Raw genomic sequence first — 72089 nt, 5'->3', positions numbered from 1 at the left:
ATTTGCGTTTTTGCCATATTTGCGTTTTTGCCATATTTGCGTTTTTGACATGTATGCGTTTCTGCTATTTTTGCGTTTTTGCCATATTTGCGTTTTTCCCATATTTGCGATTTTTACATATTTGTGTTTTTCCCATATTTGCGTTTCTCATATATTTCGTCAACCTTTGACTATTCAGACTATGACCTACCAACCGATTCTTTCCTCTTGTCAAGTTGTACCACAAGTTTATCTTCTCCCATATTTGCATTTTTCCCATATTTACGTTTTTCCCATATTTGCGTTTTTCCCATATTTGCGTTTTTCCCAGATTTGCGTTTTTCCCATTTTTGCGTTTTTCCCATATTTGCGTTTTTCCCATATTGGCGTTTTTCCCATATTTGCGTTTTTCCCATATTCGCGTTTTTGCCATATTTGCGTTTTTGCCATATTTGCGTTTTTTTCATATTTGCCTTTTGCCACATTTGCGTTTTTTCCATATTTGCGTTTTTCCCATATTTGCTTTTTTCCCATATTTCCATTTTCACATATTTAAGTTTTTCACATATTTGCTTTTTTCCCATATTTGCGTTTTTCCCATATTTGCGTTTTTCCCATTTTTGCGTTTTTCCCATTTTTGCGTTTTTCCCACATTTGCGTTTTTCCCAGTTTTGCGTTTTTGCCATATTTGCGTTTTTGCCATATTTGCGTTTTTGCCATATTTGCGCTTTTCCCAAATTTGCGTTTATCCCATATTTTCGTTTTTCCATATTTGCGTTTTTCCCATATTTGCGTTTTTCCCATATTAGCTTTTTCCCATATTTGCGTTTTCTCCATATATGCGTTTTTACCATATTTGCGTTAATTGCATATTTGCGTTTTTGCCATATTTGGGTTTTTGCCATATTTGCGTTTTTGCCGTATTTGCGTTTTTGCCATATATGCGTTTTTGCCATATTTGCGTTTTTGCCATATTTGCGTTTTTTTCATATTTGCGTTTTTGCCATATTTGCGTTTTTCCCATATTTGCGTTTTTCCCATATTTGCGTTTCTCCCATATTTGCGTTTCTCATATATTTCGTCAACCTTTGACTATTCAGACTATGACCTACCAACCGATTCTTTCCTCTTGTCAAGTCGTACCACAAGTTTATCTTCTCCCATATTTGCATTTTTCCCGTATTTGCGTTTCTCCCATACATGCGTTATTCCAATATTTGCGTTTTTGCCATATGTTTTTCCCATATTTGCGTTTTTCCCATCTTTGCGTTTTTCCAATCTTTGCGTTTTTCCCATATTTTCGATTTGCCATATTTGCGATTTGCCATATTTACGATTTGCCATATTTGCGGTTGCCATATTTGCGTTTTGCCATATTTGCTTTTTTGCCATATGTGCGTTTTTACCATATATGCGTTTTTGCCATATTTGCGGTTTTGCCATATTTGCGTTTTTGCCAAATTTGCGTTTTTCGCATATTTGCGTTTTTCAAATATTTCCGTTTTTCCCCTATTTGCATTTTTCCCATATTTGCTTTTTTCCCATATATGCGTTCTTGCCATATTTGCGTTTTTGCCATATTTGCGCTTTTGCCATATTTGCGTTTTTGCCATATTTGCGTTTTTGCCATTTTTTCGTTTTTCCCATATTTGCGTTTTTCCCATATTTGCGTTTTTCACATATTTGCGTTTTTTCCATAGTTGCATTTTCCCCATAGTTGCGTTTTTCCCATAGTTGCGTTTTTCCCATAGTTGCGTTTCTGCCATAGTTGCGTCTTTGCCATAGTTGCGTTTTTGCCATAGTTGTGTCTTTGCCATAGTTGCGTTTTTGCCATAGTTGCGTTTTTGCCATAGTTGCGTTTTTGCCATAGTTGCGTTTTTGCCATATTTGCGTTTTTGCCATATTTTCGTTTTTGCCATATTTGCGTTTTTGCCATATTTGCTTTTTTGCCATAGTTGCGTTTTCGCCATATTTTCGTTTTTGCCATATTTGCGTTTTTTACGTATTTGCGTCTTTCCCATATTTGCGTCTTTCCCATATTTGCGTCTTTCCCATATTTGCGTCTTTCCCATATTTGCCTCTTTCCCATATTTGCGTCTTCCCCATATTTGCGTCTTCCCCATATTCGCGTCTCCCCATATTTTCGTCTTCCCCATATATTCGTCTTCCCCATATTTGCGTCTTTCCCGTCTTTGCATCTTTCCCATCTCTGCGTCTTTCCCATCTTCGCTTCTTTCCCATCTTTGCGTCTTTCCCATATTTGCGTTTTTCATATATTTCGTGAACCTTTGACTATTCAGACTATGTCCTACCAACCGATTCTTTCCACTTGTCAAGTTGTACCACAAGTTTATCTTCTCCCATATTTGCATTTTTCCCATATTTGCGTTCTTCCCATATTTTAGATTTGCCATATTTGCGATTTGCACATATTTGCGATTTGCCATATTTGCGATTTGCCATATTTACGATTTGCCATATTTGCGATTTGCCATATTTGCGTTTTTGCCATATTTGCGTTTTTGCCATACTTGCGTTTTTGCATACTTGCGTTTTTGCCGTATTTGCGTTTTTGTCGTATTTGCGTTTTTACCATATTTGTGTTTTTGCCATACTTGCGTTTTGCCATACTTGCGTTTTTGCCATACTTACATTTTTGCCATTCTTGCGTTTTTGCAATACTTGTTTTTTTGCGATACTTGCGTTTTTGCCATTATTGCGTTTTTGCCATATTTGTGTTTTTGCCATATTTGCGTCTTTCCCTTATTTGCTTCTTTCCCATATTTGCGTCTTTCCCATGTTTTCGTCTTTCCCATGTTTGCGTCTTTCCCATATTTGCGTCTTTCCCATGTTTTCGTCTTTCCCATATTTGCGTTTTTCTTATGTTTGCGTTTTTCCCATATTTGCGTTTTCCCATTTTTGCGTTTTTCCCATATTTGCGTTTTTCCCAAATTTGCGTTTTTGTCATAATTGCGTTTTTGCCATATTTGCGTTTTTGCCATATTTGCGTTTTTGCCATATTTGCGATTTTGCCATATATGCGTTTTTGCCATATTTGCGTATTTGCCACTTTTGCGTTTTTCCCATATTTGCGTTTTTCCCATATTTGCGTTTTTCCCATATTTGCGTTTCTCATATATTTCGTCAACCTTTGACTATTGAGACTATTACCTACCAACCGATTCTTTCCTCTTGTCAACTCGTACCACTAAGTTATCTTCTCCCATATTTGCATTTTTCCCATATTTCCGTTTTTCCCATATTTGCGTTTTTCCCATATTTGCGTTTCTCCCAGATTTGCGATTTTCCCATATTTGCGTTTTTCCCATATTTGCGTTTTCCCCATATTTGCGTTTTTCCCATAATTGCGTTTTTCCCATATTTGCGTTTTTGCCATATTTGCGTTTTTGCCATATTTGCGTTTTTCCCATATTAGCGTTTTTGCCATATTTGCGTTTTTGCCATATTTGCGTTTATGCCATATTTGAGTTTTTCCCATATTTCCGTTTTTGCCATATTTGCGTTTTTCCCATATTTGCGTTTTTCACATATTTGCGTTTTTCCCATATTTGCGTTTTTCACATATTTGCGTTTTTTCCATATTTGCGTTTTTCCCATATTTGCGTTTTTCCCATTTTTGCGTTTTTCCCATTTTTACGTTTTTCCCATATTTGCGTTTTTCCCATTTTTGCGTTTTTTCCATTTTTGCGTTTTTGCCATATTTGCATTTTTGCCATATTTGCGTTTTTCCCATACTTGCGTTTTTCCCATATTTGCGTTTGTCCCATATTTTCGTTTTTCCCATTTTTGCGTTTTTCCCATATTTACGTTTTTCCCATATTTGCGTTTTTTCCATATTTGCGTTTTTCCAACATTTGCGTTTTTGCCATATGTTTTTCCTATATTTGCGTTTTTCCCATTTTTGCGTCTTTCCCATATTTGCGTCTTTCCCATATTTGCGTTTCTCATATACTTCGTGAACTTTTGATTATTCAGACTATCTCCTACCAACCGATTCTTTCCTCTTGTCAAGTTGTACCACAAGTTAATCTTCTCCCATATTTGCGTTTTTCCCATATTTGCGTTTTTCCCATATTTGCGTTTTTCCCATATTTGCGTTTTTCCCATTTTTGCGTTTTTCCCATATTTGCGCTTTTCCCATATTTGCGCTTTTCCCATATTTGCGCTTTTCCCATATTTGCGTTTTTCCCATATTTGCGTTTTTCCCATATTTACGTTTTTCCCATATTTGCGTTTTTTCCATATTTGCGTTTTTCCAACATTTGCATTTTTGCCATATGTTTTTCCTATATTTGCGTTTTTCCCATATTTGCGTTTTTCCCATATTTTCGATTTGCCATATTTGCGATTTGCCATATTTGCGATATGCCATATTTGCGATTTGCCATATTTACGATATGCCATATTTGCGATTTGCCATATTTGCGTTTTTGTCATATTTGCGTTTTTGACATATTTTCGTTTTGCCATATTTGCGATTTGCCATATTTTCGTTTTTCCCATATTTGCGTTTCTGCAGTATTTGCGTTTCTGCCATATTTGTGTCTTTGCCATAATTCCGTTTTTGCCTTATTTACATTTTTGCAATATCTCCGATTTTGCCATATTTCTGTTTTTGCCATATTTTCGTTTTTGGCATATTTTCGTTTTTGCCATATTTCCGTTTTTGCCATATTTCCATTTTTGCCACATTTCCGTTTTTGCCATATTTCCGTTTTTGCCATATTTCCGTTTGTGCCATATTTCCGGTAGTGCCATATTTCCATTTCTGTCATATATCCGTTTTTGCCATGTTTCCATTTCTGCCATATTTCCGTTTGTGCCATATTTTCGTTTTTGCCACATTTGCGTTTTTGCCATACTTGCGTTTTTGCCTTACTTGCATTTTTGCCATACTTGCGTTTTTGCCATACTTGCGTTTTTGCCATACTTGCGTTTTAGCCATATTTGCGTTTTCGTCATATTTGCGTTTTTGCCATATTTGCTTCTTTGTCATATTTGCGTCTTTCCCATATTTTCGTCTTTCCCATATTTGCGTCTTTCCCATGTTTGCGTCTTTCCCATATTTGCGTCTTTCCCATATTTGCATCTTTCCCATGATCGCGTCTTTCCCATATTTGCGTCTTTCCCATATTTGCATCTTTGCCATATTTGCGTCTTTCCCATATTTGCGTCTTTCCCATATTTGCGTTTCTCATATATTTCGTGAACCTTTGACTATTCAGACTATGTTCTACCAACCGATTCTTTCCCCTTGTCGAGTTGTACCACAAGTTTATCTTCTCGCATATTTGCATTTTTCCCATATTTGCGTTTTTCCCATATTTGCGTTTTTCCAATATTTGCGTTTTTGCCATGTTTTTCCCATATTCGCATTTTCCCCATATTTGCGATTTTCCATATTTGCGATTTGCCATATTTGCGATTTGCCATATTTGCGATTTGCCATATTTGTGTTTTGGCATATTTGCAATTTGCCATATTTGCGATTTGCCATATTTGCGATTTGACATATTTGCGATTTTCCATATTTGCGATTTGCCATATTTGCGATTTGCCATATTTGCGTTTTTGCCATATTTCCGTCTTTGCCATATTTCCGTTTGTGCCATATTTCCGTTTGTGCCATATTTTCGTTTTTGCCATAATGCCATTTGTGCCATATTTTCGTTTTTGCCATATTTTCGTTTTTGCCATATTTTCGTTTTTGCCATATTTGCGTTTTTGCCATATTTGCATTTTTGCCATATTTCGGTTTTTCCCAAATTTGCGTTTTTCCCATATTTTCGTTTTTCCCATATTTGCGTTTTTCCCATATTTGCGTTTTTCCCATATTTGCGTTTTTCCCATATTTGGGTTTTTCTCATATTTACGTTTTTGCTATATTTTCGTTTTTGCCATATTTGCGTTTTGGCATATTTGCGTTTTTGCCATATTTGCGTTTTTGCCATATTTGCGTTTTCGACATATATGCGTTTCTGCCATATTTGCGTATTTGCCATATTTGCGTTTTTTACATATTTGCGTTTTTCCCATATTTGCGTTTTTCATATATTTCGTCAACCTTTGACTATTCAGACTATGACCTACCAACCGATTCTTTCCTCTTGTCAAGTCGTACCACAAGTTTATCTTCTCTCATATTTGCATTTATCCCATATTTGCGTTTTTCCCATTTTTGCGTTTTTCCCAGATTTGGGTTTTTCCCATATTTGCGTTTTTCCCATATTTGCGTTTTTCCCATATTTGCGTTTTTCCCATATTTGCGTTTTTCCCATAATTGCGGTTTTCATATATTTTCGATTTGCCATATTTGCGTTTCTGCCATATTTCCGTTTCTGCCATATTTCCGTTTGTGCCATTATTCCGATTGTGCCATATTTCCATTTTTGCCATATTTCCGTTTTTGCCATATTTGTGTTTTTGCCATACTTGCGTTTCTGCCAAAATTGGGTTTTTGCCAAAATTGCGTTTTTGCCATACTTGCGTTTTTGCCATACTTGCGTTTTTGCCATACTTGCGTTTCTGCCATACTTGCGTTTTTGCTATATTTGCGTTTTTGCCATAATTGCGTCTTTACCATGTTTCCATCTTTCCCATATTTCTGTCTTTCCCATATTTGCGTCTTTCCCATATTTGCGTCTTTCCCATGTTTGCGTCTTTCCCATGTTTGCGTCTTTCCCATATTTGCGTCTTTCCCATATTTGCGTCTTTCCCATATTTGCGTCTTTCCCATATTTGCGTCTTTCCCATATTTGCGTCTTTCCCATATTTGCATCTTTCCCATGATCGCGTCTTTCCCATATTTGCGTCTTTCCCATATTTGCATCTTTGCCATATTTGCGTCTTTCCCATATTTGCGTCTTTCCCATATTTGCGTTTCTCATATATTTCGTGAACCTTTGACTATTCAGACTATGTCCTACCAACCGATTCTTTCCTCTTGTCAAGTTGTACCACAAGTTTAACTACTCCCATATTTGTGTTTTTCCCATGTTTGCGTTTTTCCCATATTTGCGTTTTTCCCATATTTGCGTTTTTCCCATATTTGCGTTTTTCCCATTTTTGCGTTTTCCCATTTTTGCGTTTTTCCACTGTATGCGTTTTTCCACAGTATGCGTTTTTCCAATATTTGCGTTTTTCCGATATTTGCGTTTTTCCCATATTTGCGATTTTTCCATATTTGCGTTTTTCCCATAAATGCATTTTTCCCATATTTGCGTTTTTCCCATATTTGCGCTTTTCCCATATTTGCGTTTTCCCATATTTGCGATTTTCCCATATTTGCGCTTTTCCCATATTTGCGTTTTTCCCATATTTGCATTTTTCCCATATTTGGGTTTCTCCCATATTTTGGTATTTCCCATATTTGCGTTTTTCCCATACTTGCGTTTTTCCCGTATTTGCGTTTTTCAAACATTTGCGTTTTTGCCATATGTTTTTCCCATATTTGATTTTTTCCCATATTTGCGTTTTTCCCATATTTTCAATTTGCCTTATTTGCGATTTGCCATATTTGCGATTTGCCATATTTTCGATTTGCCATATTTACGATATGCCATATTTGCTATTTGCCATATTTGCGTTTTTGCCATATTTGAGTTTTTGCCATATTTGCTTTTTGCCATATTTGCGAATTGCCATATTTGCGTTTTTGCCATATTTGTGTTTCTCCCATATTTGTGTTTCTGCCATATTTGTGTCTTCGCCATATTTCCGTTTTTGCCATATTTACATTTTTGCCATATCTCCGTTTTTGCCATATTTCCGTTTGTGCCATATTTTCGTTTTTGCCATATTTCCGTTTTTGACATATTTCCGTTTGTGCCATATTTCCGTTAGTGCCATATTTCCAATTCTGCCATATTTCCGTTTTTGCCATATTTTCGTTTCTCCCATATTTCGTTTGTGCCATATTTACATTTGTGCCATATTTCCGTTTTTGGCATATTTCCGTTTTTGCCATATTTCCGTTTGTGCCATATTTCCGTTTTTGCCATATTTCCGTTTGTGCCATATTTCCGTTTGTGCCATATTTTGGTTTTTGCCATATTTTCGTTTTTGCCATATTTGCGTTTTTGCCTTATTTGCATTTTTGCCATATTTGCGTTTTTCCGAAATTTGCGTTTTCCCATATTTTCGTTTTTCCCATTTTTGCGTTTTTCCCATATTTGCGCTTTTCCCATATTTGCGTTTTTCCCATATTTGCGTTTTTCCCATATTTGTGTTTTTCCCAAATTATGTTTTTGCCATATTTGCGTTTTTGCCATATTTGCGTTTTTGCCATATTTGCGTTTTTGACATGTATGCGTTTCTGCTATTTTTGCGTTTTTGCCATATTTGCGTTTTTCCCTTATTTGCGATTTTTACATATTTGTGTTTTTCCCATATTTGCGTTTCTCATATATTTCGTCAACCTTTGACTATTCAGACTATGACCTACCAACCGATTCTTTCCTCTTGTCAAGTTGTACCACAAGTTTATCTTCTCCCATATTTGCATTTTTCCCATATTTACGTTTTTCCCATATTTGCGTTTTTCCCATATTTGCGTTTTTCCCAGATTTGCTTTTTTCCCATTTTTGCGTTTTTCCCATATTTGCGTTTTTCCCATATTGGCGTTTTTCCCATATATGCGTTTTTCCCATATTCGCGTTTTTGCCATATTTGCGTTTTTGCCATATTTGCGTTTTTTTCATATTTGCCTTTTGCCACATTTGCGTTTTTTCCATATTTGCGTTTTTCCCATATTTGCTTTTTCCCCATATTTCCATTTTCACATATTTAAGTTTTTCACATATTTGCTTTTTTCCCATATTTGCGTTTTTCCCATATTTGCGTTTTTCCCATTTTTGCGTTTTTCCCATTTTTGCGTTTTTCCCACATTTGCGTTTTTCCCAGTTTTGCGTTTTTGCCATATTTGCGTTTTTGCCATATTTGCGTTTTTGCCATATTTGCGCTTTTCCCAAATTTGCGTTTATCCCATATTTTCGTTTTTCCATATTTGCGTTTTTCCCATATTTGCGTTTTTCCCATATTAGCTTTTTCCCATATTTGCGTTTTCTCCATATATGCGTTTTTACCATATTTGCGTTAATTGCATATTTGCGTTTTTGCCATATTTGGGTTTTTGCCATATTTGCGTTTTTGCCGTATTTGCGTTTTTGCCATATATGCGTTTTTGCCATATTTGCGTTTTTGCCATATTTGCGTTTTTTTCATATTTGCGTTTTTGCCATATTTGCGTTTTTCCCATATTTGCGTTTTTCCCATATTTGCGTTTCTCCCATATTTGCGTTTCTCATATATTTCGTCAACCTTTGACTATTCAGACTATGACCTACCAACCGATTCTTTCCTCTTGTCAAGTCGTACCACAAGTTTATCTTCTCCCATATTTGCATTTTTCCCGTATTTGCGTTTTTCCCATACATGCGTTATTCCAATATTTGCGTTTTTGCCATATGTTTTTCCCATATTTGCGTTTTTCCCATCTTTGCGTTTTTCCAATCTTTGCGTTTTTCCCATATTTTCGATTTGCCATATTTACGATTTGCCATAGTTGCAATTTTCCATATTTGCGATTTGCCATATTTACGATTTGCCATATTTGCGGTTGCCCTATTTGCGTTTTGCCATATTTGCTTTTTTGCCATTTGTGCGTTTTTACCATATATGCGTTTTTGCCATATTTGCGGTTTTGCCATATTTGCGTTTTTCCCAAATTTGCGTTTTTCGCATATTTGCGTTTTTCAAATATTTCCGTTTTTCCCCTATTTGCATTTTTCCCATATTTGCTTTTTTCCCATATATGCGTTCTTGCCATATTTGCGTTTTTGCCATATTTGCGCTTTTGCCATATTTGCGTTTTTGCCATATTTGCGTTTTTGCCATTTTTTCGTTTTTCCCATATTTGCGTTTTTCCCATATTTGCGTTTTTCACATATTTGCGTTTTTTCCATAGTTGCGTTTTCCCCATAGTTGCGTTTTTCCCATAGTTGCGTTTTTCCCATAGTTGCGTTTCTGCCATAGTTGCGTCTTTGCCATAGTTGCGTTTTTGCCATAGTTGCGTCTTTGCCATAGTTGCGTTTTTGCCATAGTTGCGTTTTTGCCATAGTTGCGTTTTTGCCATAGTTGCGTTTTTGCCATAGTTGCGTTTTTGCCATATTTGCGTTTTTGCCATATTTTCGTATTTGCCATATTTGCGTTTTTGCCATATTTGCTTTTTTGCCATAGTTGCGTTTTCGCCATATTTTCGTTTTTGCCATATTTGCGTTTTTTACGTATTTGCGTCTTTCCCATATTTGCGTCTTTCCCATATTTGCGTCTTTCCCATATTTGCGTCTTTCCCATATTTGCCTCTTTCCCATATTTGCGTCTTCCCCATATTTGCGTCTTCCCCATATTCGCGTCTCCCCATATTTTCGTCTTCCCCATATATTCGTCTTCCCCATATTTGCGTCTTTCCCGTCTTTGCATCTTTCCCATCTCTGCGTCTTTCCCATCTTTGCTTCTTTCCCATCTTTGCGTCTTTCCCATATTTGCGTTTTTCATATATTTCGTGAACCTTTGACTATTCAGACTATGTCCTACCAACCGATTCTTTCCACTTGTCAAGTTGTACCACAAGTTTATCTTCTCCCATATTTGCATTTTTCCCATATTTGCGATTTGCACATATTTGCGATTTGCCATATTTGCGATTTGCCATATTTACGATTTGCCATATTTGCGATTTGCCATATTTGCGTTTTTGCCATATTTGCGTTTTTGCCATACTTGCGTTTTTGCATACTTGCGTTTTTGCCGTATTTGCGTTTTTGTCGTATTTGCGTTTTTACCATATTTGTGTTTTTGCCATACTTGCGTTTTTGCCATACTTGCGTTTTTGCCATACTTACATTTTTGCCATTCTTGCGTTTTTGCAATACTTGTTTTTTTGCGATACTTGCGTTTTTGCCATTATTGCGTTTTTGCCATATTTGTGTTTTTGCCATATTTGCGTCTTTCCCTTATTTGCTTCTTTCCCATATTTGCGTCTTTCCCATGTTTTCGTCTTTCCCATGTTTGCGTCTTTCCCATATTTGCGTCTTTCCCATGTTTTCGTCTTTCCCATATTTGCGTTTTTCTTATGTTTGCGTTTTTCCCATATTTGCGTTTTCCCATTTTTGCGTTTTTCCCATATTTGCGTTTTTCCCAAATTTGCGTTTTTGTCATAATTGCGTTTTTGCCGTATTTGCGTTTTTGCCATATTTGCGTTTTTGCCATATTTGCGATTTTGCCATATATGCGTTTTTGCCATATTTGCGTATTTGCCACTTTTGCGTTTTTCCCATATTTGCGTTTTTCCCATATTTGCGTTTTTCCCATATTTGCGTTTCTCATATATTTCGTCAACCTTTGACTATTGAGACTATGACCTACCAACCGATTCTTTCCTCTTGTCAACTCGTACCACTAAGTTATCTTCTCCCATATTTGCATTTTTCCCATATTTCCGTTTTTCCCATATTTGCGTTTTTCCCATATTTGCGTTTCTCCCAGATTTGCGATTTTCCCATATTTGCGTTTTTCCCATATTTGCGTTTTTCCCATACTTGCGTTTTTCCCATATTTGCGTTTGTCCCATATTTTCGTTTTTCCCATATTTGTGTTTCTCCTATATTTGCCTTTTTCCCACATTTGCGTTTTTCCCATATTTGCGTTTTTGCCATATTTGCGTTTTTCCCATATTTGCGTTTTTGCCATATTTGCGTTTTTGCCGTATTTGCGTTTTTACCATATTTGTGTTTTTGCCATACTTGCGTTTTTGCCATACTTGCGTTTTTGCCATACTTGCGTTTTTGACATACCTGTGTTTTTGCCATACTTGCGTTTTTGCCATACTTACATTTTTGTCATTCTTGCGTTTTTGCCATACTTGCTTTTTTGCGATACTTGCGTTTTTGCCATACTTGCGTTTTTGCCATATTTGCGTTTTTGCCATATTTGCCTCTTTCCCATATTTGCTTCTTTCCCATATTTGCGTCTTTCCCATGTTTTCGTCTTTCCCATGCTTGCGTCTTTCCCATATTTGCGTCTTTCCCATGTTTTCGTCTTTCCCATATTTGCGTTTTTCTTATATTAGCGTTTTTCCCATATTTGCGTTTTCCCATTTTTGCGTTTTTCCCATATTTGCGTTTTTCGAAATTTGCGTTTTTGTCATATTTGCGTTGTTGCCATATTTGCGTTTTTGCCATATTTGTGTTTTTGATATATTTGCGATTTTGCCATATATGCGTTTTTCCCAGATTTGCGTTTTTCCCATATTTGTGTTTTTCCCATATTTGCGTATTTCCCGTAATTGCGTTTTTCCCATATTTGCGTTTTTGCCATTTTTGCGTTTTTGCCATATTTGCGTTTTTCCCATATTTGCGTTTTTGCCATATTTGCGTTTTTGCCATATTTGCGTTTTTGCCATATTTGCGTTTTTCCCATATTTCCGTTTTTGCCATATTTGCGTTTTTCCCATATTTGCAATTTTCACATATTTGCGTTATTCCCATATTTGCGTTTTTCACATATTTGCGTTTTTTCCATATTTGCGTTTTTCCCATATTTGCGTTTTTCCCGTTTTTGCGTTTTTCCCATTTTTGCGTTTTTCCCATATTTGCGTTTTTCCCATTTTTGCGTTTTTCCCGTTTTTGCGTTTTTGTCATATTTGCGTTTTTGCCATATTTGCGTTTTTCCCATACTTGCGTTTGTCCCATATTTGCGTTTGCCCCATTTTTTCGTTTTTCCCATATTTGCGTTTTTCCTATATTTGCATTTTTTACCACATTTGCGTTTTTCCCATATTTGCGTTTTTCCCATATTTGCGTTTTTCCCATATTTGCGTTTTTCCCATATTTGCGTTTTTCCAATATTTGCGTTTTTGCCATATTTGCGTTTTTGCCATATTTGCGTTTTTGCCATTGTTACGTTTTTGCCATAGTTGCGTTTTTGCCATAGTTGGGTTTTCGCCATAGTTGCGTTTTTGCCATAGTTGCGTTCTTGTCATACTTGCGTGTTTGCCATAGTTGCGTTTTTGCCATAGTTGCGTTTTTGCCATATTTGCGTTTTTGACATATTTGCGTTTTTGACATATTTCCGTTTTTGCCATATTTGCGTTTTTCCCATATTTGAGTTTTTCCCATATTTGCTTTTTTTCCATATTTGCGTTTTTCCCATATTTGAGTCTTTCCCATTTTTGCAACTTTCCCATTTTTGCATCTTTCCCATTTTTGCGTCTTACCCATTTTTGCGTCTTTGCCATATTTGCGTCTTTGCCATATTTGCGTCGTTGCCATATTTGCGTCTTTGCCATATTTGCATTTCTCATATATTTCGTGAACCTTTGACTGTTCAGACTATGTCCTACCAACCGATTCTTTCCTCTTGTCAAGTTGTACCACAAGTTTATCTTCTCCCATATTTGCATTTTTCCCATATTTGCGTTTTTCCCATACTTGCGTAATTCCAATATTTGCGTTTTTGCCATATGTTTTTCCCATATTTGCGTTTTTCCCATCTTTGCGTTTTTCCCATATTTTCGATTTGACATATTTACGATTTGCCATATTTGCGGTTGGCCATATTTGCGTTTTTGCCATATTTGCGTTTTTGCCATATTTGCGTTTTGCCATATTTGCGTTTTTGCCATATTTGCGTTTTTGCCATATTTGCGTTTTTCCAATATTTGCGTTTTTCCCATAGTTGCGTTTTTCCCATAGTTGCGTTTTTCCCATAGTTCCGTTTTTCCAAAATTTGCGTTTTTGCCATAGTTGCATCTTTGCCATAGTTGCGTTTTTTCCATAGTTGCGTTTTTGCCATAGTTGTGTTTTCGCCATAGTTGCGTTTTTGCCATAGTTGCATTTATGCCATGGTTGCGTTTTTGCCTTAGTTGCGTTTTTGCCATATTTGCGTTTTTACCATATTTGCGTTATTGCCATATTTGCGTTTTTTCCATATTTGCGTTTTTGCCTTATTTGCGTTTTTGCCATATTTGCGTTTTTCCAATATTTGCGTTTTTGCCATATTTGCGTTTTTGCCATATTTGCGTTTTTGCAATAGTTGCGTTTTTGCCATAGTTGCGTTTTTGCCATATTTTCGTTTTTGCCATATTTGCATTTTTGCCATATTTGCGTTTTTCCCATATTTGCGTTTTTCCCATATTTGCGTTATCCCCATATTTGCGTCTTTCCCATCTTTGCATTTTTCCCGTCTCTGGGTCTTTCCCAACTTTGCGTCTTTACCATCTTTGCGTCTTTCCCATATTTTCGTTTCTCATATATTTCGTGAACCTTTGACTATTCAGACTATGTCCTACGAACCGATTCTTTCCTCTTGTCAAGTTGTACCACAAGTTTATCTTCTCCCATATTTGCATTTTTCCCATATTTGCATTTTTCCATATTTGCATTTTTCCCATTTTTGCGTTTTTCCAATTTTTGCGTTTTTCCAATGTATGCGTTTTTCCGATATTTGCGTTTTTCCCATATTTGCGTTTTTCCCATATCTGAGTTTTTCCCATATTTGCGTTTTTCCCATGTTTGCGTTTTTCCCATATTTGCGTTTTTCCCATATTTGCGTTTTTTCCATATTTGCGTTTTTCCCATATTTGCCTTTTTCCCATATTTGCGTTTTTCACATATTTGCGTTTTTCCCATATTTGCGTTTTTCCCATATTTGCGTCTTTCCCATATTTGCGTCTTTCCCATATTTGCGTCTTTCCCATAATTGCGTCTTTCCCATAATTGCATCCTTCCCATAATTGCGTCTTTCCCATAATTGCGTCTTTCCCATAATTGCGTCTATCCCATAATTGCGTCTTTCCCATAATTGCGTCTTTCCCATATTTGCGTCTTTCCCATATTTGCGTCTTTCCCATATTTGCACCTTTCCCATATTTGCCTCTTTCCCATATTTGCGTCTTCCCCATATTTGCGTCTTCCCCATATTTGCGTCTTCCCCATATTTGCGTCTTCCCCATATTTGCGTCTTTCCCGTCTTTGCGTCTTTCCAATATTTGCGTCTTTCCCATCTTATCGTCTTTCCCATGCTTGCGTTTTTCCCATATTTGCGTCTTTCCCATGTTTTCGTCTTTCCCATATTTGCGTTTTTCTTATATTTGCGTTTTTCCCTTATTTGCGTTTTCCCATATTTGCGTTTTTCCCGTATTTGCGTTTTTCGAAATTTGCGTTTTTGTCATATTTGCGTTTTTGCCATATTTGCGTTTTTGCCATATTTGTGTTTTTGCCATATTTGCGATTTTGCCATATATGCGTTTTTGCCATATTTGCGTTTTTGCCATTTTTGCGTTTTTCCCATTTTTGCGTTTTTCCCATATTTGCGTTTTTCCCATATTTGCGTTTTTCCCATTTTTGCGTTTTTCCCATTTTTACGTTTTTCCCATATTTGCGTTTTTCCATTTTTGCGTTTTTTCCATTTTTGCGTTTTTGCCATATTTGCATTTTTGCCATATTTGCGTTTTTCCCATACTTGCGTTTTTCCCATATTTGCGTTTGTCCCATATTTTCGTTTTTCCCATATTTGTGTTTCTCCTATATTTGCCTTTTCCCCACATTTGCGTTTTTCCCATATTTGCGTTTTTCCCATATTTGCGTTTTTCCCATATTTGCGTTTTTGCCATATTTGCGTTTTTGCCGTATTTGCGTTTTTACCATATTTGTGTTTTTGCCATACTTGCGTTTTTGCCATACTTGCGTTTTTGCCATACTTGCGTTTTTGCCATACCTGTGTTTTTGCCATACTTGCGTTTTTGCCATACTTACATTTTTGTCATTCTTGCGTTTTTGCCATACTTGCTTTTTTGCGATACTTGCGTTTTTGCCATACTTGCGTTTTTGCCATATTTGCGTTATTGCCATATTTGCCTCTTTTCCATATTTGCTTCTTTCCCATATTTGCGTCTTTCCCATGTTTTCGTCTTTTTCATGCTTGCGTCTTTCCCATATTTGCGTCTTTCCCATGTTTTCGTCTTTCCCATATTTGCGTTTTTCTTATATTTGCGTTTTTCCCATATTTGCGTTTTCCCATATTTGCGTTTTTCCCATATTTGCGTTTTTCGAAATTTGCGTTTTTGTCATATTTGCGTTGTTGCCATATTTGCGTTTTTGTCATATTTGTGTATTTGATATATTTGCGATTTTGCCATAAATGCGTTTTTCCCAGATTTGCGTTTTTCCCATATTTGCGTTTTTCCCATATTTGCGTATTTCCCGTAATTGCGTTTTTCCCATATTTGCGTTTCTGCCATTTTTGCGTTTTTTCCATATTTGCGTTTTTCCCATATTTGCGTTTTTGCCATATTTGCGTTTTCGCCATATTTGCGTTTTTGCCATATTTGCGTTTTTCCCATATTTCCGTTTTTGCCATATTTGCGTTTTTCCCATATTTGCAATTTTCACATATTTGCGTTTTTCCCATATTTGCGTTTTTCACATATTTGCGTTTTTTCCATATTTGCGTTTTTCCCATTTTTGCGTTTTTCCCATTTTTGCGTTTTTGTCATATTTGCGTTTTTGCCATATTTGCGTTTTTCCCATACTTGCGTTTGTCCCATATTTGCGTTTGCCCCATATTTTCGTTTTTGCCATATTTGCGTTTTTCCTATATTTGCGTTTTTTACCACATTTGCGTTTTTCCCATATTTGCGTTTTTCCCATATTTGCGTTTTTCCCATATTTGCGTTTTTTCCATATTTGCGTTTTTCCCATATTTGCCTTTTTCCCATATTTGCGTTTTTCACATATTTGCGTTTTTCCCATATTTGCGTTTTTCCCATATTTGCGTTTTTTCCCATATTTGCGTTTTTCCCATGTTTGCGTTTTTCCCATATTTGCGTTTTTCCCATATTTGCGTTTTTTCCATATTTGCGTTTTTCCCATATTTGCCTTTTTCCCATATTTGCGTTTTTCACATATTTGCGTTTTTCCCATATTTGCGTTTTTCCCATATTTGCGTCTTTCCCATATTTGCGTCTTTCCCATATTTGCGTCTTTCCCATAATTGCGTCTTTCCCATAATTGCATCCTTCCCATAATTGCGTCTTTCCCATAATTGCGTCTTTCCCATAATTGCGTCTATCCCATAATTGCGTCTTTCCCATAATTGCGTCTTTCCCATATTTGCGTCTTTCCCATATTTGCGTCTTTCCCATATTTGCACCTTTCCCATATTTGCCTCTTTCCCATATTTGCGTCTTCCCCATATTTGCGTCTTCCCCATATTTGCGTCTTCCCCATATTTGCGTCTTCCCCATATTTGCGTCTTTCCCGTCTTTGCGTCTTTCCAATATTTGCGTCTTTCCCATCTTATCGTCTTTCCCATGCTTGCGTTTTTCCCATATTTGCGTCTTTCCCATGTTTTCGTCTTTCCCATATTTGCGTTTTTCTTATATTTGCGTTTTTCCCTTATTTGCGTTTTCCCATATTTGCGTTTTTCCCGTATTTGCGTTTTTCGAAATTTGCGTTTTTGTCATATTTGCGTTTTTGCCATATTTGCGTTTTTGCCATATTTGTGTTTTTGCCATATTTGCGATTTTGCCATATATGCGTTTTTGCCATATTTGCGTTTTTGCCATTTTTGCGTTTTTCCCATTTTTGCGTTTTTCCCATATTTGCGTTTTTCCCATATTTGCGTTTTTCCCATTTTTGCGTTTTTCCCATTTTTACGTTTTTCCCATATTTGCGTTTTTCCATTTTTGCGTTTTTTCCATTTTTGCGTTTTTGCCATATTTGCATTTTTGCCATATTTGCGTTTTTCCCATACTTGCGTTTTTCCCATATTTGCGTTTGTCCCATATTTTCGTTTTTCCCATATTTGTGTTTCTCCTATATTTGCCTTTTCCCCACATTTGCGTTTTTCCCATATTTGCGTTTTTCCCATATTTGCGTTTTTCCCATATTTGCGTTTTTGCCATATTTGCGTTTTTGCCGTATTTGCGTTTTTACCATATTTGTGTTTTTGCCATACTTGCGTTTTTGCCATACTTGCGTTTTTGCCATACTTGCGTTTTTGCCATACCTGTGTTTTTGCCATACTTGCGTTTTTGCCATACTTACATTTTTGTCATTCTTGCGTTTTTGCCATACTTGCTTTTTTGCGATACTTGCGTTTTTGCCATACTTGCGTTTTTGCCATATTTGCGTTATTGCCATATTTGCCTCTTTTCCATATTTGCTTCTTTCCCATATTTGCGTCTTTCCCATGTTTTCGTCTTTTTCATGCTTGCGTCTTTCCCATATTTGCGTCTTTCCCATGTTTTCGTCTTTCCCATATTTGCGTTTTTCTTATATTTGCGTTTTTCCCATATTTGCGTTTTCCCATATTTGCGTTTTTCCCATATTTGCGTTTTTCGAAATTTGCGTTTTTGTCATATTTGCGTTGTTGCCATATTTGCGTTTTTGTCATATTTGTGTATTTGATATATTTGCGATTTTGCCATAAATGCGTTTTTCCCAGATTTGCGTTTTTCCCATATTTGCGTTTTTCCCATATTTGCGTATTTCCCGTAATTGCGTTTTTCCCATATTTGCGTTTCTGCCATTTTTGCGTTTTTTCCATATTTGCGTTTTTCCCATATTTGCGTTTTTGCCATATTTGCGTTTTCGCCATATTTGCGTTTTTGCCATATTTGCGTTTTTCCCATATTTCCGTTTTTGCCATATTTGCGTTTTTCCCATATTTGCAATTTTCACATATTTGCGTTTTTCCCATATTTGCGTTTTTCACATATTTGCGTTTTTTCCATATTTGCGTTTTTCCCATTTTTGCGTTTTTCCCATTTTTGCGTTTTTGTCATATTTGCGTTTTTGCCATATTTGCGTTTTTCCCATACTTGCGTTTGTCCCATATTTGCGTTTGCCCCATATTTTCGTTTTTGCCATATTTGCGTTTTTCCTATATTTGCGTTTTTTACCACATTTGCGTTTTTCCCATATTTGCGTTTTTCCCATATTTGCGTTTTTCCCATATTTGCGTTTTTGCCATATTTGCGTTTTTGCCATATTTGCGTTTTTGCCATTGTTACGTTTTTGCCATAGTTGCGTTTTTGCCATAGTTGGGTTTTCGCCATAGTTGCGTTTTTGCCATAGTTGCGTTCTTGTCATACTTGCGTTTTTGCCATAGTTGCGTTTTTGCCATAGTTGCGTTTTTGCCATATTTGCGTTTTTGACATATTTGCGTTTTTGACATATTTCCGTTTTTGCCATATTTGCGTTTTTCCCATATTTGAGTTTTTCCCATATATGCGTTTTTCCATATTTGCGTTTTTCCCATATTTGTGTCTTTCCCATTTTTCCATCTTTCCCATTTTTGCATCTTTCCCATTTTTGCGTCTTACCCATTTTTGCGTCTTTGCCATATTTGCGTCTTTGCCATATTTGCGTCGTTGCCATATTTGCGTCTTTGCCATATTTGCATTTCTCATATATTTCGTGAACCTTTGACTGTTCAGACTATGTCCTACCAACCGATTCTTTCCTCTTGTCAAGTTGTACCACAAGTTTATCTTCTCCCATATTTGCATTTTTCCCATATTTGCATTCTTCCCATACTTGCGTAATTCCAATATTTGCGTTTTTGCCATATGTTTTTCCCATATTTGCGTTTTTCCCATCTTTGCGTTTTTCCCATATTTTCGATCTGACATATTTACGATTTGCCATATTTGCGGTTGGCCATATTTGCGTTTTTGCCATATTTGCGTTTTTGCCATAATTGCGTTTTGCCATATTTGCGTTTTTGCCATATTTGCGTTTTTCCAATATTTGCGTTTTTCCCATAGTTGCGTTTTTCCCATAGTTGCATTTTTCCCATAGTTCCGTTTTTCCAATATTTGCGTTTTTGCCACAGTTGCATCTTTGCCATAGTTGCGTTTTTTCCATAGTTGCGTTTTTGCCATAGTTGCGTTTTCGTCATAGTTGCGTTTTTGCCATAGTTGCATTTATGCCATGGTTGCGTTTTTGCCTTAGTTGCGTTTTTGCCATATTTGCGTTTTTACCATATTTGCGTTATTGCCATATTTGCGTTTTTGCCATATTTGCGTTTTTGCCTTATTTGCGTTTTTGCCATATTTGCGTTTTGCCATATTTATGTTTTCGCCATATTTGCGTTTTTTCCATATTTGCGTTTTTCAAATATATGCGTTTATCCCATGTTTGCGTTTTTCCCATATTTAAGTTTTTCACATATTTGTTTTTTTTCCCATATTTGCGTTTTTCCCATATTTGCGTTTTTCCCATATTTGCGTTTTTCCCATATTTGCGTTTTTTCCATAGTTGCGGTTTTCCCATAGTTTTTTTTTCCCAATTTTGCGTTTCTGCAATAGTTGCGTCTTTGCCATAGTTGCGTTTTTGCCATAGTTGCGTCTTTGCCATAGTTGCGTTTTTGCCATAGTTGCGTTTTTGCCATAGTTGCGTTTCTGCCATAGTTGCGTTTTTGCCATATTTGCGTTTTTGCCATATTTGCGTTTTTGCCATATTTGCGTTTTTGGAATAGTTGCGTTTTTGCCATAGTTGCGTTTTTGCCATATTTTCGTTTTTGCCATATTTGCATTTTTGCCATATTTGCGTTATCCCCATATTTGCGTTATTCCCATATTTGCTATTTTTACATATTTGCGTCTTTCCCATACTTGCGTCTTGCCCATATTTGCATCTTTCCCATATTTGCGTCTCCCCATATTTTCGTCTTCACCATATTTGAGTCTTCCCCATATCTGCGTCTTTCCCATCTTTGCATTTTTCCCGTATCTGCGTCTTTCCCAACTTTGCGTCTTTACCATCTTTGCGTCTTTCCCATATTTGCGTTTCTCATATATTTCGTGAACCTTTGACTATTCAGACTATGTCCTTCGAACCGATTCTTTCCTCTTGTCAAGTTGTACCACAAGTTTATCTTCTCCCATATTTGCATTCTTCCCATATTTGCATTTTTCCATATTTGCATTTTTCCCATTTTTGCGTTTTTCCAATTTTTGCGTTTTTCCAATGTATGCGTTTTTCCGATATTTGCGTTTTTCCCATATTTGCGTTTTTCCCATATCTGAGTTTTTCCCATATTTGCGTTTTTCCCATGTTTGCGTTTTTCCCATATTTGCGTTTTTCCCATATTTGCGTTTTTTCCATATTTGCGTTTTACCCATGTTTGCCTTTTTCCCATATATGCGTTTTTCACATATTTGCGTTTTTCCCATATTTGCGTTTTTCCCATATTTGCGTCTTTCCCATATTTGCGTCTTTCCCATATTTGCGTCTTTCCCATAATTGCGTCTTTCCCATAATTGCGTCCTTCCCATAATTGCGTCTTTCCCATAATTGCGTCTTTCCCATAATTGCGTCTATCCCATAATTGCGTCTTTCCCATAATTGCGTCTTTCCCATATTTGCGTCTTTCCCATATTTGCGTCTTTCCCATATTTGCACCTTTCCCATATTTGCCTCTTTCCCATATTTGCGTCTTCCCCATATTTGCGTCTTCCCCATATTTGCGTCTTCCCCATATTTGCGTCTTCCCCATATTTGCGTCTTTCCCGTCTTTGCGTCTTTCCCATATTTGCGTCTTTCCCATCTTATCGTCTTTCCCATGCTTGCGTCTTTCCCATATTTGCGTCTTTCCCATGTTTTCGTCTTTCCCATATTTGCGTTTTTCGAAATTTGCGTTTTTGTCATATTTGCGTTTTTGCCATATTTGCGTTTTTGCCATATTTGTGTTTTTGCCATATTTGCGATTTTGCCATATATGCGTTTTTGCCATATTTGCGTTTTTGCCATTTTTGCGTTTTTCCCATTTTTGCGTTTTTCCCATATTTGCGTTTTTCCCATATTTGCGTTTCTCATATATTTCGTCAACCTTTGACTATTCAGACTATGACCTACCAACCGATTCTTTCCTCTTGTCAAGTCGTACCACTAGTTTATCTTCTCCCATATTTGCATTTTTCCCATATTTCCGTTTTTCCCATATTTGCGTTTTTCCCATATTTGCGTTTTACCCATATTTGCGTTTTTCCCATATTTGCGTTTTTCCCATATTTGCGTTTTCCCATATTTGCGTTTTTCCCATTTTTGCGTTTTTCCCATTTTTGTGTTTTTCCCATATTTGCGTTTTTCCCATTTTTGCGTTTTTCCCATTTTTGCGTTTTTCCCATATTTGCGTTTTTGCCATATTTGCGTTTTTCCCATACTTGCGTTTTTCCCATATTTGCGTTTGTCCCATATTTTCGTTTTTCCCATATTTTCGTTTTTCCTATATATGCGTTTTTTACCAACTTGCGTTTTTCCCATATTTGCGTTTTTCCCATATTTGCGTTTTTCCATTTTTGCGTTTTTCCCATATTTGCGTTTTTGCCATATTTGCGTTTTTGCTATATTTGCGTTTTTGCCATAGTTACGTTTTTGCCATAGTTGCGTTTTTGCAATAGTTGGGTTTTCGCCATAGTAGCGTTTTTGCCATAGTTGCGTTTTTGCCATAGTTGCGTTTTTGACATATTTGCGTTTTTGACATATTTGCGTTTTTGCCATACTTGCGTTTTTGCCATATTTGCGTTTCTCCCATATTTGAGTTTTTCCCATATTTGCGTTTTTTCCATATTTGCGTTTTTCCCATATTTGTGTCTTTCCCATTTTTGCATCTTTCCCATTTTTGCATCTTTCCCATTTTTGCGTTTTACCCATTTTTGCGTCTTTGCCATATTTGCGTCTTTGCCATATTTGCGTCGTTGCCATATTTGCGTCTTTGCCATATTTGCATTTCTCATATATTTCGTGAACCTTTGACTGTTCAGACTATGTCCTACCAACCGATTCTTTCCTCTTGTCAAGTTGTACCACAAGTTTATCTTCTCCCATATTTGCACTTTTCCCATATTTGTGTTCTTCCCATACTTGCGTTATTCCAATATTTGCGTTTTTGCCATATGTTTTTCTTATATTTGCGTTTTTCCTATCTTTGCGTTTTTCCCATATTTTCGATTTGCCATATTTACGATTTGCCATATTTGCGATATGCCATATTTGCGATTTGCCATATTTACGATTTGCCATATTTGCGGTTGGCCATATTTGGGTTTTGCCATATTCGCGTTTTTGCCATATTTGCGTTTTGCCATATTTGCGTTTTTGCCATATTTGCGTTTTTCCAATATTTGCGTTTTTCCCATAGTTGCGTTTTTCCCATAGTTGCGTTTTTCCCATACTTGCGTTTTTCCCATAGTTGCGTTTTTGCCATAGTTGCATCTTTGTCATAGTTGCGTTTTTTCCATAGTTGCGTTTTTGCCATAGTTGCGTTTTCGCCATAGTTGCGTTTTTGCCATAGTTGCGTTTATGCCATGGTTGCGTTTTTGCCTTAGTTGCGTTTTTGCCATATTTGCGTTTTTACCATATTTGCGTTTTTGCCATATTTGCGTTTTTGCCATATTTGCGTTTGTGCCAAATTTGCGTTTTTGTCATATTTGCGTTTTTGCCATAGTTGGGTTTTTGCCATATTTGCGTTTTTGCCTTATTTGCGTTTTTGCCATATTTGCGTTTTTGCCATATTTATGTTTTCGCCATATTTGCGTTTTTTCCATTTTTGCGTTTTTCAAATATATGCGTTTATCCCATATTTGCGTTTTTCCCATATTTAAGTTTTTCACATATTTGTTTTTTTCCCATATTTGCGTTTTTCCCATATTTGCGTTTTTCCCATATTTGCGTTTCTCCCATATTTGCGTTTTTTCCATAGTTGCGGTTTTCCCATAGTTGTTTTTTTCTCAAATTTGCGTTTTTGCAATAGTTGCGTTTTTGCCATAGTTGCGTTTTTGCCATATTTTCGTTTTTGCCATATTTGCATTTTTGCCATATTTGCGTTATCCCCATATTTGCGTTATTCCCATATTTGCTATTTTTACATATTTGCGTCTTTCCCATACTTGCGTCTTGCCCATATTTGCATCTTTCCCATATTTGCGTCTCCCCATATTTTCGTCTTCACCATATTTGAGTCTTCCCCATATCTGCGTCTTTCCCGTCTTTGCATTTTTCCCGTCTCTGCGTCTTTCCCATCTTTGCGTCTTTCCCATCTTTGCGTCTTTCCCATATTTGCGTTTCTCATATATTTCATGAACCTTTGACTATTCAGACTATGTCCTACGAACCGATTCTTTCCTCTTGTCAAGTTGTACCACAAGTTTATCTTCTCCCATATTTGCATTTTTCCCATATTTGCATTTTTCCATATTTGCATTTTTCCCATTTTTGCGTTTTTCCAATTTTTGCGTTTTTCCAATGTATGCGTTTTTCCGATATTTGCGTTTTTCCCATATTTGCGTTTTTCCCATATCTGAGTTTTTCCCATATTTGCGTTTTTACCATGTTTGCGTTTTTCCCATATTTGCGTTTTTCCCATATTTGTGTTTTTTCCATATTTGCGTTTTTCCCATATTTGCCTTTTTCCCATATTTGCGTTTTTCACATATTTGCGTTTTTCCCATATTTGCGTCTTTCCCATATTTGCGTCTTTCCCATATTTGCGTCTTTCCCATAATTGCGTCTTTCCCATAATTGAGTCCTTCCCATAATTGCATCTTTCCCATAATTGCATCTTTCCCATAATTGCGTCTTTCCCATAATTGCGTCTTTCCCATATTTGCATCTTTCCCATATTTGCGTCTTTCCCATATTTGCACCTTTCCCATATTTGCCTCTTTCCCATATTTGCGTTTTCCCCATATTTGCGTCTTCCCCATATTTGCGTCTTCCCCATATTTGCGTCTTTCTCGTCTTTGCGTCTTTCCCGTCTCTGCGTCTTTCGCATCTTTGCATCTTTCCCATCTTTCCGTCTTTCCCATGTTTGCGTCTTTCCCATATTTGCGTTTCTCATAAATTTCGTGAACCTTTGACTATTCAGACTATGTCCTACCAACCGATGCTTTCCTCTTGTCAAGTTTTACCACAAGTTTATCTTCTCCCATATTTGCATTTTTCCCATACTTGCATTTTTTCCATATTTGCATTTTCCCATTTTTGCGTTTTTCCCATTTTTGCGTTTTTCCAATGTATGCGTTTTTCCGATATTTGCGTTTTTCCCATATTTGCGTTTTTCCCATATTTGATTTTTCCCATATTTGCGTTTTTCCCATATTTGCGTTTTTCCGATATTTTTTTTTCCCATATTTGCGTTTTTCCCATATTTGCGTTTTTCCCATAATTGCGTTTTTCCCATATTTGCGTTTTTCCCATAATTGCGTTTTTCCCATAATTGCGTTTTTCCCATAATTGCATTTTCCCATAATTGCGGTTTTCCCATATTTGCGTAATTTCCATATTTGCGTCTTTCCCATAATTGCGTCTTTCCCATATTTGCGTCTTTCCCATATTTGCGTCTTTCCCATATTTGCGTCTTTCCCATATTTTCGATTTTCCCATATTTGCCTTTTTCCCATATTTGCGTTTTTCACATATTTGCGTTTTTCCCATATTTGCGTCTTTCCCATATTTGCGTCTTTCCCATATTTGCGTCTTTCCCATAATTGCGTCTTTCCCATAATTGTGTCCTTCCCATAATTGCATCTTTCCCATAATTGCATCTTTCCCATAATTGCGTCTTTCCCATAATTGCGTCTTTCCCATATTTGCGTCTTTCCCATATTTGCGTCTTTCCCATATTTGCACCTTTCCCATATTTGCCTCTTTCCCATATTGCGTTTTCCCCATATTTGCGTCTTCCCCATATTTGCGTCTTCCCCATATTTGCGTCTTTCTCGTCTTTGCGTCTTTCCCGTCTCTGCGTCTTTCGCATCTTTGCATCTTTCCCATCTTTCCGTGTTTCCCATGTTTGCGTCTTTCCCATATTTGCGTTTCTCATAAATTTCGTGAACCTTTGACTATTCAGACTATGTCCTACCAACCGATGCTTTCCTCTTGTCAAGTTTTACCACAAGTTTATCTTCTCCCATATTTGCATTTTTCCCATACTTGCATTTTTTCCATATTTGCATTTTCCCATTTTTGCGTTTTTCCCATTTTTGCGTTTTTCCAATTTATGCGTTTTTCCGATATTTGCGTTTTTCCCATATTTGCGTTTTTCCCATATTTGATTTTTCCCATATTTGCGTTTTTCCCATATTTGCGTTTTTCCGATATTTTTTTTTCCCATATTTGCGTTTTTCCCATATTTGCGTTTTTCCCATAATTGCGTTTTTCCCATATTTGCGTTTTTCCCATAATTGCGTTTTTCCCATAATTGCGTTTTTCCCATAATTGCATTTTCCCATAATTGCGGTTTTCGCATATTTGCGTAATTTCCATATTTGCGTCTTTCCCATAATTGCGTCTTTCCCATATTTGCGTCTTTCCCATATTTGCGTCTTTCCCATATTTGCGTCTTTCCCATATTTTCGAATTTCCCATATTTGCGTTTTTCCCATATTTGCGTTTTTCCCATATTTGCGTTTTTCCCATATTTGCGTTTTTCCCATTTTTGCGTTTTTCCCATTTTTGCGTTTTTCCCATATTTGCCTTTTTCCCATATTTGCGTTTTTCATATATTTGCGTTTTTCCCATATTTGCGTCTTTCCCATATTTGCGTCTTTCCCATATTTGCGTCTTTCCCATAATTGCGTCTTTCCCATAATTGCGTCCTTCCCATAATTGCGTCTTTCCCATAATTGCGTCTTTCCCATAATTGCGTCTTTCCCATAATTGCGTCTTTCCCATAATTGCGTCTTTCCCATATTTGCGTCTTTCCCATATTTGCACCTTTCCCATATTTGCCTCTTTCCCATATTTGCGTCTTCCCCATATTTGCGTCTTCCCCATATTTGCGTCTTTCCCGTCATTGCGTCTTTCCCGTCTCTGCGTCTTTCCCATCTTTGCATCTTTCCCATCTTTCCGTCTTTCCCATATTTGCGTCTTTCCCTTATTTGCGTTTCTCATAAATTTCGTGAACCTTTGACTATTCAGACTATGTCCTACCAACCGATTCTTTCCTCTTGTCAAGTTTTACCACAAGTTTATCTTCTCCCATATTTGCATTTTTCCCATACTTGCATTTTTTCCATATTTGCATTTTCCCATTTTTGCGTTTTTCCCATTTTTGCGTTTTTCCAATGTATGCGTTTTTCCGATATTTGCGTTTTTCCCATATTTGCGTTTTTCCCATATTTGAGGTTTTCCCATATTTGCGTTTTTCCCAAATTTGCGTTTTTCCGATATTTGTGTTTTTCCCATATTTGCGTTTTTCCCATATTTGCGTTTTTCCCATATTTGCGTTTTTCACATATTCGCGTTTTTCCCATATTTGCGTTTTTCCCATATTAGCGTTTTTCCCATAATTGCGTTTTTCCCATAATTGCGTTTTTCCCATATTTGCGTTTTTCCCATATTTGCGTTTTTCCCATAATAGCGTTTTTCCCATAATTGCTTTTTTCCCATAATTGCGAATTTCCCATATTTGCGTCATTTCCATATTTGCGTCTTTCCCATAATTGCGTCTTTCCCATATTTGCGTCTTTCCCATATTTGCGTCTTACCCATATTTGCGTCTTTCCCATATTTTCGATATTCCCATATTTGCGTTTTTCCCATATTTGCGTTTTTCCCATATTTGCGTTTTTCCCATTTTTGCGTTTTTCCCATTTTTGCGTTTTTCCCATATTTGCGTTTTTCCCATATTTGCGTTTTTCACATATTCGCGTTTTTCCCATATTTGCGTTTTTCCCATATTAGCGTTTTTCCCATAATTGCGTTTTTTACATAATAGCGTTTTTCCCATATTTGCGTTTTTCCCATAATTGCGTTTTTCCCATATTTGCGTTTTTCCCATTTTTGCGTTTTTCCCATTTTTGCGTTTTTCCCATATTTGCGTTTTTCCCATTTTTGCGTTTTTCCCATTTTTGCGTTTTTGCCATATTTGCGTTTTTGCCATATTTGCGTTTTTCCCATACTTGCGTTTTTCCCATATTTGCGTTTTTCCCATATTTGGGTTTTTCCCATATTTGCGTTTTTCACATATTTGCGTTTTTCCCATATTTCCGTTTTTGCTATATTTGCGTTTTTGCCATAGTTACGTTTTTGCCATAGTTGCGTTTTTGCAGTAGTTGGGTTTTCGCCATAGTTGCGTTTTTGCCATAGTTGCGTTTTTGTCATAGTTGCGTTTTTGAAATGGTTGCGTTTTTGCCATAGTTGCGTTTTTGACATATTTGCGTTTTTGACATATTTGCGTTTTTGCCATACTTGCGTTTTTGCCATATTTGCGTTTCTCCCATATTTGAGTTTTTCCCATATTTGCGTTTTTTCCATATTTGCGTTTTTCCCATATTTGTGTCTTTCCCATTTTTGCATCTTTCCCATATTTGCGTTTTTCCCATATTTGCGTTTTTCCCATAATTGCGTTTTTCCCATATTTGCGTTTTTCCCATAATTGCGTTTTTCCCATAATTGCGTTTTTCCCATAATTGCATTTTCCCATAATTGCGGTTTTCCCATATTTGCGTAATTTCCATATTTGCGTCTTTCCCATAATTGCGTCTTTCCCATATTTGCGTCTTTCCCATATTTGCGTCTTTCCCATATTTGCGTCTTTCCCATATTTTCGATTTTCCCATATTTGCCTTTTTCCCATATTTGCGTTTTTCACATATTTGCGTTTTTCCCATATTTGCGTCTTTCCCATATTTGCGTCTTTCCCATATTTGCGTCTTTCCCATAATTGCGTCTTTCCCATAATTGTGTCCTTCCCATAATTGCATCTTTCCCATAATTGCATCTTTCCCATAATTGCGTCTTTCCCATAATTGCGTCTTTCCCATATTTGCGTCTTTCCCATATTTGCGTCTTTCCCATATTTGCACCTTTCCCATATTTGCCTCTTTCCCATATTGCGTTTTCCCCATATTTGCGTCTTCCCCATATTTGCGTCTTCCCCATATTTGCGTCTTTCTCGTCTTTGCGTCTTTCCCGTCTCTGCGTCTTTCGCATCTTTGCATCTTTCCCATCTTTCCGTGTTTCCCATGTTTGCGTCTTTCCCATATTTGCGTTTCTCATAAATTTCGTGAACCTTTGACTATTCAGACTATGTCCTACCAACCGATGCTTTCCTCTTGTCAAGTTTTACCACAAGTTTATCTTCTCCCATATTTGCATTTTTCCCATACTTGCATTTTTTCCATATTTGCATTTTCCCATTTTTGCGTTTTTCCCATTTTTGCGTTTTTCCAATTTATGCGTTTTTCCGATATTTGCGTTTTTCCCATATTTGCGTTTTTCCCATATTTGATTTTTCCCATATTTGCGTTTTTCCCATATTTGCGTTTTTCCGATATTTTTTTTTCCCATATTTGCGTTTTTCCCATATTTGCGTTTTTCCCATAATTGCGTTTTTCCCATATTTGCGTTTTTCCCATAATTGCGTTTTTCCCATAATTGCGTTTTTCCCATAATTGCATTTTCCCATAATTGCGGTTTTCGCATATTTGCGTAATTTCCATATTTGCGTCTTTCCCATAATTGCGTCTTTCCCATATTTGCGTCTTTCCCATATTTGCGTCTTTCCCATATTTGCGTCTTTCCCATATTTTCGAATTTCCCATATTTGCGTTTTTCCCATATTTGCGTTTTTCCCATATTTGCGTTTTTCCCATATTTGCGTTTTTCCCATTTTTGCGTTTTTCCCATTTTTGCGTTTTTCCCATATTTGCCTTTTTCCCATATTTGCGTTTTTCATATATTTGCGTTTTTCCCATATTTGCGTCTTTCCCATATTTGCGTCTTTCCCATATTTGCGTCTTTCCCATAATTGCGTCTTTCCCATAATTGCGTCCTTCCCATAATTGCGTCTTTCCCATAATTGCGTCTTTCCCATAATTGCGTCTTTCCCATAATTGCGTCTTTCCCATATTTGCGTCTTTCCCATATTTGCACCTTTCCCATATTTGCCTCTTTCCCATATTTGCGTCTTCCCCATATTTGCGTCTTCCCCATATTTGCGTCTTTCCCGTCATTGCGTCTTTCCCGTCTCTGCGTCTTTCCCATCTTTGCATCTTTCCCATCTTTCCGTCTTTCCCATATTTGCGTCTTTCCCTTATTTGCGTTTCTCATAAATTTCGTGAACCTTTGACTATTCAGACTATGTCCTACCAACCGATTCTTTCCTCTTGTCAAGTTTTACCACAAGTTTATCTTCTCCCATATTTGCATTTTTCCCATACTTGCATTTTTTCCATATTTGCATTTTCCCATTTTTGCGTTTTTCCCATTTTTGCGTTTTTCCAATGTATGCGTTTTTCCGATATTTGCGTTTTTCCCATATTTGCGTTTTTCCCATATTTGAGGTTTTCCCATATTTGCGTTTTTCCCAAATTTGCGTTTTTCCGATATTTGTGTTTTTCCCATATTTGCGTTTTTCCCATATTTGCGTTTTTCCCATATTTGCGTTTTTCACATATTCGCGTTTTTCCCATATTTGCGTTTTTCCCATATTAGCGTTTTTCCCATAATTGCGTTTTTCCCATAATTGCGTTTTACCCATATTTGCGTTTTTCCCATATTTGCGTTTTTCCCATAATTGCGTTTTTCCCATAATTGCTTTTTTCCCATAATTGCGAATTTCCCATATTTGCGTCATTTCCATATTTGCGTCTTTCCCATAATTGCGTCTTTCCCATATTTGCGTCTTTCCCATATTTGCGTCTTACCCATATTTGCGTCTTTCCCATATTTTCGATATTCCCATATTTGCGTTTTTCCCATATTTGCGTTTTTCCCATATTTGCGTTTTTCCCATTTTTGCGTTTTTCCCATTTTTGCGTTTTTCCCATATTTGCGTTTTTCCCATATTTGCGTTTTTCACATATTCGCGTTTTTCCCATATTTGCGTTTTTCCCATATTAGCGTTTTTCCCATAATTGCGTTTTTCCCATAATAGCGTTTTTCCCATATTTGCGTTTTTCCCATAATTGCGTTTTTCCCATATTTGCGTTTTTCCCATTTTTGCGTTTTTCCCATTTTTGCGTTTTTCCCATATTTGCGTTTTTCCCATTTTTGCGTTTTTCCCATTTTTGCGTTTTGGCCATATTTGCGTTTTTGCCATATTTGCGTTTTTCCCATACTTGCGTTTTTCCCATATTTGCGTTTTTCCCATATTTGGGTTTTTCCCATATTTGCGTTTTTCACATATTTGCGTTTTTCCCATATTTCCGTTTTTGCTATATTTGCGTTTTTGCCATAGTTACGTTTTTGCCATAGTTGCGTTTTTGCAACAGTTGGGTTTTCGCCATAGTTGCGTTTTTGCCATAGTTGCGTTTTTGTCATAGTTGCGTTTTTGAAATGGTTGCGTTTTTGCCATAGTTGCGTTTTTGACATATTTGCGTTTTTGACATATTTGCGTTTTTGCCATACTTGCGTTTTTGCCATATTTGCGTTTCTCCCATATTTGAGTTTTTCCCATATTTGCGTTTTTTCCATATTTGCGTTTTTCCCATATTTGTGTCTTTCCCATTTTTGCATCTTTCCCATTTTTGCATCTTTGCCATTTTTGCGTTTTACCCATTTTTGCGTCTTTGCCATATTTGCGTCTTTGCCATATTTGCGTCGTTGCCATATTTGCGTCTTTCCCATATTTGCGTTTCTCATATATTTCGTGAACCTTTGACTATTCAGACTATGTCCTACCAACCGATTCTTTCCTCTTGTCAAGTTGTACCACAAGTTTATCTTCTCCCATATTTGCACTTTTCCCATATTTGTGTTCTTCCCATACTTGCGTTATTCCAATATTTGCGTTTTTGCCATATGTTTTTCCCATATTTGCGTTTTTCCCATCTTTGCGTTTTTCCCATAGTTGCGTTTTTCCCATAGTTGCGTTTTTGCCATAGTTGCGTTTTTTCCATAGTTGCGTTTTTGCCATAGTTGCGTTTTCGCCATAGTTGCGTTTTTGCCATAGTTGCGTTTATGCCATGGTTGTGTTTTTGCCTTAGTTGCGTTTTTGCCATATTTGCGTTTTTACCATTTTTGCGTTTTTGCCATATTTGCGATTTGCCATATTTGCGTTTGTGCCAAATTTGCGTTTTTGTCATATTTGCGTTTTTGCCATAGTTGGGTTTTTGCCATATTTGCGTTTTTGCCTTATTTGCGTTTTTGCCATATTTGCGTTTTTGCCATATTTATGTTTTCGCCATATTTGCGTTTTTTCCATTTTTGCGTTTTTCAAATATATGCGTTTATCCCATATTTGCGTTTTTCCCATATTTAAGTTTTTCACATATTTGTTTTTTTCCCATATTTGCGTTTTTCCCATATTTGCGTTTTTCCCATATTTGCGTTTCTCCCATATTTGCGTTTTTTCCATAGTTGCGTTTTTCCCATAGTTGTTTTTTTCTCAAATTTGCGTTTTTGCAATAGTTGCGTTTTTGCCATAGTTGCGTTTTTGCCATATTTTCGTTTTTGCCATATTTGCATTTATGCCATATTTGCGTTATCCCCATATTTGCGTTATTCCCATATTTGCGTTTTTTACATATTTGCGTCTTTCCCATACCTGCGTCTTGCCCATATTTGCACCTTTCCCATATTTGCGTCTCCCCATATTTTCGTCTTCACCATATTTGAGTCTTCCCCATATTTGCGTCTTTCCCGTCTTTGCATTTTTCCCGTCTCTGCGTCTTTCCCATCATTGCGTCTTTCCCATCTTTGCGTCTTTCCCATATTTGCGTTTCTCATATATTTCGTGAACCTTTGACTATTCAGACTATGTCCTACGAACCGATTCTTTCCTCTTGTCAAGTTGTACCACAAGTTTATCTTCTCCCATATTTGCATTTTTCCCATATTTGCATTTTTCCATATTTGCATTTTTCCCATTTTTGCGTTTTTCCAATTTTTGCGTTTTTCCAATGTATGCGTTTTTCCGATATTTGCGTTTTTCCCATATTTGCATTTTTCCCATATCTGAGTTTTTCCCATATTTGCGTTTTTACCATGTTTGCGTTTTTCCCATATTTGCGTTTTTCCCATATTTGTGTTTTTTCCATATTTGCGTTTTTCCCATATTTGCCTTTTTCCCATATTTGCGTTTTTCACATATTTGCGTTTTTCCCATATTTGCGTCTTTCCCATATTTGCGTCTTTCCCATATTTGTGTCTTTCCCATAATTGCGTCTTTCCCATAATTGTGTCCTTCCCATAATTGCGTCTTTCCCATAATTGCATCTTTCCCATAATTGCGTCTTTCCCATAATTGCGTCTTTCCCATATTTGCGTCTTTCCCATATTTGCGTCTTTCCCATATTTGCACCTTTCCCATATTTGCCTCTTTCCCATATTTGCGTTTTCCCCATATTTGCGTCTTCCCCATATTTGCGTCTTCCCCATATTTGCGTCTTTCCCGTCTTTGCGTCTTTCCCGTCTCTGCGTCTTTCCCATCTTTGCATCTTTCCCATCTTTCCGTCTTTCCCATATTTGCGTCTTTCCCATATTTGCGTTTCTCATAAATTTCGTGAACCTTTGAGTATTCAGACTATGTCCTACCAACCGATGCTTTCCTCTTGTCAAGTTTTACCACAAGTTTATCTTCTCCCATATTTGCATTTTTCCCATACTTGCATTTTTTCCATATTTGCATTTTCCCATTTTTGCGTTTTTCCCATTTTTGCGTTTTTCCAATGTATGCGTTTTTCCGATATTTGCGTTTTTCCCATATTTGCGTTTTTCCCATATTTGATTTTTCCCATATTTGCGTTTTTCCCATATTTGCGTTTTTCCGATATTTGTTTTTTTCCCATATTTGCGTTTTTCCCATATTTGCGTTTTTCCCATATTTGCGTTTTTCCCATATTTGCGTTTTTCCCATATTAGCGCTTTTCCCATAATTGCGTTTTTCCCATAATTGCGTTTTTCCCATATTTGCGTTTTTCCCATATTTGCGTTTTTCCCATAATTGCGTTTTTCCCATAATTGCGTTTTTCCCATAATTGCATTTTCCCATAATTGCGGTTTTCCCATATTTGCGTAATTTCCATATTTGCGTCTTTCCCATAATTGCGTCTTTCCCATATTTGCGTCTTTCCCATATTTGCGTCTTTCCCATTTTTGCGTCTTTCCCATATTTTCGATTTTCCCATATTTGCGTTTTTCCCATATTTGCGTTTTTCCCATATTTGCGTTTTTCCCATATTTGCGTTTTAACTATTATTGCGTTTTTCCGATTTTTGCGTTTTTCCCATATTTGCGTTTTTCCCATATTTGCCTTTTTCCCATATTTGCGTTTTTCACATATTAGCGTTTTTCCCATATTTGCGTCTTTCCCATATTTCCGTCTTTCCCATATTTGTGTCTTTCCCATAATTGCGTCTTTCCCATAATTGTGTCCTTCCCATAATTGCGTCTTTCCCATAATTGCATCTTTCCCATAATTGCGTCTTTCCCATAATTGCGTCTTTCCCATATTTGCGTCTTTCCCATATTTGCGTCTTTCCCATATTTGCGTCTTTCCCATATTTGCACCTTTCCCATATTTGCCTCTTTCCCATATTTGCGTTTTCCCCATATTTGCGTCTTCCCCATATTTGCGTCTTCCCCATATTTGCGTCTTTCCCGTCTTTGCGTCTTTCCCGTCTCTGCGTCTTTCCCATCTTTGCATCTTTCCCATCTTTCCGTCTTTCCCATATTTGCGTCTTTCCCATATTTGCGTTTCTCATAAATTTCGTGAACCTTTGACTATTCAGACTATGTCCTACCAACCGATGCTTTCCTCTTGTCAAGTTTTACCACAAGTTTATCTTCTCCCATATTTGCATTTTTCCCATACTTGCATTTTTTCCATATTTGCATTTTCCCATTTTTGCGTTTTTCCCATTTTTGCGTTTTTCCAATGTATGCGTTTTTCCGATATTTGCGTTTTTCCCATATTTGCGTTTTTCCCATATTTGATTTTTCCCATATTTGCGTTTTTCCCATATTTGCGTTTTTCCGATATTTGTTTTTTTCCCATATTTGCGTTTTTCCCATATTTGCGTTTTTCCCATATTTGCGTTTTTCCCATATTTGCGTTTTTCCCATATTAGCGCTTTTCCCATAATTGCGTTTTTCCCATAATTGCGTTTTTCCCATATTTGCGTTTTTCCCATAATTGCGTTTTTCCCATAATTGCGTTTTTCCCATAATTGCATTTTCCCATAATTGCGGTTTTCCCATATTTGCGTAATTTCCATATTTGCGTCTTTCCCATAATTGCGTCTTTCCCATATTTGCGTCTTTCCCATATTTGCGTCTTTCCCATTTTTGCGTCTTTCCCATATTTTTTATTTTCCCATATTTGCGTTTTTCCCATATTTGCGTTTTTCCCATATTTGCGTTTTTCCCATATTTGCGTTTTAACCATTATTGCGTTTTTCCGATTTTTGCGTTTTTCCCATATTTGCGTTTTTCCCATATTTGCCTTTTTCCCATATTTGCGTTTTTCATATATTTGCGTTTTTCCCATATTTGCGTCTTTCCCATATTTGTGTCTTTCCCATATTTGCGTCTTTCCCATAATTGCGTCTTTCCCATAATTGCGTCCTTCCCATAATTGCGTCTTTCCCATAATTGCTTCTTTCCCATAATTGCGTCTTTCCCATAATTGCGTCTTTCCCATAATTGCGTCTTTCCCATATTTGCGTCTTTCCCATATTTGCGTCTTTCCCATATTTGCACCTTTCCCATATTTGCCTCTTTCCCATATTTGCGTCTTCCCCATATTTGCGTCTTCCCCATATTTGCGTCTTCCCCATATTTGCGTCTTTCCCGTCATTGCGTCTTTCCCGTCTCTGCGTCTTTCCCATCTTTGCATCTTTCCCATCTTTCCGTCTTACCCATATTTGCGTCTTTCCCATATTTGCGTTTCTCATAAATTTCGTGAACCTTTGACTATTCAGACTATGTCCTACCAACCGATTCTTTCCTCTTGTCAAGTTTTACCACAAGTTTATTTTCTCCCATATTTGCATTTTTCCCATACTTGCATTTTTTCCATATTTGCATTTTCCCATTTTTGCGTTCTTCCCATTTTTGCGTTTTTCCAATGTATGCGTTTTTCCGATATTTGCGTTTTTCCCATATTTGCGTTTTTCCCATATTTGCGTTTTTCCCATTTTTGCGTTTTTCCCATTATTGCGTTTTTCCCATATTTGCGTTTTTCCCATATTTGCGTTTTTCCCATTTTTGCGTTTTTCCCATTTTTGCGTTTTTCCCATTTTTGCGTTTTTCCCATTTTTGCGTTTTTGCCATATTTGCGTTTTTGCCATATTTGCGTTTTTCCCATACTTGCGTTTTTCCCATATTTGCGTTTTTCCCATATTTGGGTTTTTCCCATATTTGCGTTTTTCACATATTTGCGTTTTTCCCATATTTCCGTTTTTCCCATATTTGCGTTTTTCCCATATTTGCGTTTTTCCCATATTTGCGTTTTTCCCATAATTGCGTTTTTCCCATAATTGCGTTTTTCCTATATTTGCGTTTTTCCTATAATTGCGTTTTTCTCATAATTGCGTTTTTCCCATAATTGCGTTTTTCCCATAATTGCGTTTTTCCCATAATTGCTTTTTTCCCATAATTGCGGTTTTCCCATATTTGCGTCATTTCCATATTTGCGTCTTTCCCATAATTGCGTCTTTCCCATATTTGCGTCTTTCCCATATTTGCGTCTTTCCCATATTTGCGTTTTTCCCATATTTGCGTTTTTCCCATATTTGCGTTTTTCCCATATTTGCGTTTTTCCCATATTTGCGTTTATCCCATATTTGCGTTATTCCCATATTTAGGTCTTTCCCATATTTGCGTTTTTCCCATATTTGCGTTTTTCCCATATTTGCGTTTTTCCCATATTTGCGTTTCTCCCATATTTGCGTTTTTGCCATGTTTGCGTTTTTGCCATATTTGCGTTTTTGCCATAGTTACGTTTTTGCCATAGTTGCGTTTTTGCCATAGTTGCGTTTTTGCCATAGTTGCGTTTTTGACATATTTGCGTTTTTGACATATTTGCGTTTTTGCCATATTTGCGTTTTTGCCATATTTGCGTTTTTGCCATATTTCCATTTTTGCTATATTTGCGTTTTTTCCATATTTGCGTTTTTCCCATATTTTGGTCTTTCCCATATTTGTTTTTTTCCCATATTTGCGTTTTTCCCATTTTTGCGTTTTTCCCATATTTGCGCTTTTCCCATTTTGGCGTTTTTCCCATTTTTGCGTTTTTCCCATATTTGCGTTTTTCCCAATTTTGCGTTTTTCCCATTTTTGCGTTTTTCCCATATTTGCGTTTTTCCCATATTTGCGTTTTTCTCAATTTTGCGTTTTTCCCATTTTTGCGTTTTTCCCATTTTTGCGTTTTTGCCATATTTGCGTTTTTGCCATATTTGCGTTTTTCCAATACTTGCGTTTTCCCCATATTTGCGATTTTCCCATATATTCGTTTTTCCCATATTTGCGTTTTGCCTATATTTGCGTTTTTCCCATATTTGCGTTTTTCCCATGTTTGCGTTTTTCCCATATTTGCGTCTTTCCCATAATTGCGTCTTTCCCATATTTGCGTCTTTCCCATATTTGCGTCTTTCCCATATTTGCACCTTTCCCATATTTGTCTCTTTCCCATATTTGCGTCTTCCCCATATTTGCGTCTTCCGCATATTTGCGTCTTCCCCATATTTGCGTCTTTCCCGTCTTTGCGTCTTTGCTGTCTCTGCGTCTTTCCCATCTTTGCATCTTTCCCATCTTTCCGTCTTTCCCATATTTGCGTCTTTCCCATATTTGCGTTTCTCATAAATTTTGTGAACCTTTGACTATTCAGACTATGTCCTACCAACCGATTCTTTCCCCTTATCAAGTTTTACAACAAGTTTATCTTCTCCCATATTTGCATTTTTCCCATACTTGAATTTTTTCCATATTTGCATTTTCCCATTTTTGCGTTTTTCCCAATTTTGCGTTTTTCCAATCTATGCGTTTTTCCGATATTTGCGTTTTTCCCGTATTTGCGTTTTTCCCATATTTGCGTTTTTCCGATATTTGTGTTTTTCCCATATTTGTGTTTTTCCCATATTTGCGTTTTTCCCATTTTTGCGTTTTTCACATATTCGCGTTTTTCCCATATTTGCGTTTTTCCCATATTAGCGTTTTTCCCACAATTGCGTTTTTCCCATAATTGCGTTTTTCCCATATTTGCGTTTTTCCCATAATTGCGTTTTTCCCATAATTGCGTTTTCCCATATTTGCGTTTTTCCCATATTTGCGTTTTTCCCATATTTGCGTTTTTCCCATAATTGCGTTTTTCCCATAATTCCGTTTTTCCCATATTTGCGTTTTTCCCATAATTGCGTTTTTCTCACAATTGCGTTTTTCCCATAATTGCGTTTTTCCCATAATTGCGTCTTTCCCATAATTGCGTCTTTCCCATAATTGCGTCTTTCCCATATTTGCGTCTTTCCCATATTTGCGTCTTTCCCATATTTGCACCTTTCCCATATTTGCCTCTTTCCCATATTTGCGTCTTCCCCATATTTGCGTCTTCCCCATATTTGCGTCTTCCCCATATTTGCGTCTTTCCCGTCATTGCGTCTTTCCCGTCTCTGCGTCTTTCCCATCTTTGCATCTTTCCCATCTTTCCGTCTTTCCCATATTTGCGTCTTTCCCATATTTGCGTTTCTCATAAATTTCGTGAACCTTTGACTATTCAGACTATGTCCTACCAACCGATTCTTTCCTCTTGTCAAGTTTTACCACAAGTTTATCTTCTCCCATATTATGGGAAAGACGCAATTATGGGAAGGACGCAATTATGGGAAAGACGCAATTATGGGAAAGACGCAAATATGGGAAAGACGCAAATATGGGAAAGACGCAAATATATGAAAAACGCAAATATGGGAAAAAGGCAAATATGGGAAAAACGCAAATATGGGAAAAACGCAAAAATGGGAAAAACGCAAAAATGGGAAAAACGCAAATATGGGAAAAACGCAAATATGGGAAATACGCAAATATGGGAAAAACGCAAATATGGGAAAATCGAAAATATGGGAAAGACGCAAATATGGGAAAGACGCAAATATGGGAAAGACGCAAATATATGAAAAACGCAAATATGGGAAAAAGGCAAATATGGGAAAAACGCAAATATGGGAAAAACGCAAAAATGGGAAAAACGCAAAAATGGGAAAAACGCAAATATGGGAAAAACGCAAATATGGGAAATACGCAAATATGGGAAAAACGCAAATATGGGAAAATCGAAAATATGGGAAAGACGCAAATATGGGAAAGACGCAAATATGGGAAAGACGCAAATATGGGAAAGACGCAATTATGGGAAAGACGCAAATATGGAAATTACGCAAATATGGGAAAACCGCAATTATGGGATAATGCAATTATGGGAAAAACGCAATTATGGGAAAAACGCAATTATGGGAAAAACGCAAATATGGGAAAAACGCAATTATGGGAAAAACGCTAATATGGGAAAAACGCAAATATGGGAAAAACGCAAATATGGGAAAAACACAAATATCGGAAAAACGCAAATATGGGAAAAACGCAAATATGGGAAAAATCAGATATGGGAAAAACGCAAATATGGGAAAAACGCAAATATCGGAAAAACGCATACATTGGAAAAACGCAAAAATGGGAAAAACGCAAAAATGGGAAAATGCAAATATGGAAAAAATGCAAGTATGGGAAAAATGCGACAGGCGTGAATGGACGGACGAATGGAGACGTGTCGTCTTCAGCGATGAGAGTCGCTTCTGCCTTGGTGCCAATGATGGTCGTATGCGTGTTTGGCGCCGTGCAGGTGAGCGCCACAATCAGGACTGCATACGACCGAGGCACACAGGGCCAACACCCGGCATCACGGTGTGGGGAGCGATCTCCTACACTGGCCGTACACCACTGGTGATCGTCGAGGGGATACTGAATAGTGCACGGTACATCCAAACCGTCATCGAACCCATCGTTCTACCATTCCTAGACCGGCAAGGGAACTTGCTGTTCCAACAGGACAATGCACGTCCGCATGTATCCCGTGCCACCCAACGTGCTCTAGAAGGTGTAAGTCAACTATCCTGGCCAGCAAGATCTCCGGATCTGTCCCCCATTGAGCATGTTTGGGACTGGATGAAGCGTCGTCTCACGCGGTCTGCACGTCCAGCACGAACGCTGGTCCAACTGAGGCGCCAGGTGGAAATGGCATGGCAAGCCGTTCCACAGGACTACATCCAGCATCTCTACGATCGTCTCCATGGGAGAATAGCAGCCAGCATTGCTGCGAAAGGTGGATATACACTGTACTAGTGCCGACATTGTGCATGCTCTGTTGCCTGTGTCTATGTGCCGGGGGTTCTGTCAGAGTGATCATGTGATGTATCTGACCCCAGGAATGTGTCAATAAAGTTTTCCCTTCCTGGGACAATGAATTCACGGTGTTCTTATTTCAATTTCCAGGAGTGTATGAGAAAAATGCAAATAGGGGAAAAATAGACATATTTAAAAAACGCAAATATGGGAAAAACGCAAATATGGGAAAAACGCAAATATGGGAAAAACAGAAATATGGCAAAAACGCAAATATGGCAAAAACGCAAAAATGGGAAAAACGCAAATATGGGAAAAACGCAAATATGGGAAAATCGCAAATATGTGAAAAACGCAAATATGGGTAAAACGCAAATATGGGAAGAACGCAAATATGGCAAAAACGCAAATATGGCAAAAACGCAAATATGGCAAAAAAGCAAATATGGCAGAAACGCAAATATGGGAAAACGCAAATATGGGAAAAACGCAAATTTGGGAAAAACGCAAATTTGGGAAAAACGCAAATATGGGAAAGACGCAAATATGGGAAAAACACAAATGTGGGAAAAATTCAAATATGGGAGAAGATAAACTTGTGGTACAACTTGACAAGGGGAAAGAATCGGTTGGTAGGACATAGCCTGAATAGTCAAAAGTTCACTAATATATGAGAAACGCAAATATGGGAAAAACGCAAATATGGGAAAGACGCAAATATGGCAAAAACGCAAATATGGGAAAAACTCAAATATGGGAAAAACGCTAATATGGGAGAAACGCAAATATCGGAAAAACGCATACATTGGAAAAACGCAAAAATGGGAAACACGCAAAAATGGGAAAAATGCAAATATGGAAAAAATGCAAATATGGGAAAAATGCAAATATGGGAGAAAATAAACTTGTGGTACAACTTGACAAGACGAAAGAATCGTCTCGTAGGACATAGTCTAAATAGTCAAAGGTTCACGAAATATATGAGAAACGCAAATATGGGAAAGACGCAAATATAGGAAAGACGCAAAGATGGGAAAGACGCAAAGATGGGAAAGACGCAGAGACGGGAAAGATGCAAAGACGGGAAAGAGGCAAATATGGGAAAGACGCAAATATGGGAAAGACGCTAATATGGCAAAGACGCAATTATGGAAAGACGCAATTATGGGAAAGACGCAATTATACGAAAGACGCAATCATGGGAAAGACGCAATTATGGGAAAGACGCAATTATGGGAAAAACGCAAATATGGGAAAGATGCAAATATGGGAAAGACGCAAATATGGGAAAGATGCAAATATGGGAAAGACGCAAATATGGGAAAAACGCAAATATGGGAATAACACAAATATGGGAATAACGCAAATATGGCCAAAACGCAAATATGGCAAAATCGCAAATATGGTAAAAGCGCAACTATGGCAAAAACGCAACTATGGCAAACACGCAACTATGGCAAAAACGCAACTATGGCAAAAACGCAACTATGGCAAAGACGCAACTATGGACAAAACCCAACTATAGCAAAGACGCAACTATGGCATAAACGCAACTATGGGAAAAACGCAACTATGGGAAAAACGCAACTATGGAAAAAACGCAAATATGGGAAAAACGCAAACATGGGATAAACGCAAATATGGCAAAAACGAAAAAATGGCAAAAACGCAAATATGGCAAAAAAGCAAATATGGCAAAAGCGCAAATATGGCAAAAACGCAAATATGGCAAAAACGCATACACGGGAAAAACGCAAATATGGCAAAAACGCAAATATGGCAAAAACGTAAATATGGCAAAAACACAAATATGTCAAAAACGCAAATATGGCAAAAGCGCAACTATGGCAAAAACGCAACTATCGCAAAAACGCAACTATGGCAAAAACGCAACTATGGAAAAAACGCAACTATGGCAAAAAACCCAACTATGGCAAAAACGCAACTATGGCAAAAACGTAACTATGGCAAAAACGCAAATATGGCAAAAACGCAAATATAGCAAAAACGCAAATATGGGAAAAACGCAAATATGGGAAAAACGGTAATATGGGAAAAACGCAAATATGGGTAAAACGCAAATATGGGAAAAACGCAAATATAGGAAAAACGCAAATATGGGAAAAACGAAAATATGGGAAAACGGCAATTATGGGAAAACGGAAGTATGGGAAAAACGCAAATATGGCAAAAACGCAAATATGGCAAAAACGCAAAAATGGGAAAAACGCAAAAATTGGAAAAACGCAAATATGGGAAAAACGCTAAATTGGGAATAACGCAAAAATGGGACAAACGCAAATATGGGAAAAACGCAAATATGTGAAAAACGCAAATATGGGAAAAACGCAAATATGGCAAAGACGGAAATATGGGAAAAACGCAAATATGGCAAAAACGCAAATATGGCAAAAACGCAAATATGGCAAAAACGCAAATATGGCAAAAACGCAAATATGGGAGAAACGCAATTATGGGAAAACGCAAATATGGGAAAAACGCAAATATGTGAAAAACGCAAATATGGGAAAAACGCAAATCTGGGAAAAACGCAAATATGGGAAAAACGCAAATATGGGAAAAACGGAAATATGGGAAAAATGCAAATATGGGAGAAGATAAACTAGTGGTACGACTTGACAAGAGGAAAGAATCGGTTGGTAGGTCATAGTCTGAATAGTCAAAGGTTGACGAAATATATGAGAAACGCAAATATGGGAAAAACGCATATATGGGAAAAACGCAAATATGGGAAAAATGCAAAATGGGAAAAACGAAAATATGGGAAAAACGCATATATGGCAAAAACGCAAATATGGCAAAAAACAAATATGGGAAAAACGCAAATATGGCAAAAACGCAAATATGACAAAAACGCAAATTTGGGAAAAACGCCAATATGGGAAAAACGCAAATATAGGGAAACGCAAATATGGGAAAAACACAAATATGGGGAAGACGAAAACATGGGAAAGACGCAAATATGGGAAAGACGCAAACATGGGAAAGACGAAATCATGGGAAAGACGCAAATATGGGAAAAACGCAAATATGGGAAAAACGCAAATATGGCAAAAACGCAAGTATGGCAAAAACGCAAGTATCGCAAAAAAGCAAGTATGGCAAAAACGCAAGAAATGCAAAAATGTAAGTATGGCAAAAACGCGAGTATGGCAAAAACGCAAGTATGGCAAAAACACAAATATGGTAAAAACGCTAATACAGCAAAAACGCAAATATGGCAAAAACGCAAGTATGGCAAAACGCAAGTATGGCAAAAACGGAAATATGGCAAAAACGCAAATATGGCAAATCGCAAATATGGGAAAGACGCAAATATGGGAAAGACGCAAATATGGGAAAAAAGGCAAATATGGGAAAGACGCAAATATGGGAAAGACGCAAATATGGGAAAGACGCAATTATGGGAAAGACACAAATATGGAAATGACGCAAATATGGGAAAACCGCAATTATGGGAAAAAAGCAATTATGGTTAAAACGCAATTAAGGGAAAAACGCAATTATGGGAAAAACGCAATTATGAGAAAAACGCAATTATGGGAAAAACGCAAATATGGGAAAAACGCAATTATGGAAAAAACGCAACTATGGGTAAAACGCAAATATGGGAAGAACGCAAATATGGGAAAAACGCAAATATGGGAAAAACGCAAATATGGGAACAACGCAAATATGTGAAAAACGCAAATATGGGAAAAACGCAAATTAGGGAAAAACGCAAATATGAGAAAAACGCAAATATGGGAAAAACGCAAATATCGGAAAAACGCAAATATGGGAAAAAAGCAAATATGGGAAAAACTCATATATGGGAAAAACGCAAATATGGGAAAAACGCAAATATCGGAAAAACGCATACATTGGAAAAACGCAAAAATGGGAAAAACGCAAAAATGGGAAAATGCAAATATGGAAAATATGCAAATATGGGAAAAATGCAAATATGGGAGAAGATAAACTTGTGGTAAAACTTGACAAGAGGAAAGAATCGGTTGGTAGGTCATAGTCTGAATAGGCAAAGGTTCACGAAATATATGAAAAACGCAAATATGGGAAAGACGCAAAGATGGGAAAGACGCAAAGATGGGAAAGACACAGAGACGGGAAAGATGCAAAGACGGGAAAGACGCAAATATGGGGAAGACTCAAATATGGGGAAGACGAAAATATGGGGAGACGCAAATATGGGAAAGACGCAATTATGGGAAAGACGCAATTATGGGAAAAACGCAAATATGGGAAAAACGCAATTATGGGAAAAACGCAATTATGGGTAAAACGCAAATATGGGAAGAACGCAAATATGGGAAAAACGCAAATACGGGAAAAACGCAAATATGGGAACAATGCAAATATGTGAAAAACGCAAATATGGGAAAAACGCAAATATAGGAAAAACGCAAATATGGGAATAACGCGAATATGGGAAAGACGCAAATATGGGAAAGACGGAAAGATGGGAAAGATGCAAAGATGAAAAAAACGCAGACGGGAAAGACGCAAAGACGGGAAAGACGCAAATATGGGGAAGACGCAAATATGGGGAAGACGCAAATATGGGGAAGACGCAAATATGGGGAAGACGCAAATATGGGAAAGAGGCAAATATGGGAAAGATGCAAATATGGGATGACGCAAATATGGGAAAGACGCAAATATGGGAAAGACACAATTATGGGAAAGACGCAATTATGGGAAAGACCAAATTATGGGAAAGACGCAATTATGGGAAAGACGCAAATATGGCAAAAACGCAAATATGGGAAAAACTCAAATATGGGAAAAACGCTAATATGGGAGAAACGCAAATATCGGAAAAACGCATACATTGGAAAAACGCAAAAATGGGAAACACGCAAAAATGGGAAAAATGCAAATATGGAAAAAATGCAAATATGGGAAAAATGCAAATATGGGAGAAAATAAACTTGTGGTACAACTTGACAAGACGAAAGAATCGTCTCGTAGGACATAGTCTAAATAGTCAAAGGTTCACGAAATATATGAGAAACGCAAATATGGGAAAGACGCAAATATAGGAAAGACGCAAAGATGGGAAAGACGCAAAGATGGGAAAGACGCAGAGACGGGAAAGATGCAAAGACGGGAAAGAGGCAAATATGGGAAAGACGCAAATATGGGAAAGACGCTAATATGGCAAAGACGCAATTATGGAAAGACGCAATTATGGGAAAGACGCAATTATACGAAAGACGCAATCATGGGAAAGACGCAATTATGGGAAAGACGCAATTATGGGAAAAACGCAAATATGGGAAAGATGCAAATATGGGAAAGACGCAAATATGGGAAAGATGCAAATATGGGAAAGACGCAAATATGGGAAAAACGCAAATATGGGAATAACACAAATATGGGAATAACGCAAATATGGCCAAAACGCAAATATGGCAAAATCGCAAATATGGTAAAAGCGCAACTATGGCAAAAACGCAACTATGGCAAACACGCAACTATGGCAAAAACGCAACTATGGCAAAAACGCAACTATGGCAAAGACGCAACTATGGACAAAACCCAACTATAGCAAAGACGCAACTATGGCATAAACGCAACTATGGGAAAAACGCAACTATGGGAAAAACGCAACTATGGAAAAAACGCAAATATGGGAAAAACGCAAACATGGGATAAACGCAAATATGGCAAAAACGAAAAAATGGCAAAAACGCAAATATGGCAAAAAAGCAAATATGGCAAAAGCGCAAATATGGCAAAAATGCAAATATGGCAAAAACGCATACATGGGAAAAACGCAAATATGGCAAAAACGCAAATATGGCAAAAACGTAAATATGGCAAAAACACAAATATGTCAAAAACGCAAATATGGCAAAAGCGCAACTATGGCAAAAACGCAACTATCGCAAAAACGCAACTATGGCAAAAACGCAACTATGGAAAAAACGCAACTATGGCAAAAAACCCAACTATGGCAAAAACGCAACTATGGCAAAAACGTAACTATGGCAAAAACGCAAATATGGCAAAAACGCAAATATAGCAAAAACGCAAATATGGGAAAAACGCAAATATGGGAAAAACGGTAATATGGGAAAAACGCAAATATGGGTAAAACGCAAATATGGGAAAAACGCAAATATAGGAAAAACGCAAATATGGGAAAAACGAAAATATGGGAAAACGGCAATTATGGGAAAAACGGAAGTATGGGAAAAACGCAAATATGGCAAAAACGCAAATATGGCAAAAACGCAAAAATGGGAAAAACGCAAAAATTGGAAAAACGCAAATATGGGAAAAACGCTAAAATGGGAATAACGCAAAAATGGGACAAACGCAAATATGGGAAAAACGCAAATATGTGAAAAACGCAAATATGGGAAAAACACAAATATGGCAAAGACGGAAATATGGGAAAAACGCAAATATGGCAAAAACGCAAATATGGCAAAAACGCAAATATGGCAAAAACGCAAATATGGCAAAAACGCAAATATGGGAGAAACGCAATTATGGGAAAACGCAAATATGGGAAAAACGCAAATATGTGAAAAACGCAAATATGGGAAAAACGCAAATCTGGGAAAAACGCAAATATGGGAAAAACGCAAATATGGGAAAAACGGAAATATGGGAAAAATGCAAATATGGGAGAAGATAAACTAGTGGTACGACTTGACAAGAGGAAAGAATCGGTTGGTAGGTCATAGTCTGAATAGTCAAAGGTTGACGAAATATATGAGAAACGCAAATATGGGAAAAACGCATATATGGGAAAAACGCAAATATGGGAAAAATGCAAAATGGGAAAAACGAAAATATGGGAAAAACGCATATATGGCAAAAACGCAAATATGGCAAAAAACAAATATGGGAAAAACGCAAATATGGCAAAAACGCAAATATGACAAAAACGCAAATTTGGGAAAAACGCCAATATGGGAAAAACGCAAATATAGGGAAACGCAAATATGGGAAAAACACAAATATGGGAAAGACGAAAACATGGGAAAGACGCAAATATGGGAAAGACGCAAACATGGGAAAGACGAAATCATGGGAAAGACGCAAATATGGGAAAAACGCAAATATGGGAAAAACGCAAATATGGCAAAAACGCAAGTATAGCAAAAACGCAAGTATCGCAAAAAAGCAAGTATGGCAAAAACGCAAGAAAGGCAAAAATGTAAGTATGGCAAAAACGCAAGTATGGCAAAAACGCAAGTATGGCAAAAACACAAATATGGTAAAAACGCTAATACAGCAAAAACGCAAATATGGCAAAAACGCAAGTATGGTAAAACGCAAGTATGGCAAAAACGGAAATATGGCAAAAACGCAAATATGGCAAATCGCAAATATGGGAAAGACGCAAATATGGGAAAGACGCAAATATGGGAAAAAAGGCAAATATGGGAAAGACGCAAATATGGGAAAGACGCAAATATGGGAAAGACGCAATTATGGGAAAGACACAAATATGGAAATGACGCAAATATGGGAAAACCGCAATTATGGGAAAAAAGCAATTATGGTTAAAACGCAATTAAGGGAAAAACGCAATTATGGGAAAAACGCAATTATGAGAAAAACGCAATTATGGGAAAAACGCAAATATGGGAAAAACGCAATTATGGAAAAAACGCAACTATGGGTAAAACGCAAATATGGGAAGAACGCAAATATGGGAAAAACGCAAATATGGGAAAAACGCAAATATGGGAACAACGCAAATATGTGAAAAACGCAAATATGGGAAAAACGCAAATTAGGGAAAAACGCAAATATGAGAAAAACGCAAATATGGGAAAAACGCAAATATCGGAAAAACGCAAATATGGGAAAAAAGCAAATATGGGAAAAACTCATATATGGGAAAAACGCAAATATGGGAAAAACGCAAATATCGGAAAAACGCATACATTGGAAAAACGCAAAAATGGGAAAAACGCAAAAATGGGAAAATGCAAATATGGAAAATATGCAAATATGGGAAAAATGCAAATATGGGAGAAGATAAACTTGTGGTAAAACTTGACAAGAGGAAAGAATCGGTTGGTAGGTCATAGTCTGAATAGGCAAAGGTTCACGAAATATATGAAAAACGCAAATATGGGAAAGACGCAAAGATGGGAAAGACGCAAAGATGCGAAAGACACAGAGACGGGAAAAATGCAAAGACGGGAAAGACGCAAATATGGGGAAGACTCAAATATGGGGAAGACGAAAATATGGGGAGACGCAAATATGGGAAAGACGCAATTATGGGAAAGACGCAATTATGGGAAAAACGCAAATATGGGAAAAACGCAATTATGGGAAAAACGCAATTATGGGTAAAACGCAAATATGGGAAGAACGCAAATATGGGAAAAACGCAAATACGGGAAAAACGCAAATATGGGAACAATGCAAATATGTGAAAAACGCAAATATGGGAAAAACGCAAATATAGGAAAAACGCAAATATGGGAATAACGCGAATATGGGAAAGACGCAAATATGGGAAAGACGGAAAGATGGGAAAGATGCAAAGATGAAAAAAACGCAGACGGGAAAGACGCAAAGACGGGAAAGACGCAAATATGGGGAAGACGCAAATATGGGGAAGACGCAAATATGGGGAAGACGCAAATATGGGGAAGACGCAAATATGGGAAAGAGGCAAATATGGGAAAGATGCAAATATGGGATGACGCAAATATGGGAAAGACGCAAATATGGGAAAGACACAATTATGGGATAGACGCAATTATGGGAAAGACCAAATTATGGGAAAGACGCAATTATGGGAAAGACGCAATTATGGGAAGAACGCAATTATGGGAAAGACGCAATTATGGGAAAGACGCAAATATGGGAAAGACACAAATATGGGAAAGACGCAAATATGGGAAAAACGCAAATATGGTAAAAACGCAAATATGGGAAAAACGCAAATATGTGAAAAACGCAAATATGGGAAAAAGGCAAATATGGGAAAAACGCAAACATGGGAAAAACGCAAAAATGGGAAAAACTCAGATATGGGAAAACGCAAATATGGAAAAACGCAAATATCGGAAAAACGCATACATTGGATAAACGCAAATATTGGAAAAACGCAAAAATGGGAAAAATGCAAATATGGAAAAAATGCAAATATGGGAGAAGATAAACTAGTGGTACAACTTGACAAGAGGAAAAAATCGGTTTGTAGGACATAGTCTGAATAGTCAAAGGTTCACGAAATATATGAGAAACGCAAATATGGGAAAGACGCAAAGATGGGATAGACGCAAAGGTGGGAAAGATGCAGAGACGGGAAAGATGCAAAGACGGGAACGACGCAAATATGGGGAAGACTCAAATATGGGGAAGACGAAAATATGGGGAGACGGAAATATGGGAAAGACGCAATTATGGGAAAGACGCAAGAATGGGTAAGACGCAAATATGTAAAAAACGCAAATATGGGAATAACGCAAATATGGGAATAACGCAAATATGGCAAAAATGCAAATATGGCAAAAACGAAAATATGGCAAATACGCAACTATGGCAAAAACGCAACTATGGCAAAAACGCAAATATGGCAAAAACGCAACTATGGCAAAAACGCAAATATGGGAAAAACGCATATATGGAAAAAACGCAAATATGGCAAAAGCGCAAATATGGCAAAAACGCAAATATGGCAAAAACGCATATATGGGAAAAACGCAAATATGGGAAAAATGCAAATAGGGCAAAAACGGAAATATTTGAAAAACGCAAATATGGGAAAAACGCAAATATGGCAAAAACGCAAATTTGGCAAAAACGCAAATATGGCAAAAACACAAATATGGCAAAAACGCAAATATGGTAAAAACGCAATATGGCAAAAACGCAAATATGGCAAAAACGCAAATATGGCAAAAACGCAAATATGGCAAAAACGCAACCATGGCAAAAACGCATCCATGGCAAAATACAACTATGGCAAAAACGCTACTATGGCAAAAACGCAACTATGGCAAAAACGCTACTATGGCAAGGATGCAACTATGGCAGAAACGCAAGTATGGGAAAAACGCAACTATGGCATAACGCAACTATTGGAAAAACGCAACTATGGGATAAACGCAAATATTGGAAAAACGATAATGTGGTAAAAACGCAAATATGGCAAAAACGCAAATCTGGCAAAAACGCAAATATGGCAAAAACGCAAATATGGCAAAAACGCAAATATGGCAAATCGCAAATATGGCAAATAGCAAATATGGCACATCGTAAATATGGCAAATCGAAAATATGGGAAAAACGCAAAGATGGGAAAAACGCAAATATGGGAAAAACATGGCAAAAACGCAAATATTGGAATAACGCAAGTATGAGAAGAACGCAAATACGGGTAAAATGCAAATATGGGAGAAGATAAACTTGTGGTACAACTTGACAAGAGGAAAGAATCGGTTGGTAGGACATAGTCTGAACAGTCAAAGGTTCACGAAATATATGATAAATGCAAATATGGGAAAAACGCAAATATGGGAAAAACGCAAATAAAGGAAAAACGCAAATATGGGAAAAACGCAAATATGGGAAAAACGCAAAAATGGGAAAAACGCAAAATCGGGAAAAACGCAAATATGGGAAAAACGCAAAATTGGGAAAAACGCCAAAATGGGAAAAGCGCAAATATGGGAAAAACGCAAATATGGGAAAAACGCAAATATGGGAAAAAAACAAATATGGGAAAGACCTAAATATGGGAAAAACGCAAATATTGCATAAACGCAAATATGGGAAAAACGCAAATATGGAAAAAACGCAAATATGGCAAAAGCGGAAATATGGCAAAAACGCAAATATGGCAAAAACGCAAATATGGCAAAAACGCAAAAATGTCAAAAACGCAACTATGGCAAAAACGCAACTATGGCAAAAACGCAACTATGGCAAAGACGCAACTATGGCGAAAATGCAACTATGGCAAAAACCCAACTATGGCAAAAACGTAACTATGGCAAAAACGCAAATATGGCAAAAACGCAAATATGGGAAAAACGCAAACATACTTCCGTTTTTCCCATATTTGCGTTTTTCCCATATTTTCGTTTTTCCCATATTTGCGTTTTTCCTATATTTGCGTTTTTCCCATATTTGCGTTTTACCCATATTTGCGTTTTTCCCATATTTGCGTTTTTCCCATAATTGCGTTTTTCCCATAATTGCGTTTTTCCCATAATTGCTTTTTTCCCATAATTGCGGTTTTCCCATATTTGCGTCATTTCCATATTTGCGTCTTTCCCATAATTGCGTCTTTCCCATATTTGCGTCTTTCCCATATTTGCGTCTTACCCATATTTGCGTCTTTCCCATATTTTCGATTTTCCCATATTTGCGTTTTTCCCATATTTGCGTTTTTCCCATATTTGCGTTTTTCCCATTTTTGCGTTTTTCCCATATTTGCGTTTTTCCCATATTTGCGTTTTTCACATATTCGCGTTTTTCCCATATTTGCGTTTTTCCCATATTAGCGTTTTTCCCATAATTGCGTTTTTCCCATAATTGCGTTTTTCCCATATTTGCGTTTTTCCCATAATTGCCTTTTTCCCATATTTGCGTTTTTCCCATTTTTGCGTTTTTCCCATTTTTGCGTTTTTCCCATATTTGCGTTTTTCCCATTTTTGCGTTTTACCCATTTTTGCGTTTTTGCCATATTTGCGTTTTTGCCATATTTGCGTTTTTCCCATACTTGCGTTTTTCCCATATTTGCGTTTTTCCCATATTTGGGTTTTTCCCATATTTGCGTTTTTCACATATTTGCGTTTTTCCCATATTTCCGTTTTTGCTATATTTGCGTTTTTGCCATATTTACGTTTTTGCCATAGTTGCGTTTTTGCAATAGTTGGGATTTCGCCATAGTTGCGTTTTTGCCATAGTTGCGTTTTTGTCATAGTTGCGTTCTTGAAATGGTTGCGTTTTTGCCATAGTTGCGTTTTTGACATATTTGCGTTTTTGACATATTTGCGTTTTTGCCATACTTGCGTTTTTGCCATATTTGCATTTCTCCCATATTTGAGTTTTTCCCATATCTGCGTTTTTTCCATATTTGCGTTTTTCCCATATTTGTGTCTTTCCCATTTTTGCATCTTTCCCATTTTTGCATCTTTCCCATTTTTGCGTTTTACCCATTTTTGCGTCTTTGCCATATTTGCGTGTTTGCCATATTTGCGTCGTTGCCATATTTGCGTCTTTGCCATATTTGCATTTCTCATATATTTCGTGAACCTTTGACTGTTCAGACTATGTCCTACCAACCGATTCTTTCCTCTTGTCAAGAGTTACCACAAGTTTATCTTCTCCCATATTTGCACTTTTCCCATATTTGTGTTCTTCCCATACTTGCGTTATTCCAATATTTGCGTTTTTGCCATATGTTTTTCCCATATTTGCGTTTTTCCCATCTTTGCGTTTTTCCCATAGTTGCGTTTTTCCCATAGTTGCGTTTTTGCCATAGTTGCATCTTTGCCATAGTTGCGTTTTTTCCATAGTTGCGTTTTTGCCATAGTTGCGTTTTCGCCATAGTTGCGTTTTTGCCATAGTTGCGTTTATGCCATGGTTGCGTTTTTGCCTTAGTTGCGTTTTTGCCATATTTGCGTTTTTACCATATTTGCGTTTTTGCCATATTTGCGTTTTTGCCATATTTGCGTTTGTGCCAAATTTGCGTTTTTGTCATATTTGCGTTTTTGCCATAGTTGGGTTTTTGCCATATTTGCGTTTTTGCCTTATTTGCGTTTTTGCCATATTTGCGTTTTTGCCATATTTATGTTTTCGCCATATTCGCGTATTTTCCATTTTTGCGTTTTTCAAATATATGCGTTTATCCCATATTTGCGTTTTTCCCATATTTAAGTTTTTCACATATTTGTTTTTTTCCCATATTTGCGTTTTTCCCATATTTGCGTTTTTCCCATATTTGCGTTTCTCCCATATTTGCGTTTTTTCCATAGTTGCGTTTTTCCCATGGTTGTTTTTTTCTCAAATTTGCGTTTTTGCAATAGTTGCGTTTTTGCCATAGTTGCGTTTTTGCCATATTTTCGTTTTTGCCATATTTGCATTTATGCCATATTTGCGTTATCCCCATATTTGCGTTATTCCCATATTTGCGTTTTTTACATATTTGCGTCTTTCCCATACTTGCGTCTTGCCCATATTTGCACCTTTCCCATATTTGCGTCTCCCCATATTTTCGTCTTCACCATATTTGAGTCTTCCCCATATTTGCGTCTTTCCCGTCTTTGCATTTTTCCCGTCTCTGCGTCTTTCCCATCTTTGCGTCTTTCCCATCTTTGCGTCTTTCCCATATTTGCGTTTCTCATATATTTCGTGAACCTTTGACTATTCAGACTATGTCCTACGAACCGATTCTTTCCTCTTGTCAAGTTGTACCACAAGTTTATCTTCTCCCATATTCGCATTTTTCCCATATTTGCATTTTTCCATATTTGCATTTTTCCCATTTTTGCGTTTTTCCAATTTTTGCGTTTTTCCAATGTATGCGTTTTTCCGATATTTGCGTTTTTCCCATATTTGCGTTTTTCCCATATCTGAGTTTTTCCCATATTTGCGTTTTTCCCATGTTTGCGTTTTTCCCATATTTGTGTTTTTCCCATATTTGTGTTTTTTCCATATTTGCGTTTTTCCCATATTTGCCTTTTTCCCATATTTGCGTTTTTCACATATTTGCGTTTTTCCCATATTTGCGTCTTTCCCATAATTGCGTCTTTCCCATAATTGTGTCCTTCCCATAATTGCGTCTTTCCCATAATTGCATCTTTCCCATAATTGCGACTTTCCCATAATTGCGTCTTTCCCATATTTTCGTCTTTCCCATATTTGCGTCTTTCCCATATTTGCACCTTTCCCATATTTGCCTCTTTCCCATATTTGCGTTTTCCCCATATTTGCGTCTTCCCCATATTTGCGTCTTCCCCATATTTGCGTCTTTCCCGTCTTTGCGTCTTTCCCGTCTCTGCGTCTTTCCCATCTTTGCATCTTTCCCATCTTTCCGTCTTTCCCATATTTGCGTCTTTCCCATATTTGCGTTTCTCATAAATTTCGTGAACCTTTGACTATTCAGACTATGTCCTACCAACCGATGCTTTCCTTTTGTCAAGTTTTACCACAAGTTTATCTCCTCCCATATTTGCATTTTTCCCATACTTGCATTTTTTCCATATTTGCATTTTCCCATTTTTGCGTTTTTCCCATTTTTGCGTTTTTCCAATGTATGCGTTTTTCCGATATATGCGTTTTTCCCATATTTGCGTTTTTCCCATATTTGATTTTTCCCATATTTGCGTTTTTCCCATATTTGCGTTTTTCCGATATTTGTGTTTTTCCCATATTTGCGTTTTTCCCATATTTGCGTTTTTCCCATATTTGCGTTTTTCCCATATTAGCGCTTTTCCCATAATTGCGTTTTTCCGATAATTGCGTTTTTCCCATATTTGCGTTTTTCCCATACTTGCGTTTTTCCCATAATTGCGTTTTTCCCATAATTGCATTTTCCCATAATTGCGGTTTTCCCATATTTGCGTAATTTCCATATTTGCGTCTTTCCCATAATTGCGTCTTTCCCATATTTGCGTCTTTCCCATATTTGCGTCTTTCCCATTTTTGCGTCTTTCCCATATTTTCGATTTTCCCATATTTGCGTTTTTCCCATATTTGCGTTTTTCCCATATTTGCGTTTTTCCCATATTTGCGTTTTTCCCATTTTTGCGTTTTTCCCATTTTTGCGTTTTTCCCATATTTGCGTTTTTCCCATATTTGCCTTTTTCCCATATTTGCGTTTTTCATTTTTTTCCGTTTTTCCCATATTTGCGTCTTTCCCATATTTGCGTCTTTCCCATATTTGCGTCTTTCCCATAATTGCGTCTTTCCCATAATTGCGTCCTTCCCATAATTGCGTCTTTCCCATAATTGCGTCTTTCCCATAATTGCGTCTTTCCCATAATTGCGTCTTTCCCATAATTGCGTCTTTCCCATATTTGCGTCTTTCCCATATTTGCGTCTTTCCCATATTTGCACCTTTCCCATATTTGCCTCTTCCCCATATTTGCGTCTTCCCCATATTTGCGTCTTTCCCGTCATTGCGTCTTTCCCGTCTCTGCGTCTTTCCCATCTTTGCATCTTTCCCATCTTTCCGTCTTACCCATATTTGCGTCTTTCCCATATTTGCGTTTCTCATAAATTTCGTGAACCTTTGACTATTCAGACTATGTCCTACCAACCGATTCTTTCCTCTTGTCAAGTTTTACCACAAGTTTATCTTCTCCCATATTTGCATTTTTCCCATACATGCATTTTTTCCATATTTGCATTTTCCCATTTTTGCGTTTTTCCCATTTTTGCGTTTTTCCAATGTATGCGTTTTTCCGATATTTGCGTTTTTCCCATATTTGCGTTTTTCCCATATTTGAGTTTTTCCCATATTTGCGTTTTTCCCAAATTTGCGTTTTTCCGATATTTGTGTTTTTCCCATATTTGCGTTTTTCCCATATTTGCGTTTTTCCCATATTTGCGTTTTTCACATATTCGCGTTTTTCCCATATTTGCGTTTTTCCCATATTAGCGTTTTTCCCATAATTGCGTTTTTCCCATAATTGCGTTTTTCCCATATTTGCGTTTTTCCCATAATTGCGTTTTTCCCATAATTGCGTTTTTCCCATAATTGCTTTTTTCCCATAATTGCGGTTTTCCCATATTTGCGTCATTTCCATATTTGCGTCTTTCCCATAATTGCGTCTTTCCCATATTTGCGTCTTTCCCATATTTGCGTCTTTCCCATATTTGCGTCTTTCCCATATTTTCGATTTTCCCATATTTGCGTTTTTCCCATATTTGCGTTTTTCCCATATTTGCGTTTTTCCCATTTTTGCGTTTTTCCCATTTTTGCGTTTTTCCCATATTTGCGTTTTTCCCATATTTGCGTTTTTCCCATTTTTGCGTTTTTCCCATTTTTGCGTTTTTCCCATTTTTGCGTGTTTCCCATTTTTGCGTTTTTCCCATTTTTGCGTTTTTGCCATATTTGCGTTTTTGCCATATTTGCGTTTTTCCCATACTTGCGTTTTTCCCATATTTGCGTTTTTCCCATATTTGGGTTTTTCCCATATTTGCGTTTTTCACATATTTCCGTTTTTCCCATATTTCCGTTTTTCCCATATTTGCGTTTTTCCCATACTTGCGTTTTTCCCATATTTGCGTGTTTCCCATAATTGCGTTTTTCCCATAATTGCGTTTTTCCCATATTTGCGTTTGTCCCATAATTGCGTTTTTCTCATAATTGCGTTTTTCCCATAATTGCGTTTTTCCCATAATTGCGTTTTTCCCATAATTGCTTTTTTCCCATAATTGCGGTTTTCCCATATTTGCGTCATTTCCATATTTGCGTCTTTCCCATAATTGCGTCTTTCCCATATTTGCGTCTTTCCCATATTTGCGTCTTTCCCATATTTGCGTTTTTCCCATATTTGCGTTTTTCCCATATTTGCGTTTTTCCCATATTTGCGTTTTTCCCATATTTGCGTTTATCCCATATTTGCGTTATTCCCATATTTAGGTCTTTCCCATATTTGTTTTTATCCCATATTTGCGTTTTTCCCATATTTGCGTTTTTCCCATATTTGCGTTTTTGCCATGTTTGCGTTTTTGCCATATTTGCGTTTTTGCCATAGTTACGTTTTTGCCATAGTTGCGTTTTTGCCATAGTTGGGTTTTTGCCATAGTTGCGTTTTTGCCATAGTTGCGTCTTTGCCATAGTTGCGTCTTTGCCATAGTTGCGTTTTTGCCATAGTTGCGTTTTTGACATATTTGCGTTTTTGACATATTTGCGTTTTTGCCATATTTGCGTTTTTGCCATATTTGCGTTTTTGCCATATTTCCGTTTTTGCCATATTTGCGTTTTTTCCATATTTGCGTTTTTCCCATATTTAGGTCTTTCCCATATTTGTTTTTTTCCCATATTTGCGTTTTTCCCATTTTTGCGTTTTTCCCATATTTGCGCTTTTCCCATTTTGGCGTTTTTCCCATTTTTGCGTTTTTCCCATATTTGCGTTTTTCCCAATTTTGCGTTTTTCCCATTTTTGCGTTTTTCCCATATTTGCGTTTTTCCCATATTTGCGTTTTTCTCAATTTTGCGTTTTTCCCATTTTTGCGTTTTTCCCATTTTTGCGTTTTTCCCATTTTTGCGTTTTTCCCATATTTGCGTTTTTCCCATTTTTGCGTTTTTTCCATATTTGCGTTTTTCCCATTTTTGCGTTTTTCCCATTTTTGCGTTTTTGCCATATTTGCGTTTTTGCCATATTTGCGTTTTTCCCATACTTGCGTTTTCCCCATATTTGCGTTTTTCCCATATATTCGTTTTTCCCATATTTGCGTTTTTCCTATATTTGCGTTTTTCCCCATATTTGCGTTTTTCCCATGTTTGCGTTTTTCCCATATTTGCGTTTTTGCCATATTTGCGTTTTTGCCATATTTGCGTTTTTGCCATAGTTACGTTTTTGCCATAGTTGGGTTTTTGCCATAGTTGCATTTTCGCCATAGTTGCGTCTTTGCCATAGTTGCGTTTTTGCCATAGTTGCGTTTTTGCCATAGTTGCGTTTTTGACATTTTTGCGTTTTTGCCATATTTGCGTTTTTGCCATATTTGCGTTTTTGCCATATTTCCGCTTTTGCCATATTTGCGTTTTTTCCATATTTGCGTTTCCCCATATTTGCGTTTATGCAATATTTGCGTTTTTCCCATATTTAGGTCTTTCCCATATTTGTTTTTTTCCCATATTTGCGTTTTTCCCATATTTGCGTTTTTCCCATATTTGCGCTTTTCCCATTTTGGCGTTTTTCCCATTTTTGCGTTTTTCCCATATTTGCGTTTTTCCCAATTTTGCGTTTTTCCCATTTTTGCGTTTTTCCCATATTTGCGTTTTTCCCATATTTGCGTTTTTCCTTTATTTGCGTTTTTCCCATATTTGCGTTTTTCCCATATTTGCATTTATCATATATTTCGTGAACCTTTGACTGTTCAAACTATGTCCTACCAACCGATTCTTTCCTCTTGTCAAGTTGTACCACAAGTTTATCTTCTCCCATATTTGCATTTTACCCGTATTTGCGTTCTTCTCATACTTGCGTTATTCCAATATTTGCGTTTTTGCCATATGTTTTTCCCATATTTGCGTTTTTCCCATCTTTGCGTTTTTCCCATATTTTCGATTTGCCATATTTACGATGTGCCATATTTGCTATTTGCCATATTTGCGATTTGCCATATTTGCGTTTTTGCCATATTTGCGTTTTTGCCATATTTGCGTTTTTGCCAGATTTGCGTTTTTGCCATATTTGCGTTTTTACCACATTATCGTTTTTCCAATATTTGCGTTTATCCCATAGTTGCGTTTTTCCAATAGTTGCGTTTTGCCATAGTTGCGTTTTTCCCATACTTGCGTTTCTGCCATAGTTGCATCCTTGCCATAGTAGCGTTTTTGCCATAGTTGCGTTTTTGCCATAGTAGCGTTTTTGCCATAGTTGTATTTTGCCATGGTTGCGTTTTTGCCATTGTTGCATTTTTGCCATATTTGCGTTTTTGCCATATTTGCGTTTTTGCCATATTTGCGTTTTTGCCATATTGCGTTTTTACCATATTTGCGTTTTTGCCATATTTGTGTTTTTGCCATATTTTCGTTTTTGCCAAATTTGCGTTTTTGCCATATTTGCGTTTTTCCCATATTTGCGTTTTTCAAATATTTCCGTTTTTGCCCTATTTGCATTTTTCCCATATTTGCGTTTTTCCCATATATGCGTTTTTGCCATATTTGCGTTTTTGCCATATTTGCGCTTTTGCCATATTTGCGTTTTTTCCATATATGCGTTTTTCCCATATTTGCGTTTTTGCCATAGTTGCGTTTTTGCCATATTTGCGTTTTTGCCATAGTTGCGTTTATGCCATAGTTGCGTTTTTGCCATATTTTCGTTTTTGCCATATTTGCATTTTTGCCATATTTGCGTTATTCCCATATTTGCGTTATTCCCATATTTGCGTTTTTTACATATTTGCGTCTTACCCATTCTTGCGTCTTTCCCATAATTGCGTCTTTCCCATATTTCCGTCTCCCCATATTTTCGTCTTCCCCATATTTGAGTCTTCCCCATATTAGCGTCGTTCCCGTCTTTGCATCTTTCCCGTCTCTGCATCTTTCCCACCTTTGCGTCTATCCCATCTTTGCGTCTTTCCCATATTTGCGTTTCTCATATATTTCGTGAACCTTTGACTATTCAGACTATGTCCTACAAACCGATTTTTTCCTCTTGTCAAGTTGTACCACTAGTTTATCTTCTCCCATATTTGCATTTCTTTCCATATTTGCATTTTTCCCATTTTTGCGTTTTTCCAATATTTGCGTTTATCCAATGTATGCGTTTTTCCGATATTTGCGTTTTTCCATATTTGCGTTTTCCCATATCTGAGTTTTTCCCATTTTTGCGTTTTTCCCATGTTTGCGTTTTTCCCATATTTGCCTTTTTCCCATATTTGCGTTTTTCACATAATTGCGTTTTTCCCATATTTGCGTTTTTACCATATTTGCGTTTTTCCCATATTTGCGTCTTTCCCATATTTGTGTCTTTCCCATATTTGCGTCTTTCCCATAATTGCGTCTTTCCCATAATTGCGTTCTTCCCATAATTGCGTCTTTCCCATAATTGCGTCTTTCCCATAATTTGGTCTTTCCCATAATTGTGTCTTTCCCATAATTGTGTCTTTCCCATATTTGCGTCTTTCCCATATTTGCGTCATCCCATATTTGCATCTTTCCCATATTTGCCTCTTTCCCATATTTGCGTCTTCCCCATATTTGCGTCTTCCCCATATTTGCGTCTTCCCCATATTTGCGTCTTCCCCATATTTGCGTCTTTCCCGTCTTTGCGTCTTTCCCGTCTGCGTTTTTTTCATCTTTGCATCTTTCCCATCTTTCCGTCTTTCCCATATTTGCGTCTTTCCCATATTCGCGTTTTTCCCATATTTGCGTTTTTCCTATATTTGCGTTTTTCCCATATTTGCGTTTTTCACATATTTGCATTGTTCCCATATTTGCGTTTTTCCCGTATTTGCGTTTTTCCCATATTTGCGTTCTTCCCATATTTGCGTTTTACCCATAATTGCGTTTTTCCCATAATTGCGTTTTTCCCATATTTGCGTTTTTCCCATAATTGCGTCTTTCCCATAATTGCGTCTTTCCCATATTTGCGTCTCCCCATATTTTCGTCTTCCCCATATTTGAGTCTTCCCCATATTTGCGTCTTTCCCGTCTTTGCATCTTTCCCGTCTCTGCGTCTTTCCCATCTTTGCGTCTTTCCCATCTTTGCGTCTTTCCCATATTTGCGTTTTTCATATATTTCGTGAACCTTTGCCTATTCAGACTATGACCTACCAACCGATTCTTTCCTGTTGTCAAGTTTTACCACAAGTTTATCTTCTCCCATATTTGCATTTTTCCCATATTTGCATATTTTCCATATTTGCATTTTCCCATTTTTGCGTTTTTCCCATTTTTGCGTTTTTCCAATGTATGAGTTTTTCCGATATTTTTGTTTTTCCCATATTTCCGTTTTTCCCATATATGAGTTTTTCCCATATTTGCTTTTTTCCCATATTTGCGTTTTTCCGATATTTGCGTTTTTCCCATATTTGCGTTTTTCTCATATTTGCGTTTTTCCCTAATTTGCGTTTTTCCCATATTTGCGTTTTTCACATATTTGCGTTGTTCCCATATTTGCGTTTTTCCCATATTTGCGTTTTTCCCATATTTGCGTTCTTCCCATATTTGCCTTTTACCCATAGTTGCGTTTTTTCCATAATTGCGTTTTTCCCATATTTGCGTTTTTCCCATAATTGCGTTTTTCTCATAATTGCGTTTTTCCCATAATTGCGTTTTTCCCATAATTGCGTTTTAACCATAATTGCTTTTTTCCCATAATTGCGGTTTTCCCATATTTGCGTCATTTCCATATTTGTGTCTTTCCCATAATTGCGTCTTTCCCATATTTGCATCTTTCCCATATTTGCGTTTTTCCCATATTTGCGTTTTTCCCATATTTGCGTCTTTCCCATATTTGCGTCTTTCCCATATTTGCGATTTGCCATATTTGCATTTTTGCCATATTTCCGTTTTTGCCATACTTGCATTTTGCCATACTTCCGTTTTTGCCATATTTGCGTTTTTGCTGTATTAGCGTTTTTACCATATTTGTGTTTTTGCCATACTTGCGTTTTTGCCATACTTGCGTTTTTGCCATACTTACATTTTTGCCTTTCTTGCGTTTTTGCCATACTTGCTTTTTTGCGATACTTGCGTTTTTGCCATACTTGCGTTTTTGCCATATTTGCGTTTTTCCCATATTTGCGTTTTTCCCATATTTGCGTCTTTCCCATGATTTCGTCTTTCCCATGTTTGCGTCTTTCCCATATTTGCGTCTTTCCCATGTTTTCGTCTTTCACATATTTGTGTTTTTCCCATATTTGCGTTTCCCTATATTTGCGTTTTTCCCATATTGGCGTTTTTCCCAAATTTGCGTTTTTGTCATATTTGCGTTTTTTCCATATTTGCGTTTTTCCCATATTTGTTTTTTGCCATATTTGCGTTTTTGCCATATATGCGTTTTTCCCATATTTTCGTTTTTCCCATTTTGCATTTTTCCCATATTTGCGTTTTTCCCATATATGCGTTTTTCCCATATTTGCGTTTCTCATATATTTCGTCAACCTTTGACTATTCAGACTATGACCTACCAACCGATTCTTTCCTCTTGTCAAGTCGTACCACTAGTTTATCTTCTCCCATATTTGCATTTTTCCCATATTTCCGTTTTTCCCATTTTTGCGTTTTTCCCATATTTGCGTTTTTCCCAGATTTGCGTTTTTCCCATATTTGCGTTTTTCACATATTTGCGTTTTTCCCATATTTGCGTTTTTCCCATAATTGCGTTTCTCCCATATTTGCGTTTTTGCCATATTTGCGTTTTTGCCATATTTGCGTTTTTCCCATATTTCCGTCTTTGCCATATTTGCGTTTTTCCCATATTTACGTTTTTCACATATTTGCGTTTTTCCCATATTTGCGTTTTTCCCATTTTTGCGTTATTCCCATTTTAGCGTTTTTCCCATATTTGCGTTTTTCCAATTTTTGCGTTTTTCCCATTTTTGCGTTTTTGCCATATTTGCGTTTTTGCCATATTTGCGTTTTTCCCATACTTCCGTTTTTCCCATATTTGCGTTTTTCCCATATTTTCGTTTTTCCCATATTTGCGTTTTTCCTATATTTGCGTTTTTCCCATATTTGCGTTTTACCCATATTTGCGTTTTTCCCATATTTGCGTTTTTCCCATATTTGCGTTTTTCCCATATTTGCGTTTTTGCTATATTTGCGTTTTTGCCATATTTGCGTTTTTGCCGTAGTTACGTTTTTGCCATAGTTGCGTTTTTGCCATAGTTGGGTTTTTTGCCATAGTTGCGTTTTTTCCATAGTTGCGTTTTTGCCATAGTTGCGTTTTTGCGATAGTTGCGTTTTTGCCATAGTTGCGCTTTTGCCATATTTGCGTTTTTGACATATTTGTGTTTTTGCCATATTTACGTTTTTGCCATATTTGCGTTTTTGCCATATTTGCGTTTTTCCCATGTATGCGTTTTTGCCATATTTGCGTTTTTGCCATATTTGCGCTTTTGCCATATTTGCTTTTTTGCCATATTTGCGTTTTTGCCATTTTTTCGTTTTTGCCATATTTGCGTTTATCCCATGTTTGCGTTTTTCCCATATTTGCGTTTTTTCCATAGTTGCGTTTTTCCCATAGTTACGTTTTTCCCATAGTTGCGTTTATGCCATAGTTGCGTCTTTGCTATAGTTGCGTTTTTGCCATAGTTGTGTCTTTGCCATAGTTGCGTTTTTGCCATAGTTGCGTTTTTGCCATAGTTGCGTGTTTGCCATAGTTGCGTTTTTGCCATAGTTGCGCTTTTACCATATTTGCGATTTTGCCATATTTGCGTTTTGGCCATATTTGCGTTATTCCCATATTTGTGTTATTCCCATATTTGCGTTTTTCCCATATTTGCATCTTTCCCATATTTGCATCTTTCCCATATTTGCGTCTTTCCCATATTTGCATCTTTCCCATATTTGCGTTTTTCCCATAATTGCGTCTTTCCCATAATTGCGTCTTTCCCATGATTGCGTCTTTCGTATAATTGCGTCTTTCCCATAATTGCGTCTTTCCATAATTGCGTCTTTCCCATATTAGCGTCTTTCCCATATTTGCGTCTTTCCCATATTTGCCTCTTTCCCGTCTTTGCATCTTTCCCGTCTCTGCGTCTTTTCCATCTTTGCGTCTTTCCCATCTTTGCGTCTTTCCTATATTTGCGTCTTTCCCATATTTGCGTTTCTCATATATTTCGTGAACCTTTGACTATTTAGACTATGTCCTACGAGACGATTCTTTCGTCTTGTCAAGTTGTACCACAAGTTTATTTTCTCCCATATTTGCATTTTTCCCATATTTGCATTTTTTCCATATTTGCATTTTTCCCATTTTTGCGTGTTTCCCATTTTTGCGTTTTTCCAATGTATGCGTTTTTCCGATATTTGCGTTTCTCCCATCATAGCGTTTTTCCCATATTTGAGTTTTTCCCATATTTGCGTTTTTGCCATATTTGCGTCTTTCCCATATTTGCGTTTTTCCCATATTTGCGTTTCTCATATATTAGTGAACTTTTGACTATTCAGGCTATGTCCTACCAACCGATTCTTTCCCCTTGTCAAGTTGTACCACAAGTTTATCTTCTCCCATATTTGAATTTTTCCCATATTTGTGTTTTTCCCATATTTGCGTCTTTCCCATATTTGCGTTTTTCCCAAATTTGCGTTTTTCCCAAATTTGCGTTTTTCCCATATTTGCGTTTTCCCATATTTGCGTTTCTGCCATATTTGCTTTTTTGCCATATTTGCGTTTTTGCCATATTTGCGTTTTTGCCATATTTGCGTTCTTCCCATATTTGCGTTTTACCCATATTTGCGTTTTTCACATATTTGCGATTTTCCCATATTTGCGTTTTTCCCATATTTGCGTTTTTCCCATTTTTGCGTTTTTGCCATATTTGCGTTTTTGCCATATTTCTGTTTTTCCCATATTTGCGTTTTTCCCATATTTGCGTTTTTCCCATATTTGCGTTTTTTAAATATTTCTATTTTTCCCCTATTTGCATTTTTCTCATACACTCCTGGAAATTGAAATAAGAACACCGTGAATTCATTGTCCCAGGAAGGGGAAACTTTATTGACACATTCCTGGGGTCAGATACATCACATGATCACTCTGACAGAACCACAGGCACATAGACACAGGCAACAGAGCATGCACAATGTTGGCACTAGTACAGTGTATATCCACCTTTCGCAGCAATGCTGGCTGCTATTCTCCCATGGAGACGATCGTAGAGATGCTGGATGTAGTCCTGTGGAACGGCTTGCCATGCCATTTCCACCTGGCGCCTCAGTTGGACCAGCGTTCGTGCTGGACGTGCAGACCGCGTGAGACGACGCTTCATCCAGTCCCAAACATGCTCAATGGGGGACAGATCCGGAGATCTTGCTGGCCAGGATAGTTGACTTACACCTTCTAGAGCACGTTGGGTGGCACGGGATACATGCGGACGTGCATTGTCCTGTTGGAACAGCAAGTTCCCTTGCCGGTCTAGGAATGGTAGAACGATGGGTTCGATGACGGTTTGGATGTACCGTGCACTATTCAGTATCCCCTCGACGATCACCAGTGGTGTACGGCCAGTGTAGGAGATCGCTCCCCACACCGTGATGCCGGGTGTTGGCCCTGTGTGCCTCGGTCGTATGCAGTCCTGATTGTGGCGCTCACCTGCACGGCGCCAAACACGCATACGACCATCATTGGCACCAAGGCAGAAGCGACTCTCATCGCTGAAGACGACACGTCTCCATTCGTCCGTCCATTCACGCCTGTCGCGACACCACTGGAGGCGGGCTGCACGATGTTGGGGCGTGAGCGGAAGACGGCCTAATGGTGTGCGGGACCATAGCCCAGCTTCATGGAGACGGTTGCGAATGGTCCTCGCCGATACCCCAGGAGCAACAGTGTCCCTAATTTGCTGGGAAGTGGCGGTGCGGTCCCCTACGGCACTGCGTAGGATCCTGCGGTCTTGGCGTGCATCCGTGCGTCGCTGCGGTCCGGTCTCAGGTCGACGGGCACGTGCACCTTCCGCCGACCACTGGCGACAACATCGATGTACTGTGGAGACCTCACGCCCCACGTGTTGAGCAATTTGGCGGTACGTCCACCCGGCCTCCCGCATGCCCACTATACGCCGTCGCTCAAAGTCCGTCAACTGCACATACGGTTCACGTCCATGCTGTCGCGGCATGCTACCAGTGTTAAAGACTGCGATGGAGCTCCGTATGCCACGGCAAACTGGCTGACACTGACGGCGGCGGTGCACAAATGCTGCGCAGCTAGCGCCATTTGCCGGCCAACACCGCAGTTCCTGGTGTGTCCGCTGTGCCGTGCGTGTGATCATTGCTTGTACAGCCCTCTCGCAGTGTCCGGAGCAAGTATGGTGGGTCTGACACACCGGTGTCAATGTGTTCTTTTTTCCATTTCCAGGAGTGTATTTGCGTTCTTCCCATGTATGCGTTTTTGCCATATTTGCGTTTTTGCCATATTTGCGTTTTTGCCAAATTTGCATTTTTGCAATTTTTTCGTTTTTGCCATATTTGCGTTTTTCCCATATTTGCGTTTTTCACATATTTGCGTTTTTTCCATAGTTGCGATTTTCCCATAGTTGCGTTTTTCCCATAGTTGCATTTCTGCCATAGTTGCGTCTTTGCTATAGTTGCGTTTTTGCCATAGTTGCGTTTTTGCCATAGTTGCGTTTTTGCCATAGTTGCGTTTTTGCCATATTTGCGTTTTTGCCATATTTGCGTTTTTGCCATATTTGCGATATTCTTGTATTTGCGTTATTCCCATATTTGCGTTTTTCCCATATTTGCGTCTTTCCCATATTTGCGTCTTTCCCATATTTGCGTCTTTCCCATATTTGCATCTTTCCCATATTTGCGTCTTTCCCATAATTGCGTCTTTCCCATAATTGCGTCTTTCCCATAATTGCGTCTTTCCCATAATTGCGTCTTTCCCATAATTGCGACTTTCCATAATTGCGTCTTTCCCATATTTGCGTCTTTCCCATATTTGCGTCTTTCCCATATTTGCCTCTTTCCCATATTTGCGTCTTCCCCATATTTGCATCTTCCCCATATTTGCGTCTTCCCCATATTTGCGTCTTCCCCATATTTGAGTCTTCCCCATATTTGCGTCTTTCCCGTCTTTGCATCTTTCCCGTCTCTGCGTCTTTCCCATCTTTGCGTCTTTCCCATCTTTGCGTCTTTCCCATATTTGCGTCTTTCCCATATTTGCGTTTCTCATATATTTCGTGAACCTTTGACTATTTAGACTATGTCCTACGAAACGATTCTTTCCTCTTGTCAAGTTGTACCACAAGTTTATCTTCTCCCATATTTGCATTTTTCCCATATTTGCATTTTTTCCATATTTGCATTTTTCCCATTTTTGCGTTTTTCCCATTTTTGCGTTTTTCCAATGTATGCGTTTTTCCGATATTTGTGTTTTACCCATATTTGCGTTTTTCCCATGTTTGAGTTTTTCCCATATTTGTGTTTTTCCCATATTTGCGTTTTTCCCATATTTGCGTTTTTCCCATATTTGCGTCTTTCCCATGATTTCGTCTTTCCCATGTTTGCGTCTTTCCCATATTTGCGTCTTTCCCATGTTTTCGTCTTTCACATATTTGTGTTTTTCCCATATTTGCGTTTCCCTATATTTGCGTTTTTCCCATATTGGCGTTTTTCCCAAATTTGCGTTTTTGTCATATTTGCGTTTTTTCCATATTTGCGTTTTTCCCATATTTGTTTTTTGCCATATTTGCGTTTTTGCCATATATGCGTTTTTCCCATATTTTCGTTTTTCCCATTTTGCATTTTTCCCATATTTGCGTTTTTCCCATATATGCGTTTTTCCCATATTTGCGTTTCTCATATATTTCGTCAACCTTTGACTATTCAGACTATGACCTACCAACCGATTCTTTCCTCTTGTCAAGTCGTACCACTAGTTTATCTTCTCCCATATTTGCATTTTTCCCATATTTCCGTTTTTGCCATATTTGCGTTTTTGCCATATTTGCGTTTTTCCCATATTTCCGTCTTTGCCATATTTGCGTTTTTCCCATATTTACGTTTTTCACATATTTGCGTTTTTCCCATATTTGCGTTTTTCCCATTTTTGCGTTATTCCCATTTTAGCGTTTTTCCCATATTTGCGTTTTTCCAATTTTTGCGTTTTTCCCATTTTTGCGTTTTTGCCATATTTGCGTTTTTGCCATATTTGCGTTTTTCCCATACTTCCGTTTTTCCCATATCTGCGTTTTTCCCATATTTTCGTTTTTCCCATATTTGCGTTTTTCCTATATTTGCGTTTTTCCCATATTTGCGTTTTACCCATATTTGCGTTTTTCCCATATTTGCGTTTTTCCCATATTTGCGTTTTTCCCATATTTGCGTTTTTGCTATATTTGCGTTTTTGCCATATTTGCGTTTTTGCCGTAGTTACGTTTTTGCCATAGTTGCGTTTTTGCCATAGTTGGGTTTTTTGCCATAGTTGCGTTTTTTCCATAGTTGCGTTTTTGCCATAGTTGCGTTTTTGCGATAGTTGCGTTTTTGCCATAGTTGCGCTTTTGCCATATTTGCGTTTTTGACATATTTGTGTTTTTGCCATATTTACGTTTTTGCCATATTTGCGTTTTTGCCATATTTGCGTTTTTCCCATGTATGCGTTTTTGCCATATTTGCGTTTTTGCCATATTTGCGCTTTTGCCATATTTGCTTTTTTGCCATATTTGCGTTTTTGCCATTTTTTCGTTTTTGCCATATTTGCGTTTATCCCATGTTTGCGTTTTTCCCATATTTGCGTTTTTTCCATAGTTGCGTTTTTCCCATAGTTACGTTTTTCCCATAGTTGCGTTTATGCCATAGTTGCGTCTTTGCTATAGTTGCGTTTTTGCCATAGTTGTGTCTTTGCCATAGTTGCGTTTTTGCCATAGTTGCGTTTTTGCCATAGTTGCGTGTTTGCCATAGTTGCGTTTTTGCCATAGTTGCGCTTTTACCATATTTGCGATTTTGCCATATTTGCGTTTTGGCCATATTTGCGTTATTCCCATATTTGTGTTATTCCCATATTTGCGTTTTTCCCATATTTGCATCTTTCCCATATTTGCATCTTTCCCATATTTGCGTCTTTCCCATATTTGCATCTTTCCCATATTTGCGTTTTTCCCATAATTGCGTCTTTCCCATAATTGCGTCTTTCCCATGATTGCGTCTTTCGTATAATTGCGTCTTTCCCATAATTGCGTCTTTCCATAATTGCGTCTTTCCCATATTAGCGTCTTTCCCATATTTGCGTCTTTCCCATATTTGCCTCTTTCCCGTCTTTGCATCTTTCCCGTCTCTGCGTCTTTTCCATCTTTGCGTCTTTCCCATCTTTGCGTCTTTCCTATATTTGCGTCTTTCCCATATTTGCGTTTCTCATATATTTCGTGAACCTTTGACTATTTAGACTATGTCCTACGAGACGATTCTTTCGTCTTGTCAAGTTGTACCACAAGTTTATTTTCTCCCATATTTGCATTTTTCCCATATTTGCATTTTTTCCATATTTGCATTTTTCCCATTTTTGCGTGTTTCCCATTTTTGCGTTTTTCCAATGTATGCGTTTTTCCGATATTTGCGTTTCTCCCATCATAGCGTTTTTCCCATATTTGAGTTTTTCCCATATTTGCGTTTTTGCCATATTTGCGTCTTTCCCATATTTGCGTTTTTCCCATATTTGCGTTTCTCATATATTAGTGAACTTTTGACTATTCAGGCTATGTCCTACCAACCGATTCTTTCCCCTTGTCAAGTTGTACCACAAGTTTATCTTCTCCCATATTTGAATTTTTCCCATATTTGTGTTTTTCCCATATTTGCGTCTTTCCCATATTTGCGTTTTTCCCAAATTTGCGTTTTTCCCAAATTTGCGTTTTTCCCATATTTGCGTTTTCCCATATTTGCGTTTCTGCCATATTTGCTTTTTTGCCATATTTGCGTTTTTGCCATATTTGCGTTTTTGCCATATTTGCGTTCTTCCCATATTTGCGTTTTACCCATATTTGCGTTTTTCACATATTTGCGATTTTCCCATATTTGCGTTTTTCCCATATTTGCGTTTTTCCCATTTTTGCGTTTTTGCCATATTTGCGTTTTTGCCATATTTCTGTTTTTCCCATATTTGCGTTTTTCCCATATTTGCGTTTTTCCCATATTTGCGTTTTTTAAATATTTCTATTTTTCCCCTATTTGCATTTTTCTCATACACTCCTGGAAATTGAAATAAGAACACCGTGAATTCATTGTCCCAGGAAGGGGAAACTTTATTGACACATTCCTGGGGTCAGATACATCACATGATCACTCTGACAGAACCACAGGCACATAGACACAGGCAACAGAGCATGCACAATGTTGGCACTAGTACAGTGTATATCCACCTTTCGCAGCAATGCTGGCTGCTATTCTCCCATGGAGACGATCGTAGAGATGCTGGATGTAGTCCTGTGGAACGGCTTGCCATGCCATTTCCACCTGGCGCCTCAGTTGGACCAGCGTTCGTGCTGGACGTGCAGACCGCGTGAGACGACGCTTCATCCAGTCCCAAACATGCTCAATGGGGGACAGATCCGGAGATCTTGCTGGCCAGGATAGTTGACTTACACCTTCTAGAGCACGTTGGGTGGCACGGGATACATGCGGACGTGCATTGTCCTGTTGGAACAGCAAGTTCCCTTGCCGGTCTAGGAATGGTAGAACGATGGGTTCGATGACGGTTTGGATGTACCGTGCACTATTCAGTATCCCCTCGACGATCACCAGTGGTGTACGGCCAGTGTAGGAGATCGCTCCCCACACCGTGATGCCGGGTGTTGGCCCTGTGTGCCTCGGTCGTATGCAGTCCTGATTGTGGCGCTCACCTGCACGGCGCCAAACACGCATACGACCATCATTGGCACCAAGGCAGAAGCGACTCTCATCGCTGAAGACGACACGTCTCCATTCGTCCGTCCATTCACGCCTGTCGCGACACCACTGGAGGCGGGCTGCACGATGTTGGGGCGTGAGCGGAAGACGGCCTAATGGTGTGCGGGACCATAGCCCAGCTTCATGGAGACGGTTGCGAATGGTCCTCGCCGATACCCCAGGAGCAACAGTGTCCCTAATTTGCTGGGAAGTGGCGGTGCGGTCCCCTACGGCACTGCGTAGGATCCTGCGGTCTTGGCGTGCATCCGTGCGTCGCTGCGGTCCGGTCCCAGGTCGACGGGCACGTGCACCTTCCGCCGACCACTGGCGACAACATCGATGTACTGTGGAGACCTCACGCCCCACGTGTTGAGCAATTTGGCGGTACGTCCACCCGGCCTCCCGCATGCCCACTATACGCCGTCGCTCAAAGTCCGTCAACTGCACATACGGTTCACGTCCATGCTGTCGCGGCATGCTACCAGTGTTAAAGACTGCGATGGAGCTCCGTATGCCACGGCAAACTGGCTGACACTGACGGCGGCGGTGCACAAATGCTGCGCAGCTAGCGCCATTTGCCGGCCAACACCGCAGTTCCTGGTGTGTCCGCTGTGCCGTGCGTGTGATCATTGCTTGTACAGCCCTCTCGCAGTGTCCGGAGCAAGTATGGTGGGTCTGACACACCGGTGTCAATGTGTTCTTTTTTCCATTTCCAGGAGTGTATTTGCGTTCTTCCCATGTATGCGTTTTTGCCATATTTGCGTTTTTGCCATATTTGCGTTTTTGCCAAATTTGCATTTTTGCAATTTTTTCGTTTTTGCCATATTTGCGTTTTTCCCATATTTGCGTTTTTCACATATTTGCGTTTTTTCCATAGTTGCGATTTTCCCATAGTTGCGTTTTTCCCATAGTTGCATTTCTGCCATAGTTGCGTCTTTGCTATAGTTGCGTTTTTGCCATAGTTGCGTTTTTGCCATAGTTGCGTTTTTGCCATAGTTGCGTTTTTGCCATATTTGCGTTTTTGCCATATTTGCGTTTTTGCCATATTTGCGATATTCTTGTATTTGCGTTATTCCCATATTTGCGTTTTTCCCATATTTGCGTCTTTCCCATATTTGCGTCTTTCCCATATTTGCGTCTTTCCCATATTTGCATCTTTCCCATATTTGCGTCTTTCCCATAATTGCGTCTTTCCCATAATTGCGTCTTTCCCATAATTGCGTCTTTCCCATAATTGCGTCTTTCCCATAATTGCGACTTTCCATAATTGCGTCTTTCCCATATTTGCGTCTTTCCCATATTTGCGTCTTTCCCATATTTGCCTCTTTCCCATATTTGCGTCTTCCCCATATTTGCATCTTCCCCATATTTGCGTCTTCCCCATATTTGCGTCTTCCCCATATTTGAGTCTTCCCCATATTTGCGTCTTTCCCGTCTTTGCATCTTTCCCGTCTCTGCGTCTTTCCCATCTTTGCGTCTTTCCCATCTTTGCGTCTTTCCCA

General features: G+C 37.8%; 5 protein-coding genes across 5 annotated transcripts; 1 reads left to right on the top strand and 4 right to left on the bottom strand.

Moving 5' to 3' along the window:
- Positions 1-1184: 1184 nt before the first annotated feature.
- LOC126183997 (uncharacterized) lies at positions 1185-2237 on the bottom strand. The gene has a single exon (XM_049926350.1). It carries the CDS (start codon positions 2235-2237, stop codon positions 1185-1187), a length of 1053 nt encoding a protein of 350 aa, XP_049782307.1.
- A 17859-nt stretch (positions 2238-20096) lies between these two features.
- LOC126183994 (uncharacterized) lies at positions 20097-20573 on the bottom strand. Its single transcript, XM_049926347.1, has one exon. It carries the CDS (start codon positions 20571-20573, stop codon positions 20097-20099), a length of 477 nt encoding a protein of 158 aa, XP_049782304.1.
- A 22056-nt stretch (positions 20574-42629) lies between these two features.
- LOC126183993 (uncharacterized) lies at positions 42630-43843 on the top strand. The gene is made up of 2 exons (XM_049926346.1): positions 42630-42945; positions 43008-43843. The coding sequence occupies exons 1-2, from the start codon at positions 42630-42632 to the stop codon at positions 43841-43843; spliced, it is 1152 nt and encodes a 383-aa protein (XP_049782303.1).
- A 7971-nt stretch (positions 43844-51814) lies between these two features.
- LOC126183992 (LWamide neuropeptides-like) lies at positions 51815-53027 on the bottom strand. Its single transcript, XM_049926345.1, has 2 exons — positions 52671-53027; positions 51815-52576 (listed from the first exon to the last, which is right to left on the bottom strand). The coding sequence occupies exons 1-2, from the start codon at positions 53025-53027 to the stop codon at positions 51815-51817; spliced, it is 1119 nt and encodes a 372-aa protein (XP_049782302.1).
- An 8103-nt stretch (positions 53028-61130) lies between these two features.
- LOC126183991 (uncharacterized) lies at positions 61131-62117 on the bottom strand. Its single transcript, XM_049926344.1, has one exon. The coding sequence runs from the start codon at positions 62115-62117 to the stop codon at positions 61131-61133; it is 987 nt and encodes a 328-aa protein (XP_049782301.1).
- Positions 62118-72089: the final 9972 nt, after the last annotated feature.

The sequence above is a fragment of the Schistocerca cancellata genome, chromosome 4 (assembly GCF_023864275.1).
Source record: "Schistocerca cancellata isolate TAMUIC-IGC-003103 chromosome 4, iqSchCanc2.1, whole genome shotgun sequence".
NCBI lineage: Eukaryota > Metazoa > Arthropoda > Insecta > Orthoptera > Acrididae > Schistocerca > Schistocerca cancellata.
Note: the sequence above shows the minus strand (reverse complement) of the source record. Positions and strands in the feature narration are given on the sequence as shown.

Excerpts from the sequence above, each read along its gene's own strand:
- LOC126183992 (XM_049926345.1), bottom strand. The coding sequence starts at position 53,027 with ATGGCAAAAACGCAAATATGGCAAAAACGCAAATATGGTAAAAACGCA. Across the intron at positions 52,577-52,670 it reads TGGGAGAAGATAAACTTGTG|ACGCAAATATGGCAACGACG; the intron begins GTAACTCTTGAC and ends AATATGGCAAAG.
- LOC126183993 (XM_049926346.1), top strand. The coding sequence starts at position 42,630 with ATGGGACAAACGCAAATATGGGAAAAACGCAAATATGTGAAAAACGCA. Across the intron at positions 42,946-43,007 it reads AACGGAAATATGGGAAAAAT|GTCATAGTCTGAATAGTCAA; the intron begins GCAAATATGGGA and ends ATCGGTTGGTAG.
- LOC126183994 (XM_049926347.1), bottom strand. The coding sequence starts at position 20,573 with ATGGCAAAAACGCAACTATGGCAAAAACGCAACTATTCCAAAAACGCA.
- LOC126183997 (XM_049926350.1), bottom strand. The coding sequence starts at position 2,237 with ATGGGAAAGACGCAAAGATGGGAAAGAAGCGAAGATGGGAAAGACGCA.
- LOC126183991 (XM_049926344.1), bottom strand. The coding sequence starts at position 62,117 with ATGGGAAAAACGCATATATGGGAAAAACGCAAATATGGGAAAAATGCA.